General features: G+C 53.7%; 1 protein-coding gene and 2 long non-coding RNA genes across 3 annotated transcripts in view; 1 reads left to right on the top strand and 2 right to left on the bottom strand.

Annotated features, from left to right (window-relative positions):
• The first annotated feature begins 10,539 nt into the window (after positions 1–10,539).
• On the top strand, positions 10,540–34,402 carry SDC1 (syndecan 1). The gene is made up of 5 exons (XM_086700082.1): positions 10,540–10,897; positions 29,870–29,951; positions 30,941–31,419; positions 32,006–32,141; positions 32,301–34,402. The coding sequence occupies exons 1-5, from the start codon at positions 10,832–10,834 to the stop codon at positions 32,468–32,470; spliced, it is 933 nt and encodes a 310-aa protein (XP_086556208.1). The 5' UTR covers positions 10,540–10,831; the 3' UTR covers positions 32,471–34,402.
• A 3,723-nt stretch (positions 34,403–38,125) lies between these two features.
• LOC147582277 (uncharacterized) lies at positions 38,126–39,076 on the bottom strand. Its single transcript, XR_015248917.1, has 2 exons — positions 39,014–39,076; positions 38,126–38,354 (listed from the first exon to the last, which is right to left on the bottom strand). It is a non-coding gene; the product is annotated as an uncharacterized LOC147582277 (long non-coding RNA).
• Positions 39,077–66,460: 27,384 nt separating this feature from the next.
• The window catches only part of LOC147582276 (uncharacterized), a 3,481-nt gene continuing 389 nt past the window's right edge, over positions 66,461–69,552 (bottom strand). Inside the window, exons 1-3 of the long non-coding RNA XR_015248916.1 lie at positions 69,539–69,552; positions 68,780–68,881; positions 66,461–66,840 (exon numbers count right to left, since the gene is read on the bottom strand). The exon at positions 69,539–69,552 is cut by the window's right edge and continues 389 nt beyond it. This is a non-coding gene — a long non-coding RNA (uncharacterized LOC147582276). The remainder of the gene's footprint in view (positions 66,841–68,779; positions 68,882–69,538) is intronic.

The following is a 69,552-nucleotide window of genomic DNA, read 5'->3' as shown; positions in this document are numbered from 1 at the left end:
TCCAAAGGATGTACAAATGTCCAACAAGTTTATGAAAAAAGATGCTGAATATCACTAATCATTAGGTAACCACAAATCAAAGCCACAATGGGATATCACTGATCATGGCTACTGTCAAACAGAAAATAGCAAGTCTTAGGATGTGCATAAATTGGAAGCCTTGTGCCCTGTTGGGAATGTCAAAGGGTGCAGCTGCTATTGTAAACAGTTTGGCGATTACTCAAAATATTAAAAATTACCATATGACTCAGCAATCCTTCTTCTGGGTCTATATGTTTAAAAGAATTGAAAGTAGGGGGTGCCTGGGTGGCTCAAAGCGTACAACTTTGGCTCAGGTCATGATCTCACAGTTCATGAGTTCAAGCCCCACATTGGGGTTGCTGCTGTCAGCACAGAACCCGCTTCAGATCCTCTCGCCCCCTCTCTGCCTCTCCCCTCTCAAAAATAAACATTAGGGGCGCCTGGGTGGCGCAGTCGGTTAAGCGCCCGACTTCAGCCAGGTCACGATCTCGCGGTCCGTGAGTTCGAGCCCCGCGTCGGGCTCTGGGCTGATGGCTCAGAGCCTGGAGCCTGTTTCCGATTCTGTGTCTCCCTCTCTCTCTGCCCCTCGCCCGTTCATGCTCTGTCTCTCTCTGTCCCAAAAATAAATAAACGTTAAAAAAAATAAATAAATAAATAAACATTAAAAGAAAATTGAAGTAGGATTTTGAAGAGAGATATTTGTATGCCTGTGTTCATAGTAGCATTATTCACAACGACCAAAAGGTAGAAACAATCTAAGTGTCTATCAATGGACGGATGAATAAACAAAATGTGGTGTATACATACAATGGAATATTGTTCAGCCTTAAGAAGGAAAGAGAGAGGAAGCGCACGCAAAGGAGAGGAGCAGAGGGAAAGAGAATCTCAAGCAGGCTCCATGCCCATGTAGGGCATGGATCCCACAACCCTGGGATCATGACCTGAGCCAAAATCAAGAGCCCACACTCAACTGACGAAGCCACCCAGGCGCCCCAGGAAGGAGGTTTTGACACAGGCTGCAACATGAATGAACTTGACATTATAGTATGTGACACCACAAAAAGACATACTGTCTGATTCCCCTCATATGAAGTTATTTAAAGTAGTTTATAAAAACAGAACAGTGGTTTCCAGGGACTGGGGGAGAAGTAAACGAAGAGTTACTGTTTAATGGGTGTAGAATTTTAGCTTTGCATGATGAAAAAGTTCTGGAGATCTGCATAACAATGAGTGAGTATACTTACTACTGAACTGTACACCTAAAAATGTCAAGATGGCAAAAAAAAAAAAAAAAAAAAAGGTTGGGGGGATCAAAGGAAAAAGAGGAGAGTCAAAGATATAACCTTAGGTGCACCTGGGTGGCTCAGTCAGTTGGGTGTCCAACTTCGGTTCAGGTCATGATCTCACAGTTCCTGAGTTCGAGCCCCACATCGGGGGCCTGCTTCGGATTCTGTGGCTCCCTCTTTCTGCCCCTTCCCTGCTCACACTCCGTCTCTCTCAAAAATAAAAATAAAGATTAAAAAAAAAAAAAAAAAAGATACACTCTTAAAATAAAGGCATGAGCCCAGACTGTTTAAAGGGCAAGTTCTGTAAATCTTTAAGGAACATATAATTCCTAGTTTATATAAAATTTTACAGAGTGTGGACAACAGTGAAAATTTCCCAGGTTATTCTACAAAACTAAAACAACCTTGGAGACAAAACAGAACTATAGTGCACACAAGCTATCACCATGAACTATATTCATTTATGCAGAATTCCTAAGTCATGTGTAAGGAAGTCTTACCATATGACCTATGCTCCTAGCTATTTACCCAAAAATGAGTTGAAAACTTAGGCCCACACGAAAGATGGGACACAGATGTTTACAGCAGCTTTATTCATAACTGCCCAAATTTTGAAGCAAACAAGATGTCCTTCGGTAGGTGAGTGGATAAACAAATGGATACATTCAGACAATGGAATATTAGTCAGCAATAAAAAGAAATGAGCTATCAAACCGTGAAAGGACATGGAGGAAACTTAAATGCATATCGCTCAGTGAAAAGAAGCCCATCGGAAAAGGCTGCATACCAGATTCCAACCATATGATGTTCTGGAAAAGGCAAAACTATGGAGACCGTAAGAAGGTAAAAGGTTGCCAAGAGTTGTGGGGATGGGGCGGGTGGGAGGAGGGGATCAGTAGATGGAACAGAGGGGATTTTTAAAAATTTCCCCCCAGTGTGGTCATTTCCAGCTGGCAGCGGTTTCACCTGGGGAGAAAACAAGCTGTCCAAGTTAAGGAAGGTCCTTTCCAGTCTCCACGGAGGTCAGTTTTGATCCTGAAATCATGAGCTGGTACCAGAGGCAACAGTAGCAATAGCTGGAAAGTATAAAATACTTGCTATGTGCCAGGCGTCAGGTGCTCTACATATATTATCCCATCCCCCCTCACAACGGTGTGAGGAAGGGACTAGTCTTAGATGCCTTTTACAGATGACAAAGCTAAGGCTTAGAGGGCTTGTGTGACTTGCCCAGGGAGGCAGGGCCAGAGGTCAACTGCAGTCTCATGCCAGAGCCTCTTGGAAGTCGACTCCCGCAGGGCCCAGGAGGTGGTGAATGTGCTAGAAATGCATACATGTCATGAGTCATGGCTTTAGCTGGTCCTTGCCACAACGGGATGGGGGTCCAGTGTTACTAGCTCTTCTGATTCTTTTAGAAAATCCGAAATCTGGATTCGTACGTGTGATTTCCTTATGGAGATGTCTCTTTTTAGAAAAGCACTGTAAGGGCAAAACATTTCTACAGGCCAAATGCAGCCCTGGGGGTTGTTTGGTGTGCAACCTCTGATGAGTACAGGGTTTACCTTCTATCTGAGGAGAGAACTTGCCACACACAGGCACTACACGCACATCCCTGCACCCACATCACACCCTGCCTTCTACGGCCTGGCTGCTGTGAGCTCCTTCCCCTTCAGAGCCCACCCCAGCGTCTCCCCTGGGGCCTTGGAATGCCTAACTTCTCCAACAGTGCTATTTACCAGGCCTGGTGCCAGGGGGAGTGCTAAGTGCTGTCACAAAGAGCTGAGTTCAGAAGGCTTAGGCGTGCCCGGGGCCGAGGTCGCAGGGGAGGGGGCTGTGAAGATGAGTTTCTACCCACCTTTCCCAGGTGCACCATCACAGCCCCAGTGCCGCTAACGTGTGCCGGGCACCGCGCTGAACCTTTCACGGTGCTTCTCTCCTTTTACCGTCCCAACACCTCTCTGAGTAGGTACTAGTATGTCCCCAGTTCATAGGGGAGCAAATCAAAGCACAGAGAGGCTAAGTTACTTGCTCGAGGCCACACAGCTAAGGTGGTCTAAGAATGTGGAGGAGGAATTGCATCTGGTGGCCGCCTGAGATGGTGGGGGTGAGCGAGACAGACGTGGCCCTCAGCTTCCCTGCCCCTAACAACCTCGGCACAAGCACCCCTTGCCGACACGGGGCTGAGTCAGGGAAAGCCCTTTGGCTTCTCTGAAGCCAGGTCGTTGGGAGGTGGGGACAGGCTGCTGTGGGCCGAGCAGCCCCGCCCCAGGAAGTGGCTCAGGATGAATCAGTCTGGCGGCACCCGGGAGGGTGAGACTGGTTGGCATACCTGCCTGCCTGAGAGCTTCCTGTCCAAGCCTCCAATGAAGGCTGCTGCAGAGGTGGAGCTGGGCAGCACTGCAGCTCTGGACACGTTTATCAAATGAATGAACTACAGCCCACCTTCCTCAAAAAAAAAGCTATCTTTATAGAGTCCTCAGGTCTCCCTAGGGTGGTGGCGTGGGTAGCATCAGATGATAAACACGGTCCCCCAAGGGGACGGCTTTGGGGAAGGAACTCTGGTTTGGATGTGGAAATTCCAGTGCTATTTACAGAGGATGTGTTTATTCTCTTTTTTTCTCCTGCTGACATCCTAGCAAATATCAGACTCAACTTCAACGGCAAGCAAAACTATACATCAGAAATGGGCAGGTAGCATAATGGTGAGGCAGGGCGTGGGGATGGCGACAGAGAAGCAGGACGTAGAGTCCAGGATGCTCACAATCCCCCAGGCACCCGGTGTTTTAGAGCCGCCTGAGCACAAAGGTGCCAACAGTACATTTAGTTACACAGTTCCCAATATCCGTGAAAACAACATGTAAGTTTCATGGAAGAAACAAAAATTTCCCATGGGCCTCTCATTCTTCGTGTGTCACTTCGGACTCCAGCACGGCCCCACTGCGGACTGGGGTGAGGGCTTCCTGTGGAGCCCCCTCTGCATGCCTGCCACCTGCTGAGCATGGTCCCCAGCAGTGTGAGCAGAACAGTCTGTATGGGCTTCAGATTCTGAAAACACCCCATCGCGTGAACAGCCTATTTCTCATCAAGACTTCTTTTGGGGACCGAGGTTGTTAGGTGACTTGAGTCAAATCCAAAATTTAAGACAGTCCAGCACTGGGGAGCTGGTGGGGTCGTATCACGGACAGCATCTTTGGAACTATCCCCCTCTCCCTCCTCCCCCCACACAACTGTCCTCCCCACACTCTCTTGGGTTGCATGCAGGAGGCCAAATTGACCAGAGTAGTGTCAGAGTTAGATTCTCTGGTAAGGGGTGGAAAATCCAGGATAACAGTTTTTGAAGCAACGCAGAGGTCCATCATCCACACGTGTGCATGGGCAGGGCAAGGCTGGTGTGCCGCCTCACTGGCTGGGCACCTGACGCTCCTAACCTGGTCCTCTGCCAGGCATGGTCTCTGTTCTCAAGTTCACTTCCTGTCCAAGATGACTGCTCCAGCTGTAGCCATATCTGCGTCCCTACCAGGAGGAAAGAAAAAAGGAAAGAAGGAACTGTCCTTCCCTTTGACGCTCCCTGAACGTACGTACGACCATCTCTGCTCATGTCCCGTCATCAGGCAGCTACGTAGAGCTGTGGCGATGCTGGGAACGAGAATCTTCATTTTGGATGGCCAAAGGGCCAGTTGAAATTGAGGTGTTCTTTTGCTGAAAAAGGAGAAGAAAACAAATATAGGAAGCAACGAGTGGTGTCTGCTCAGGCAGTCAGCAATAAAAGGCTCCACGTTTCATAATGGTAGGGCCATTCGACATCAAATGACAACGAGATACTTTACTTGCAATCAGAGTGGCAAAATATAAAAGGCCCAATAAACGCCAAGCCATACAGAGGCTGTAGAAAAATGGGCACTCTCATAACTGCTGCTGAGAGCATAAATTGCTATGGACCCTTTTGGAGAGCAATTTGTTTAGAGAAATTAGAGCAATTCCTAAGAAAGCTCAATATATTTGTACCTTAACCTCAGCTCTATCTACTCTCAGAGAAAGTCTCTGCACGCACTCAAGGAGAAAAGCACAAGAATTGATTGCAACGTTGTGTATAATATTGAAAAACTGGAAACAACCAAATGTCCATGGATAAATAAACCATGGTATATGCAGACAATAAATGACAATGCGGCAGTTAAGATAAGTGACCCAGAGCCGCCACATGTATCAACATGGCTAAAGGAGAAGACTCCATTGTAATGTTTCATTTCATACAAAAATAATAAAAAGAGAAGAAAGAAGACCCTGTTAAGATTAGATAAACTGAGTGGCAGTCGCATAGGTCTTCATTATATTATTATTTGGGGGGGATTGCAACTGAGGTGGGGTTCTTTTGCATTGTTTTTTATCGTAAAATACACACAATGCAAAATTTACGATTTCAACAATTTTAAGTGTATGACTCAGTAGCATTAAGTGCATTCATGTTGTGCAACCATCACCACCTTCCCTCTCTAGACCTTTTTTCATCTTCCCAAACTAAGACTCCATACCTGGTAAGCAATAATGTCCCATTCCCTCCTCCCTTCAAACCCAAGCAAACACCACTGTTCTATTTTCTGTCTCTATAAATTTGACTACTTCAGAAACCTCACATAAATGGAATCAGACAGTATTTGTCCTTTTGTGACTGACTGGTTTATTTCACTTAGCATAAAGTCTTCAAGGTTCATCAATGTTATAGCATGAATCGGAATTTCCTTCCTTTTTACGGCGGAATGATATTCCCACTTTATGTTTACATCACATTTTGTTTATCCACTCATCTTTCAGTGGCTACAAGGGTGGCTTCCACCTTTTAGCTGTTGTGAATAATGCTGCTGTGAATACAGGTGTGCAAATATTTGTCTGAGTCCCTGGTTTTAATTCTTTTAGGTATAGACCCAGAAGTGAAATTGCTAGATCATATGGTAATTGTTTTTAATTTTTTGAGGAACATTATTCTTTATTATATGTTTGAAATGGTCCACAATAAAACAATTAACTGTCTTTAAAATGTTTCATGACAAGAGGCGCCTAGGTGGCTCAGTTAAATGTCCGACTTCAGCTTAGGTCATGATCTCGCGGCTCATGGGTTTGAGCTCCGCATTCGGCTCTGTGCTGACAGCTCAGAGCCTGGAGCCTGCTTTGGATTCTGTGTCTCCTCTCTCTGCCCCTTGCCTGCTCACACTCTTTCTCTCTCTCTCTTTCTTAAAAATAAATAAACATTTTAAAAAAAATGTTTCATGACAAGAAGTTACTTTGTCTTAGTAAAAAGTTGTGTTTTTACCATCTTGAAGTAAGAATGCCCTTACACGCGTCTGATATTCTTTGGGAAGTCCTTGACATTGGCTCCCCGGAATTCAAGCCCCTTGAAGGTTAATCTGCACCCATTCTGATACTCAAGCTCTGCTTGCCAGTCATGGCTTCAGGTGGGTGTGGAACCAATTCCGGCCAGTGAGATGGGAAAAGAAGCCACGTGGGTGGCTCGGTCGGTTGAGCATCCCACTCTTGATTTCAACTGAGGTCATGATCTCACAGTTGGTGGGTTGGAGCCCTGCATCGGGCTCCGCACTGACAGTGTGGAGCCTGCTTGGAATTCTCTTTGTCTCCCTCTCTCTCTGCCCCTCCCCTGCTTGCACCTTCTCTCTCAAAATAAATAAATAAACTTAAAAAAAAAAAAAAAAAGAAGTGTAGGGGAGATGACCTCATTTCTGGACGTGGCTGTATTAGCTGAGATGGCTGGAAACACTTCAGCCATCTTGCCACCAGGCTGAGGGTGGAGCCACACCAGGACGGTGGCGGTTTTGGTTGTACCATTAGTAATGCAGGTAAGGTACATGCAATAAACGTCCTATTATTCCAGCTGCTTGAGGGGAAGCTATTAGGTAAGGTTAAAAACATCTCCACCGATTTAATAAATGACTTCTAAAGTAAAGAATTAAACAAGTAATATGTATGGTCATTTAATAAATTAATATTATAGAGTAAACTTAAAAATTCTCCTATAACTGTCCCCACCCCATTTTCCTCCCCATAGGAGAAATGTATTATGTATAATAGTCTGTGTACATTACACACGTTTTTCTTATAAGAAAATTGTGGCCAGACTATATATAGGTCACTCTTTAACTTGCCTTTTTCACCTAAAAACAAGCTTTGAAAAATGTCCCATGTCAAGACTGCTTTATTTTAAAAAGTGTTGTATAGTTTTCCACTGTGTGGGAATATCCACATTTATTTCATTTTTTCTTTACTGATGAACATGTAAACATGCCTCTTGGGACACTCGTGAAAATACTTCTGAAAAATAAATTCACTGGGGCAGAGTCCCTGAGTTGAAGGCTAAGTCCATTTTATTTTATTAAAAAAAATTTTTTTTTTTAAAAAAGAGAAAGAGAGTGCGTGCGTGCATGCTACGTGCACACAAACAGGGGAGGGGCAGAGAGAGAAGGAGAGGCAGAATCCCAAACAGCCTCCATGCCATCAGTGCAGAGCCCGATGTGGGGCTTGAACTCATGAACCGTGAGATCATGACCTGAGCCAAGATCAAGAGTGGGATGCTTAACCGACTGTGCCACCCAGGCGCCCCAAGTGCATTTTAAGCTTTGACAGATGCCAACTTGCTCAGAGGATGCCTGTGCCAGTTCAGGTGTCTCACGCAGTGAAGGGCAGCCGGTGCCCGAGGTACCACACGCACCACGCAGGGCCGGCCTCTTCTTGCCTGCTCTCCACAGGCTGCCCCGCCTCCAAGTGGCAACAGGTGCCCATGGGAAGAATGAGAGAAATGGGGTGGGGGAGATGCTGGCCCTGCCTTCCCAGAACTTTCTTTCTCTTAGTGGGAAAAGGAAGCAACATTCAAGGCAGTTATGACTCACCAGGGATGATACTGAACATACTTAATAAGCCATGTTAGGAACACAAGTCAGGATGGAGACCCTGCCTTAGTCCCTACACAGGGGAGGCTAGAAGCCCCCTGCTCAGCCAGACATTAACCCTTAAGATGTTAGGTGTATGAAGGCTTGGTGGGGCTCCCAAGGAAGGGGCCGATGAGTACAGCAGGGATGGACGGCCATACCTGTGCATATGTACCAATGTTGCTGTCACATTCCAAAGGGCTGTATCTCTGAGGCAGCTTCTCAAGGAAGAGGCTTTCCTGCAGAATTTGGGCTGGGGGAGAAGCAAGCAGGGGTCAGCTGGGCCAAAGGCAAGCCCTGACCTTCTAGTTCCCTTCTTTCTGTACATGTTTCTTTGGGATCCCTCTGTTGGGTCCTTCCTCTTCCTAGTCTGCCCAAAGAAATACACATTGATCTGGGGCAAATGCACCGTTGGAAAGAAACACTAAACTGGTGATTTTTGAAAAGACTCCATCAAACCCCCCAGACCCCAACTTTCTCAATTTTGTGCAGTAGAGAAAAGCAGGATCCTGAACTGACCTATTTTCCCTCCACATTGGGTTGAGAGGACCAGAGAACTAACCTCAGACCCGTGGAGCCAGCCCCTGGGAGACACATGGATTTTCTACTAAAAGGGCCTTTTAACCCAGCAGGACTCTCTGAGCTCCTGGAGAGACCCTGCCTGGTGCCATGCTGTTGGAGGATCCGTGATGCCAGGCACTCAGAGACCCTGCAGTAGGCCCCAAGAACCCTGATAAGGATCTCTTATCCCCCAAAGACAAAGCTGAGGAAACAGAGACCTCAAAACAGGAGTTGCCCAAGGTCAAACAGGGATTCAGGGAAGGGGCAAAAACAGGGCTATGTTGCTGTTCAGGGGCCTCACCTTTTAGTGCTCTGACAGGGGAGTGTGGCTGAGACGGGGACACAGGAGGCTGCATAGTGCCTGGAAAACCTGCTGGGTAGGTGGAGAACCCAGGGCCCACAGTGGATGGTCCTGCCTGTATAGCCCAGGACCCAGGAACGTTTAAACCATTTAAAGAGAAACACTGGAAACTGCTGAGAGGCCAAGACACCTCAGGAGAACTTTTTGGTTCCCAATTCAGACCAGCTGAGGCCTGCCCTGCCCACTGCCTGCAGAAGGTGGGTGAGGAGGACGCCATCTTTGGTCTCCAGGTCCAGGTACGAAGGTCATTTGGCGCCATCTCTCCTGCCTACCAGACTGCAGGCAGCGCCTGGCAGCTTCTTCCCTTTTTCCCTCAAGGCCATTTGTGCGACACCCAGAGGCCTTCCACAGCCTTTTTGCACAGAGGTGGCTGACTGGTGTTGGAAACCCTGAAGCCTAGGACGTCTTAGGGACTCACGAAGGAGCAGGAACTCAAGCGGCCCTCATCAGATCCGCTGGCCAGAGGCTGTCTGCCCTGGGAAGAAAGCCGTTTATTTTTCCTTTTAGCTAAGAGGACGAAGGGAGAAGGCAGTCTTCCATCGAAAGACACAGAAAACTAACTAACTTTCTTTCTTTCTCTTTCTTTCTTTCTTTCTTTCTTTCTTTCTTTCTTTCTTTCTTTCTTTCTTTTCTTTCTTTTTTTTCTTTCTTTCTTTCTTTCTTTCTTTCTTTCTTTCTTTCTTTCTTTCTTTCTTTCTTTCTTTCTCTTCTTTCCCTTCTTTCTTTCTTTCCTTTTCTCTTTTTCTTTCTCTCTATTTTTACAGCCCGTCCTGAGCATGTACCTCTGTTCAAAGTAAGGCCCCAAGTTTCCACCACTTTCTGGCATGATGGCAGAACGCGAGGGCCTGTGGGAACCTGTACTTGGGGAAGTGAGGACGCAGGGACCCCTTTGGCAGCCGAAGGAGAGGCAGGGGAGGGCTCCATCGGTTTAAGGCCCCATCACCCCGGGGCCCCGCACAGCCCGGAAAGCTGTCCCGCCGCCGCCGGGATCTCGGAGTTGAACACACCTGGAGGACGCTGGGTGCCCACGCCCAGAGGGCGCTGTAAGATTGGCGCCCACGGTCGAAGACCGACGCCCGCTCCTCCCGCCCCTCTCACGGTCAGCGCCCCCAATATACTGAGCCAGGGCGGAAGGGGGTGCCCCGATCCCGCCACTCGGGAGCAGCGGAGCTGAAACGCCACTCACAACAGCCTGTGGGAACCACAGCTCCGGAGGAAGGCGAGGACCCCCGGCGGTGCGGGAGGGGGCGGGGGTGGGGGCGGGGCCAGGACGCCGGGGGTGGGGCGTTCCAAGGGGGCCGGGCTGGGTGGCTCAGAGGGCGGGGTCCTAGGGGGTGGGGACTGGGGCTGGCCCCGAGACTAGGCAAGCTGGGGGTGGGGGGCTAGTTTTTGCAACGGCTAAGGGCCTGTGGGTTTATTATAAGGCGGAGCTCGGCGGGAGAGGTGAGGGCTGGAGCCGAGCCGGGCGGAGAGGAATCCAGAGGTAGAGAACGGACTGCAGCCGGCGGATTCCGCAGCCCTCGCCAGGAACAGCCGCGCGCGGGGCATTGCCCGAGGGTGCCGCGCGCAACGACCCGGAGGAGCCGGCGCGGAGCCCCGCGCAGTCCATACCGCGCGGCGTCGCCGCGATCCCCGCAGCCCGCAGCGCTCCCGCCGCCGGTCCGGGCAGCATGAGGCGCGCTGCGCTCTGGCTCTGGCTCTGCGCGCTGGCGCTGCGCCTGCAGCCGGCTCTCCCGGTGAGTGCGGCCCGGGGCCGGGCGGGGAGCGGCGGGAAGCTGGTGTTTGCAGACTCGCCGATGCCTCCAGCGGCACGTGGAGGGGGAGGGGAAGCGGGGACTTGCCTTCCCGCGCTAGCCCGGCGGGCCCGGGGACCGTGCCCGCGAAACCGGGGTCCCGCTCCAATTGCCTCCGCCGTCGGTGGGCGCCTCGCGGGTTCCGCCGCTACGAGGGGGGGGGGGGCTCGGGCGCCCCGCGGAGAGGAGCCTGTGCGGGGGGCCCCGCGCTCAATTATGTGAATCGGCTCCCCAAGCGCTGGTGCCCACTAGCCTGCGGCGGCTCCCGGGGTCGCGAGTTCCCATCCAGTTACCCCTGGCACCGCAGCAGCCGGGGTCCCCGTCGGCGACCCGGGAAGATGCGGTGACCGCGGCCACCCGCAGACCCACCGAGCCCGGGCTCCCGGCCCCTTCGGCGCAGGCAAGTTTGGGAGCAGCGGGGCGGGCGCATTGGCAGAGGAGCCCGGGCCAGGGCTGCGCGGGGGTCGTGGTGGCCGCGGAGGTGGGATCCTCGGCTTCCCATCGGCTGCCCTAAGGGAGCTGGGCAGAGCTGGCAGCGGGAGGTTCCGCGAAGTTGGTCCCGGAACACCGGAGCCCCGCAGGAACCCAACTTTGGGGCTGCTGAAGTTGTGTTGTCCGCTGAGGGGTGCGGGCGGTGCTGGGCACGGCCAGGGAGGGCTGCGGCTTCCACGCGAGTGGACCCCGGAATGGCTCTTCCCCTCCCCCGGCCTGGCTTTGTGCTGTAGCCGCGCGGAGGGAAGGCGGGTCCCTTGGCCCGCCCAGTGGAGCTGGGGGGAAAGAGGGACAAATGTGGAGCCCTTGGCTGGGGGAGGAGGCCTTTGGGTAGGACTCCAACATCCACCTTTGGCGAGGGGTGGGTCCCCTCTGAAGAGGGACCTGGCCGACAAAGAGCATCCCAAGGGCCCCCAGAAAGTGATCTCCCGCCCCCGCCGCCGTCCGCTAGCCCGCCTTCCCCAATGGGGGCGCTTTGTTCTCGGCCCCTGTAACCCTTTCCTGGGAACCGCCCCGCAGCGCCGGCCCCGCTTTGGGCCGGGACCTGGGCCGCCGCCAGGTGTCAGCGCTGGCCGCCGGGTGTCCACGTCCACTCCCAGCCCCCACACCCGGTGCTGGAGTCCCGGGGCCCTCCCCGCGGGCTGGGGCGGCCATCCCCTGGGATGGAGAAGGGAGGTGTGGACGGAGCGGGGGGGCTCTTCCCCTTCCGGAAGTGGCGGTCTCTCGCTACCACATCTGGACTGCTCTACTTCCCCAGCTCTTGGTGAGGGAGGCACGTGGGCAGGGAAGGATCGCAGGAGGGGGGAGGGGTGCCGGGTCCTCCACGGGTAATGTGGCATCTGCACAACTCTCAGCAGTGCCGACCCTCTGTAAGCGGGTCCCTCTACAATAATAGAAGCTACCAGCTGTTGAGAGCTTTGGGTATTTTACAGGGTCTGGCTCAGGTGAGGTGTTTCCCAGGCTTATCTGTGAAGTGCCCCCCCCCCCCCCCTTTCCAGGCGACTGTTGTGTTTGGAACTATATTTTGAAGTACAAGGACAGGGTCCCTGATGCTTCTTGCATTGCTGATGAGTTGGATGGAGGTGGGGGGCGAAGGGTGCCAAATCTGGGGGAGCCATGGGGACAGATAGGATTTCTGAGCTGAGTCTCCAGTGCACTCTTGGCTTTCAGATCCAAGAAGTTGGTATCTGGCTTCTTCTCTCTTTAGAGTTGCAGCTTGGTAGGACTCAGATTGTGCCTTGACTCATAGTTCATACTCTGGAGAGGAGAGTGGAGATGTGTGGCTTAATTCGGTGGTCCACCTAGCGTTACCTGGATACTCCACTCTCTACAGGTCCAAGACTGGGCCTCAGCAGACACTGCCGAGGTGGGGTTCCCCCACCTATTTCCAGCTAAAATCAGGAGTGCGGGGTTTGGTTCTTTTGCCTGCCTTGGTTGAGGCTGGCATTCTTATAAGCTGGGATCCCAGAGTGCCTGTTATATGGGGGAGGCAGATGGGTTGTGAGATTCTCTGTGGACTGTGTTTCCCAGAGTCTCCTGTGTACTGGGTAAGGGCAGATGCTGCATTAAGAGGCATTATTTCTTGCCTAGAAACTTTGACACATTACAGAGGGCTGGGAGGCAGTTGAGTCTCAAAGGGGAGAGGAGGGAAGGAGGACGGCTTATTAGAATGTGGTGGTAGGAGGACTTCCTGGAAGAGGTGGCTGAGTAGAGCCTGAAAGCACTAAGCTTTGGGCTCAGACGTTGGCTTGGAGCTTAGGTTTTCTTTTTTCCTTTTATAAAGTTTAGTTTGTTTTCTCTTTCCCAGACCTGCCTTTTCCCTCTTACAGTGGGTGTCCATGTTGGGTTAAAAGTGGGGGCGTAAGGTGGCATAAAGTCCCCGCCCCCTCCCCCCTTACTAAAAGAAACTAGGCAATGGGGTTTGCCTAAAATGGGAGGAGGTGTCTACAGGTTGCAGAGATCTGGTCCTCTCCCAGGGTTCACTTTGGTCCCAGTGGGAAGCAGGTCAGAACCCCCCTGGGGATCAGTGAGGTAGGGTGTGATCTTCGGCACCTGATTTTGAATGGGCAAGAGAAGGCTATTAGGGCAGAAGGTTGCTTAAAACCACTCCCAAGAGACAAGAACAGGTTTGTCTGAAAAGGTTTCTCTGTGTGTGTGTGTTTCCTGTGGTCTTTTGTTTCTTCCATGCCAGCAAAATGCTTGTTCTGGAATAGTTATTTGCTGTTTTCCTCTCCTTCCCTTTTCTCTTTCTTGAAAGGCATAAAATCCCTTTTTGCCCTAATTATGGGGGCCAGTAGAGACATTTTCCTAAGGCCTGGTAGGGTGGGTGGGGGTTGGGGGAGGCGCTAAGTGCCTCCTCTCCTCCTGGGCTCAGAGCCTTCTAGAGGTGATGTCACTCCTGGCTTCAGGAGGGTGGGAGGGTGGAGCTGCTTTAAGTCTCTACCTGTGGCTCATGGTGGGTTCCAATAAAACCTCATTAACCAAGATTGGTGGGGAGAGAGATGAGAAAGGAGGGAGGCCTGGAAAGAATTAGTGAAAAGCTTGAATTTTGTAGTATTTTATAGAGGAATGTTTCCTATTGCAGTTTCGGATTCTGAAATCCCTTGGGAATGAGGTATCCTTGGCATCCAGGTTTTTTTAGTGAGCTAAGAATCCATATTGACCTCAACTTTGGGCAGGACTCTCTACAATATTTATTTTCCTTCCTTTATTAACAAAAGAATACTGGGGCGCCTGGGTGACTCAGGCAGTTAAGTGTCCGGCTTCAACTCATGAGTTCAAGCCCCGCATTGGCTCTCTGCTGTCAGCACTTTTTCTCTCTTTCTCAAAAAAAAAAAAAAAAAAGAGAGAGAGAGAGAATACTAAGCATAATTTAATCTCAAGATGCCAGGGTCTTCTTCATGGTTGTCACTGTGTTAGGTTAGGCATTTCTGTCCTGGGTTTCTTGAGCTCCAAAGAGCATTTTGCCCCTTGCTGGGTGCCCCCAGGGTTGGTATCTTTTTAATTCTGGTTTGCTCTATTTCTCCCCTCATCCCTGACAGCAGCCAAAAGTGACAATTGTGGGCCTAAGTGTAGCAGGCAGCTTTTCTATTCAATTCTAATTTGCACTGTTCTCCAGCAGTACTAAGAAACTAATCAGATATGTCAAAATGATTCCTAAGACATGAGTTTTCAGTGCTGAGTGAGAGTTTCACTTGTGAGTAATGTTCATGATCTGTGATATGTAGAGTTGTGCCTCCATGGACCCAGCTGGGACCTCAGCAGTATCCCTGATAGTACCTGGAATAACGAAGGCTGTCAAAGGGCATGCTTACAGGCTCCCTCGGTGAACAGGTGTGGATGATCTCTGGGAGGAGGCACCTGTGACCCTGTGTTCCGAGTTTCTCTTCCTGGCTTGAGTTGTAACTGACTCGCGGCTCACAGGTAGCCTGGACCTGGTGAGGCTAACTTATAAGTCTCCATTGGAAGGGCCCTTACTCTTAGCTTGGGTCCTGTCTCCATCGTGTCACCATGTTTTATCTGGGTTGATGTGCATCTTTCTTAGTGCACGCGTACTGTTTGGCAGGCCAGAAACGGCTTTGGGTTAAGTAGAGCTCCAGGACCAAGTCTCAACCCTGCCACTAATTTACCATGTAACCTTGGGTGAGTCACTTCACTTCCAAGTCTTGATGTCCTCTGTAAAGCGGACATCATACCTGTTCTCCCTGTCCTTTGTCATTTGCATATTCATTTCATAATGAGTGCTTGAAAGTGTTTGGAAATGAAAGCGCCAGAGGAAAAGTTAGCTATCGATATAATTAGAGGCGCCTGTAATTGGGTGCTGATTATTGAGTGTTCAGTGCTTTTCTTACCTTCTTATCTCATCTTTAAGCCAAACCTTTACGATGTACGTCATTGCCCTCATCTTGTGGATGAAGCCTATAGAAGTAAGCCCCTCTAAGGGGCCGATGTGCGAGAAAGGATCTGTCCATATGTGTGGGCGTATGTGTATGGCATTAATGAACTGATGGACTGTCAAGTCTCCCCAGTGAAGCCCAGCATAGGATACTCGCTGAAACTTGTGAGGCCCTATGGGTATTTGCTGTTCCATCCTGGAGAGCCATGGGTGTGCATACTTTGGATGGAGAGGGCATTGGGCTGGGCTGAGCTGGCCTGAACGGTGCCTTTAGGTGAACCCTGAGCATTGGCAACATCCTTGGCTTGGGTTGGGTTCACCCAGTGGTTTAGGGACGGGCAAGAGTTGCTCCCTGGAGCCTAGGTCAGGAGACAGTGAGCCCATGGGGGTAAGGTGGGGTGTGCTCCCAGGTCTGATACCCGTGCAGGGACCATATATATGTTCTTGGCTTGTGCAAAGAGGCCTGATGGGGCATCCCATGTTTGCATGGTGCCTGCGTGCTTGTTCCCAGGGCAACAGCCAGTCTGCACTGGCTTTCATCTTAGGCACTGGGGAAACACTTTCAGAATTAGTAGATCCTTTTTAAATTTTTTTTTTTTTTTTAACATTTATTTATTTTTGAGACAGAGAGAGACAGAGCATGAACGGGGGAGGGTCAGAGAGAGGGAGACACAGAATCTGAAACAGGCTCCAGGCTCTGAGCTGTCAGCACAGAGCCCGATGCGGGGCTCGAACTCATGGACTGCGAGATCATGACCTGAGCCGAAGTCGGCCGCTTAACCGACTGAGCCACCCAGGCGCCCCAGTAGATCCTTTTTAAAGCTGGGGAGGTGGGCACCATGGTATCAGCCAGATGCCCAGATACCCAGTACTCCTGGTTCCTGTGCTGGGTTTCCCACCTGGTCCCCTCCAACACTAGGTCCCACTGCAGAAGCAGCCCCGTAAAGAATCAGTCATTAAATGATTTCTAGTCCTGGAACCTTGGTAGTTTTACAGAACGCACTGTTTCCTGATTTCTTCCTTCTTTTCAACAACCAATTTTGGAGTCTTGGGTTGAAAGCCCATCCCCCCTTGAGGGCCTGCCTAAGTGTGTCTAGGGAAAGGGAATGGGATTAAGGGAGTCTGTGGAAAGAGGGCTTTTGGCGCCAGGATCCTGCGCCCTGGAACAGATTCAGCACGGTGTCATTTCCCTGTCAGCTGTCCCAGGGCTTTCCATGCGAGGATGCATTCTGGAACCTCCCTCAGAGCGGGCTGTGGGTGCCCTGATGATGCCGAGGGAGGGCAGGCATGGATGCATCGCTCAACACAAGGAGGCACATTTGAGGCCACTGAGGCAAGACCCTGCACCTGGGGTCACTTCAACTCGGCACCTTCGAATCCAGGAGACCTGGGAAGTCTCCCACATGGCCCCCAGGATGGCTGGCTCTATCTGCGTGATGGAGCTGCTTCTGCCTGACCTCAGGAAGCTTACGTTGGGTGGGCAGTAGGCACTAGAAGTCCCCAAAAGAATAACCTTTCTAGGCCCTAGACGGGGCGCTTAATTAGCTCCCCTGTTCTCAGTGCTGTGGGGCCCAGAATGAGCCGGTGGCGGGCAGGTGGGGAGTGGCCTGAGGGGAGGTGGGCTAAGCTCCCTCCTGCTGCCTGTCAACACTGTGCAGGTCTGGCAGGCCAGGACGTCTGGAAGGCCGTGAGTGTGTGGAGGCAAGCTCATGGTGGGGGGTGTAGTGGGCAGTTTTGGGGCTCGGGACCATTGGGTGTGGAAAGGGGAAGGCTAGTGGCTGGACCCGCTCCTGGACTCAGTTGTCTGCCCCGGGATGTTTCCTGTTGACTCATGAACTTGAAGGCTTTCAGATGCATCCCCTTCTGCCTCTGGAGCTTTTTGAGGGTCTCTGTCTTCCTGGCATTCATTTATGGTTCCAAGGGCTGCCTGATTCTATGGAGAGGCTGCTCCAGTGCTGGGAACGCTCTTGTGACCCACCTAGGGCTGCGACCCCGCAAGAGGCTGTGTGCCGGCTGGCGGGCCTGCAGGCCGGCTTGCAGCTACAGCTGAGCTTGGCCTGGGTGGTCTTGACTCTGTTTCCTCATTGGGCTTTCCTGCTGGGTAGGCTGCAGCCTGAGTGTCTTGGGAAACCTGGTCACCACCTGTCTGCAACTTCCTCTTCAGAAGCCGGGAAGTGGTCTTCCTCTCTCTTCTTTTCTGGTGGATTCTCCCCTTTTTAGCTTTAACCCTGATGCTCCTCCATCCCTGGCGTTAGGAGTCTATGGAGGTTATTCCTACAGAGAAGGATGGCTAGGACACTTGTTCTTCCTGGTCCCAGGTTGGCCCCTGACTGGTTTGGGCAGGTCTTTGTCCCTCTGTGCCTCAGTTCCCCCATCTGTCCCCTCTGGGGCCTCCTTCCTCTTCTTCAGCTCTGAGACCTTGTCCTGGGGAGGATGAAGGTGGTAATGGGGGACTTGGCCAGGGCTTAGGGTCCTCCACCGTTATTCTTCTGGGGACTTGAGGAGACACTCACTGCCCGAGGAGTCATCTGTGGGGGTGGGGGTCAGGGCAGGCTGCTTGGAGGAGGTGGCCTTAGAGTTCAGTGTGGGAACCAGAGGTGGACAGAGGACGCTGGGCAAGGTCAGGCCTGGTGATGCTCTCTGCACACACCCAGGCATCCTGGCCACCTGCCCAGGTCCGCTCATCAGCAGGAACGGAAGCCGTGTTGGGCAGGTTGGGGCAGTGGGGCAGGCAGGCATATTTATCACTTCACTTGTTGGCTGAGTCATGGTGCCAGGCCCACAGATCCACCCAAGCAGCCTTGACCATGAGCCCACTGTGTGCTAGACGGGGTAGGGGAACCCAGCAGGACTAACTAAGGCTCTGATGCCTGCCATCCAGCCTTGGCCCTCCTCTTTTCTGCTGAGTGACTTTGTGCAAGGGCCTGTCTTGGCCTCAGTGAACCCACCTGTGAAATGGGAGGAGGGAGCAGAGAAGCGTAGGTAACAACAATCATGCACTTGGTGTGTTTGTGGTATCCTGTGGTTGTGTCACAGGACTGGTGGGAATCAGGGCCAGGCCTGTCTCTGTTCCCGGAAGCATTCTGCTTCAACCCTTGGGGGTCATGAGCCCTCTTTGGCTTGACCAGATTTAAAACCCAGAGCCTGGTGCCTGCCGTGTGCATTGCCTTGTGCAGGTGGGGAGCCGTCCACACCTGGTCCAGGAGCACATGCAAGAGAAGGTGGCCATTACTGGGACCAGACAGGAGGGTTGGTCCATGCAGATAGGCCAGAGGGGCAGTGACAGTAACGGTCATTCACTGAGAAAGGGTTCATTCGAGTCCCACAGTACAGCAGTTTCTAATCAGGAGCTCAGGCCATAAGGCAGGTCATGTTCTGGCCAGGGGAAGTGTTAGGGGAGGTAGTCCCCAGATGGGGGCAGTGGGAGTGGCAGAGGCTGCCAGTTTTGCTCTGGGACCATTCTTGGGTCGCACTGCTCTCCCCAGGTATTAAGAGAACTGTCCCACCACAGTGATGTTGAATTCCTAGTCTTTCCCACTCAGGCTGCCTTTCTGTGGCCACACCGGCCCTCTGCCCCCCACAGCAGACCGAGGAGATGGAGTGGTGGGGCCTGGGTGCATAGGGAGGGAACTTCTGGAGGGCCAGGTGCACTCATCGACTCCAGACCTAGCACATGCTGGGCACTGGGAGGCCTTGGGGGACTTGAGGACTGCTGCTTCCATGCCACCTGTACCACGGTGGCCGCTGATGCCCAGGGCCTTGCCTACCCATTTAGGGACTTGATTGTGCCAGTCCTATGGCAGGGGTGCAGAGGCAGCACTGGCTCTTCTCTCTGCAGCTTGTCAGCATCCCTGCTGCCCAGGAAACTATCCGGGGCCTTGGAGTCCCATCTCTGGGGAGTGTCCCCGATGGGTATGTGATCAGGTTTGGGCTCGCAGGGCCCCAGGCTGCGGGTGTTTCAGGAGCCTCTGAGACTGTTGTAGAGGCTGACGTCAGTCCCCCTTCTCCCAGAGAGACATGCTGGGGTGTGGCACCACCATCTATGGTGACCGCATCTCCTCCAGGGCGCGGGGCAGGCATGGTCTGGGCAGCAAGACCTCCGGGCTGGCCAGGGCCTACGGGTTGTGGGCCAGACTAGGAGAATGGGCACACCTGCACTTGGGCGGAGGGAGCCGCCCCAGGCTCTGCCCCTGCCTCTCCGCCCACCCCCCACAGGGTCTCCGGGAGTAAAGGGTGGGTGGGGCTGGGGGAGGGGCATGCTTGCAAAGTTTCCCTGGGGTCTCCTGGTTGTTATAGTAAGGTCCTGGGACAGCCTTGAGTTTGTGTCCTGCGCCCTTGGAACTGTGGGAGGAGCAGAGAGGCTGTGGCCTCACCCCTCTCCCCTCTACCTGTTTGGGAACAGGGTCATTCTTCAAGACCACTCTCTAGGGGCTGGGGGGCAGCAGGGGGGATGTCTTGGTCCACCTTTCCTCCCACTGTGAGGGCAGCAGCCTGAGCTGATTGCTTGGGTCTGCCTGCCTTTGGGGTAGTTACTGGGGCCCAGTCTGAGGTCCTGAAGCTGTGGGGCTGGGCAGGCCAGCTGGGATCCAGAACTGGCTGGCTGGTCAGCCTAGGTAAGTGTCACAGGGACTGGAGAGGTGTCATGTGGAGGCTGGGAAGAGCACAGGACATGGAGATTGGGCAGTCCAAGTCATTACCAGGCTCCATCACATCCTCCCTGAGCACCTTGGGCATGTTTCTTCACTTGCCCCTAAGCCTCAGTTTCCTCGGAGGGCTTTTGAAAAGACCCCAGGAACTAATGTACGTGGCATGATTGAGAGTCCCTTCCTTACCTGGACTCAGAGGAGCAAGTCTGGGGGAGCTTTGGGCCTGACTCTGTTTAGAGAGTCCCCTGGGGAGCAACCCCGCCCCCCCCGCCCCGCCCCCGTGGCTGTGACTGGAGGAAGGGGTACAGTCTGACCTGGCCTGGGTGTATAGTTACTTCATGTGAATGGCTGGCTGGTCTTACCCCAGTGTGCTGATGTAATAGGGCCTGAAAACATGGCTTTTGCCCCTTCTCAGAAATGTGAGCCTTCGCTGGCAGGCCACACTTTGCTCGCCTCTGCCTGAGCCTCTGCCAGGGGCTGGCTCCTGACCCGGGGGAGGTGTGAGCTGGGCTGGCAGGCGGTGGGGGGAGGCCAGACACCAGGGCACCTGGGCCGGGGCTCAGGCCAGCCGAGCAGGGCCCTGGGACTGTAGGGGACAGCGGCTTGTCCCCAGAACGGCCGACTGAAGGCTGCCCCGGCAAGGGAGCTGGGCGAGGCCAGGCTGCAGGATGTGGGGGGAAGGCCTCACTTCTGTGGTCCTTCTTCCTTCTGCACTTTCCCCTGTGCCACCTCTTTTCTTCCTGAGGGTAAGAGAGCCACGTGGCCCCCACTGAAGGGTTGTTAACCACATGCCTGCTGGATTGCCTGGCCTCAGACCCTCTCCCTAGCACTTCACTGGCTGTATGCCCTGGGACAAACTGTCCCCTTTGCCTCAGTGTCGTTATCTGGAGGATGGATTTGGCACTGGAATCTAAGGTTATTGTGAAGATTAATTAATTCGGCTAAAGTGCTTAGATTAGTGCCTGGCACATAGCACACAATACGTATTAGCTGTTTTTTCCCTAAGGCCTAATTCAGGTATTTCTGTTTTTCCAATAACCCCCAGCCCAGGTTATATCCTTAGGTGCCTACTCCCACCCCATGACTGTCCCGGAGCTCTGGGCAAGGTGTTGTGGCTACTCCACCTGCTGGGTGACTCCGGGCTCCTGAGAGCCCCCCGAGCTGCATGCACAGACACACCGTCTGCTGTGTGCACATGCCGCTGGTGCCCGGGAGCTCGGTGTGGGGCGTTTGAGGCTCTGTGGGCCTTTCAGCCATCAAGAGGCCCCTGGCGAATGTTAGGCTGACAGTGAAGGGGCCTAGTCTACTTTGCTGCCTTTGAGGTGGGATCCCACTGGGAACCTGGGGAGCGAGCCCAGCCGATTCAGACCTGGTCTTCACAGAAAATTTTGCCTTCTCTTGCAAAGGCCAAAAGTCCATTCTGCCGTGGTACCCCCACGGGACTCCTTCAAGGATACTCTGCCCTTCCCGTGTCATTGTCTGGGCTTCTACCTCAGTGCCTCATCAGTCTGACTTGAACTTTATCCCAGAGGCAAGTTCCTAGGCTGGCCCATTATTCTTCTGTATGTGGGAGGAGAAGCCATGTATGTCTGTGGCTCAAAGTGGGAACAAAGGGAATTTAGTCTGTCTTTCTGAGGTATGGGGTTGGCTGGCGACCCAATTCTGACACAAGTTAAAAAATGTGCCCTTGGCATCTCCCGGCCTCTCTTGCAGTCCTTTCCCATCCTCCAGGGCTCCTACCCACCCCCGGTGCCCCCGTTCTGGAATTAGCTGCTCCCCTGTATAGAGCTGATTTATACTCTAGGGTGAGCGTCTAGCACCCGATAGTCTTACCAGAGGCATTTTAAAGGGGACACTGTGCAACTGCAGGGACACTGATTGGATAAATTTGGGTGAGGAAGTGCCCCCATCCCCGTCTGTCTGCACAGCTGGAGCCCCGGCTGGCTGCAGGTGTGTCCAAAGCTACTAGTTTCTGGCCCTGCGAAACTTGAGGAGACTTTATTTAGACAGAGCTGGGGGAGGGTATCTCTAGAAGCCCACGCGCCAGAGATGTCAGGCCCCCAAGCCCGGTGGCATCTGGAGGTTAATCAGCTAGAGAGCAGTTCAAGGGGCCCCTGTGAGGGCTGGCTGGGGCATCCAACACTGAACTTCTGGTCTTTGCCGCCTCATTAGGACAGCCAAGGCTTGGGAGGTACAAGGCTCTGGTGGCCTCAGCTGCTCCCTCTGTCCTCGTGGGGTGCCATTTGCCATCCCAGAGTCCCCTTTCTTTGGAACACCTCTAACGTCCTGCCTAGGCCATAACCCCCCTTGGGAAGCTGAGGGCAGTGACACTGAGTCACTGTGATCAAGTACCCTTCTCCCTATTTGTCATGGTGGGTCCTCCCCCTGCTGAGCACTGTGTTTGTGGGCCACAACCCCTCAGGTGGGCAGTCCCCTTGACTTCCCAACCATAGACTTGGAACCAGGAGCCCCCTTACTATCACCTATTGTACCGATGGGGAACTGGACAGAGATTCTTATCCAAGGTCATCCAGTAAGTTGGGAACAGAGAGCCCAGGCTATAACCAGGTTTTCCTGGTACTGGGTTTGGTCACTTTCCCCTGGCCACCCCTTGTCTGACTCCCAGGGCAACCCTGGCCACAAAGGCTGGCAGGACCGGGCTGGGCAACCTTGCTCCATGCCTGGTACAAGGCTCTTGGAGGTGGGGAAAAGCAGAGGAACGGGTCTTCCAGCTCTGCGGCCCCACACCCAGCCCTCAGCTGGGCCCGGCTAAGACGAGTCCCAGCACGCGAGCCGTGAGGCGGTGCCAGCTCTGTGGAGGGGTGCGTATGGGGGTGCTGGTGGCAGTTCTGACCTGGCTTGGGCACTGGGGCTGGCACTGGCTGCCAGGACCCTCACCACCTCAACACAAGTCTGGCCTCTCCAGGTACTCCAAATGGGCAGAATGGGGCAGGCAAAGGGCTCTGCAAACTTGACCTCCGGTTTCCCATCTGTAAAGCCCAGTATGGATGCTGCCCTGTACCCCAGCCCTGCCCAGGAATCCCCCAACTGGTGAGGTCTGTGTCTGAGTGGCAGGATGGGGACAGCTCCAGTGGGTTGTGTGTGTGTATGGGGTGAAGGGCACATCCCTGGGAGGTCCCCTGAAATGTGCTCCCCACAGTGGAAGTGCCGATGGGGGCTGGGGGCCTACATGCCCTCATGGATGCTCAGGGTGAAGGCAGGATAAGCCCCTGTCTCCCACCTGCCATTCCCTGGGCCCCTGCCGCCCTGGGCCATGCCCATCACACCCTCTGCAAGTCTAGTCTTGACTTGGTTTTGGTAGAGAGACACGGAGCTGATAAATCACTGTGCCTGTCAGGCCGGAAATGCTGATCCTGTCTGAAGCACTGGTGGGGCCCCTTCCTCCTGGGAGTGCCTAAAGCGGGGTGGATTTCAGGGTCTTGAGGCCAAAACTGGGGGAGATCTGTGCCTCTCAGTGGCCTAAGCATGTCTCCCTGGCAGCTCCCAAGTCAGGAGAGAAGCCTTCAGAGAGAAAGTGATTTATCTGCTACTACCCTGATATCCTGGGCAGGAGGGGAGCCTGGTGTCTTCCTGGGCCCGGGCCTACGGTCCTGCCCCTTCCACCCAGCCTGACATGGCCACCCCTATACCACTCTGGCCCTGCTGACAAGGAGTTGGGGCCTCTGCTCCCAGGTCCCAGCCTAGCCTGTCAGAGCACTAAGGGAGTTTAGTGTTCTCCCGCCAAGCCCCTTCTGTTGTCTAGAGAGAGGCTGAGAGCTGCCCCAGGTCAGCAGTACTGGGCAAGGGAGCAGTAGAGCTAGACCTGTCCCGTGGCAGCCACCCTGGTCAGGCTCTTTCCCCCTACCACTCCTGGCTCTGCTCCTCTCCTTGAGAACCCTTGGTCCAAGATGCTTTAGGTTTGACCTGCCTGGGCCCTCAGGACTGTGCTTAGGCCATGTTAGCCAGGGCTATAGGAGGGGGTGCAAAAGATCCCCCAGATGAGGAAAGCAGAGTTATGTTTATAACTGCCATAGGGCACCAGGGTGTTGGGTGAGCTGCAGGAGTGGGGCAGTGTGTTCTACAACATTCTCTAGCCCCTGTGACCCCTACCCCTGCCTCCCATTCAGGCAGGTTCCCCTGGAAAACTGCACAGTGGCTCTGCAGCCCCTGCTCCCCTCCCTGGTGGGCCCACCCTGGGAGATCCTGCTCCTGCCAGGTCAGTGCCTCGGGCCTGGGATACCAAGGAGGTCCTGCAACTCTGGGCAGGCAGGACAGAGGCTCATCTTTGTCTCCGGTTTCTTGTACCCCTAGGAACCAAAGGGGTCATGCCTCTGGAAGTTCAGGGTTTCCTTAGCTCCATGGTGAGGCTCTTTTACAGACGAGGCAGGTACTGGGATGTACTGTTTGTGCGGAGTGGATGCATCAGAAGTACAGAGAAATGTTCCAGAGTCTTCTTGGATCAGTTTGCCCCTAGCGCTTGTTTACGGGGCTCTGTTGCTATTTGGTGCCTCTTCTTTGAACACTGCACCTGAGTGAGAGTCTTGGGACCTTTGTAGGGATTTGCCTTCCCCAGCACCCAGGCCCTGGACAACTCTGGGTCAGACATTTCCCTGTCCAGACTATTGTTCTCCAAGTGTAGTCTGCATACCACCTACAGGACCCGGGACCTTGTTCAACATCAGAGTCCTGGGCCGTTGCCCCAGATCCACTGAATCAGCCTCAGGGATGGAGCTCAGAAGACTTCTGATAGTCTCCTGCTGATTCCTAGGGACCCTGAAGAAAAGAGCCCATGGTCTGGACAAAGGTGATGCTTTGGATTTCACTTTTGGTCAGTTTGGCATCCTGATGCACAGGTGGGGGGCGTTGGGGTAAAGGCTAGGGTCCTGCAGCTGAGACCTCAGACCCCAAGAGTTATGAACTCTAGGTATATGGGGGGTGGGGGAGGGCTCTGCCCATTTACCTTAGATCCACAGTTCTGACCAAGAAACTGAAAGGGTAAAAATTACTTTAAAAAATGTGACTCTCTTAATCCTCCTTACACGATACTATACTTTGACTTATTTTTTATTTTATTTTTGTTTTGTTATTTATTTATTTATTTTTAAATTTTTTTTTTTAACGTTTTATTTATTTTTGAGACAGAGAGAGACAGAGCATGAACGGGGGAGGGGCAGAGAAAGGGGGAGACACAGAATGGAAGCAGGCTTCAGGCTCTGAGCCATCAGCCCAGAGCCCGACGCGGGGCTCGAACTCACGGACCGCGAGATCGTGACCTGAGCTGAAGTCGGACGCTCAACCAACTGAGCCACCCAGGCGCCCCTTGTTATTTAGTTTTGAGACAGAGAGACAGAGTGCAAGTGAGGGAGGGGCAGAGAGAGAGGAAGACACAGAATTCAAAGCAGGCTCCAGGCTGTCCACAGAGAGTCCGACACGGGGCTCGAACCCACAAACCGTGAGATCATGACCTGAGCCCAAGTCAGACGCTTAACCGACTGAGCTACCCAGGCGCCCCTCGATACTGTACTTTTAGCAGTATGTTGGTTGAGAGAGCAATGCGATCCTGTGAACTCAGTAACGCTTTCTAAAGGATTTGTGCTTTAGCCATCACTTAAGTCAGGCAGCAGGTGACACATGTCAGTGATTCAGGGTGTGGGTTGGAAACCACAGGTCCGAAGGGACCCATGGGCTGCAGTCGACGGGGTGGCGGGAGTCCAGGGAGCAGGCGGACAGACAACGTCTTCCATCAATCCAGAGTTAGAAGTGGCTGGGTCCACCGTCCTCACTTGAACCTCACTGAGAGGTCCACTTGGCATCCTGACTTGTGACACCGCTATGGAGTTCTTGTCCCCGAGGTGTCTTCGAGGGATGCTGCCTGGGTCCCTTGGGTCCTTCGGCTGGCCAGGGCAAGCAGGCTACTTAGATGCAGGCTGCCAAGGAGAGTGGCCCTCTTTATGGCCAGTGCAGGGTGAGGCTTGAGGCTGTCTTCTTGACAGCTTCTTGAAGCTCTTCTCCTAGCCCTCTGTCCTTGGGAATGGCGGGTGGCAGCCTGATGCAGATTCCCAGCCCCTGGCAGCTCTGACCCGATGCTTGTCCATGCCCTCCCCTGTCAACCTGTGAAGTCTGGGCTGGCATTGAGGTCCCCTCGGCTGCTGGGGTAGTGGTCAGGAATTTTTGCTCCATGATGCGCTCATCTCGTGGCTCCTGGAGCTTGTGGCTGTGTTGGGAAGACAGGCATCTTAAAATAGATGGGCCAGAGGGAGAGGGACGTAGGTGAGCAGAGCACGTGGCACACTGCTCCGTGGCCTTGGGCAAGTCCATCACCTTGTCTGTTTCAGTTCCTTATCTGTGGGAGATGCTAATCTCAAGCCTGCCTGCCTCAAATAGAAGGGTAAAGGTGGAAAGGGGTGGAAAGTGTTTTCAGTGTCAGAGAATGCCTCAGTTTTTCATACCTTCTTTCCTATTCTGCTGGAGCCCTGACCCCAGGTCAAAGCCCCTCAGGGTTTTGATTTGTTATATGAAAAGTGGCTTTTCCTAGGATTTGCAGAGGTTAAAGGGCCCCGTTAAAGGTATGAGCTGGACACCTGGGTGGCTGAAGTGTCTGACTCTGGGTTTCGGCTCAGGTCATGATCTCACGGTTTGTGAGTTCAAGCCCCGCGTCAGGCTCCACACGGACACTGCAGAGCCTGCTTGGGATTCTCTCTCCTTCTGTCTCTGCCCCTCCCCTGTGCAAGCATGTTCGCTCTCTCTCAAAATAAATAAATAAACTTAAAAAAAAAAAAAGAAAAAAAAGGTATGAGCTGGTTGGCCTTCACCTTCTCAGGCAGCTTGAAGCAGGTTCCAAGGTGGGCCCACCTGTCCCCGAGCAGCTCCGAGCTGTGGCCACATGGTCTGGGAAGGACCCAGGTCAGGCAGTGCTGAGGAGAGCCCTGAATGAGGCCTTGGGGGCAGCTGGCCACAGGCTCTTAGCACAGTGGCCTAAGTGAAACTGGAAGTCTCACCCAGAATGCTGGAGTCAGCTGGCACCTAGTGATCCAAGTTCAAACTCAGCAGTTTCTGCTGATTTCCTCCCCAGGGAGCTGAGGCCAGCACAGGTTCAAGCTGGAGGGGATTGGGAGGTCACTGCAGCCCTTCCCCTGATGGAGACCCAGCCCTCAGAGGGAGGGGCTGCCCCGAGGCCAAGGAGCTGGTTTCAGTAGAGAAAGCGTTTGCTTAAGAGCTTGTTGTGTAAACAAGATCGCCGAGGGATAAGCTGAGTAGAGTTGAGGGAACAAATTGTTTTTAGGGACCGGGCAGATCCAAAGTCTTATCAAGTGGTGAAAGAGGCCCAGCTCTTGGGAAACTGCTAACCTGTTGAGGCTTCTCCCTGTAGGTGAGAGGCCGGGCCTCCCTGGCTTTTGCCTCCAAGGGTGACATGGTCCCAGTGCATGGAGTCCTCTGCAGGCCTGCATCCCCTCATCTGTGAAACAGGAGACTCTGGTTTCTGCTGGCAGATTTGGCTCTCATGACAGTGTGCAGCTGAGGCTGGTCTGGCCGGGCCCTGACCCCGTGCCGTGTTGAGCAGCATCTCTAAGGGATGGAATCAATGCATTGGGAAAGGTCACTGCTGGTCGGTCTCCTAGGGCCTCCTCAGGAAAGCTGAGGGAAGGCAGAGGCAGTGGGCAAGAGGGAAGTGGGGTCTCAGAGGCAGTGGGCAAGAGGGAAGTGGGGTCTCAGTGAGTATGGGTGGGTGGGGGCCCCCTGAATGCTTGGGCCTCCCCTTGCCCTGCCAGGCTGTGGGAAGCAGTCTGCTGTGGGCCTGGGATGGGAGCATGTGGGGATGAGGGGACCCACTCTGCCTGCCTGGTGGGCAGTATTCTTTACTACGGAAGGTTTAGGGGAGGCTTCGAAGCTCGGTGGAGACAGGACAGGTGTAGGAAGCACCACCTGGGGACAGTGTAGACAGGATGTGGCCTGCGGTGCAGGCGGAGGGCAGGGACCATGCCAGTTCATTTAGATGGGCCGTGACAGCTCAGACAGGCCCTTCTGGGGCCAAAACCTTTTTCTTCGGGGGGTGAGGAAGAGGTAGGGTTTGGGTTTTGTACTTTCAGAGGAAGCTCAGTGGTATTTCTAGCCTGGTGGTTTCTACACATGTCTGAAGCTTCCCTCCAGACCTGAGCTCCTGGAAGCGGAGGCTCCACCTGGGCCAGCTCTGCCCCAGGCAGCCTCGGGAGGCCAAAGGTCCTGTCCAGCTCTCCTTGCTCTGCTCCCTTCAAGGGTGAAGCTCCGTGGCCTGTGGCCAGGATGTGGCGATGCCTCTCCCGCTGAGGAGGTCCACTCCCCGCTGAGGAGGTCCACTCCCGGAGCCCAGCCTTGGGCGGAACCTGCCTCTGACAAGTCTGCACAGAGCCTCCTGTGAGCTGGCTCCCTCCTGCCTCTCTTCCACCCACCTCTGCCTCTCCGCCACCTCTATCCCAGCTCTTCCTAGGCAGGCGCCAGAATCCTCTTTTCCGCGCTGAGCTGCGCTGGCTCCCCGGGTTAGAGCAGTGGCCCTTGTTGGTGGGGAGTTTACTGCACGCCAGGCTCTCTTAGGTTCTTTATGTGTATAACCTCCTTGAATTTTTGCAGCCATCCTGAAACATAGATATTACTACTGTCTCCATTTTACAGATGGAGAGACTGAGGCCATAAGAGGTTTCGTGATGTCCTCAGGGCCACACTGGGTGCCCTGAACTGTGCTGCTTTGCCTCTTTATTCATTGTTTGTTTTGGCCCCTGACACTGGGGCCCTCGAGATGGGTGTATCACGAACTCATTTGGGTCAAGGTCGTGTTGCTGAACGGACACTCATCGCTACCCTTCCTGCCACCTGGCTTGTTGGGTCTTCTCTTCTCCAACCGCTGTTCTGGAACTAGTATTTGGGAGCTCTCCGCACCCCCACGCCGCCCTCCTCCAGCTTTCCGCGCAGGCCTGCTCGGCCGTGTGTGGTGCGCCCTGCCTCCTCCCGGCCCCGCTCTCTGGGTCTGCTGGTGCAGCTCCTGTCTCAGGAATCGGGGAGGTGTTTGCACTCTGGCACCTGCAGCCTCTCAGCCGGACCAGGCAGACAGCATTCCTGGGACAGCTGTTTGTACACGGGGTCCATTCCAGGCTCAAGGCTCGTTTGTCGCCACCTCCTGAGTGCAGGGCCTCCTTTAGATCAGTCTCATCTGTCGCCAGCCTAATGGGTACCCTGTCCTTCCTTCCCCAAGTGGGTCTGCGTCCTGTCCTTCCTGTGGATGAGAAAACAGACCAGGTGTGGGAAGAAGCATGTGTCCTGCGTGGCCAGCCCCGCCTCAGCACAGACGACTTACCCGTGCCGTCCCTGCCCTCACCCACCCCCCCCCGCCGTGAGGCCCTCAGTGTCCATACCCTGGTGCTCAGCACGCTTTGGAATGTCTCTCTGGAGTCAGGGTGTTGGGGGATTGTTCCTGAGGCTCTTAAACCTGTCTTGGCCCCTGAAGCTCCCTGGCCAGTGGCCCCAAGACCTGATTTTCAGTGTAGGGTGAGCTGACGGGGTCCCATTGTGGCCACAGCCTGTGTTCCGAGTAATGGTATCTTCTGTCTGCTCTTCTGAGAGGTCTGGGGCTCCCTTACCAGACTGAGCCTCTTGGGACAAGAGCCCTGCCCCCCTCAGGTGTTTCTGCACCCCTAGTACCTAGCACAGGGCTGTGTCATCATAGCGTTCAGGGGTGTGGGGGGGACCAGAGGGTGGCCCTGAGCTGTGGGTTCCAGAGCCACACACAAGGGTTTCCTTCCTGTTCTATATGTGTGTGGTGGGGGAGCTCACTCAGCTGTCTAGGACAGGGACCCCAGAGTAGCAGGGCCTTGGCCAGGCCTCCACTCATACCCTTTTCTGATCCTTTTCCAGCAAATAGTGGCCACAAACGTGCCCCCTGAAGATCAGGATGGCTCTGGGGATGACTCTGACAACTTCTCTGGCTCAGGTGCAGGTGAGCTGACATGGGGGCCCCATCCCAAGATGGCAGTGGGCCATGAGCTGGGGGTGGCAGTCAGGCAGCCCCCCGGCAGGGTCTGAAGGGTGATGTTAGGGAAGAGAATGGGGTCCACGCTGCAAGGAAAAGGCATATATGGGTTGCGGGAGTGAATGTTGGGGTTCCAGGAGGCCCTGGGGACTGCCTACTGCAGACAGACTTGGGCTCATCTTCTTCTAACTCCCTGGGCAACCTTTAGAAAGGTGGACTTCTCCGAGCCTCTATTTCCTCATCTGTAAAATGGGAATATGTCTTGACTTCATACGATTGTTGGGAGCTGTAAGGTAACATAAAGCCTGGTGGCATGTAGATCTTCCATAAATGTCCCTTATCTCCCCTATTTCCCCTTTCCCTGGGTGAGTGGAGTCCTTGAGCTAGAGGTGGCCATGGAGGCCTCCCAGAGGAGGTGCTCTTGACCAGGATTTTGGAAGAGGGCCGAGGCCATCCGTGGGGAAAGTGGCCGAGGTAGGGGCCTGGGAGCTGGAAGGTAGGATGCAGCCCTCTGTTCTTGGTGGGGGGGGGGGGGGGGAGGGGGGCTGAGCCTTTCTGGGGAGAGGGCAGGTGGAACAGGGAGGGGGCCAGAGAGGAGTGTGCACCAGGGACAAGGCATTCAGGCCCTGAGAGTGCCCCCACCCAGGGAGCGAGCTTCATTAGCCACCGGAAAAGTTCCTTCCCAGACGGCCTTGATGTCTCATGGTTCCAGGGACCAGGCTGTCCGCAGGCACGTGCAGCAGAAAAGGGCAGCTGTCCTTGTCCATTTTCCAAAGCTGAGTTTAGCCTCAGCTCGTTCTGCCCTGGGGAAACCACTTCTCACAACAGGGTTCGCTAGGCAGGCCTGGGAGTCAGAGCTGTGGGCCCTTGTCCAGGCCTTCCTCACTGCGTGAGCCTGGCTGGGCCCGAGGTCTGGGCGTCCCCCACTCCAACAAGCTCTGCCTCTGGGCCTGCAGGTGCTCTGCAAGATCTCACCTTGTCACAGCAGCCCTCATCCACCTGGAAGGGCACGGAGCTCCTGACGGCCATGCCCACGGCCCCAGAGCCCAGCGGCACAGATAACACCGCCACCTCCACGTCCGTCCTGCCGGCTGGAGAGAGGCCTGAGGACAGAGAGGCAGTGCTTCCGGGAGAGGTGGAGCCTGGCTTCACGGCCAGGGAGAAGGAGACCACCCACCCACCCGGCGAGACCACGCCACAGCCGACCACTCACCAGGCATCAACAGCAAGAGCCACCACGGCCCAGGGGCCTGTCACCTCCCATCCCCACAGGGACATGAAGCCTGACCACCATGAGACCTCAGCTCCTGCAGGACCCAGCCAGCTCGACTCTCACGCGCCCAGCGTGGAGGACCGTGGTCCTTCTGCCACTGAGAAGGCTGCCGAGGATGGGGTCTCCACTCAGCTCCCAGCAGGAGAGGGCTCTGGGGAGCAGGTGAGTGCTCACTGGTATCCTCTGTGTTTCCTGGGACGTTAGTACCGCTGGCTTGGTCATCTGGCACACTCAACACCCTGTGCCCCGTAAGCGTGTCCTGTTCCCGCCAGGAAGACAGGCTCACGCGGTCCCACCTTCCCCCTGCCTCCGGGGCCGAGCCCAGAGCGGGACAGACTAAATATGAGACCTGAGCAAAGGAGTCCTTCAAGATCCCCTAAAACAGGGCTTCCCAAACTTAAGCAGGGCCCCTGCTGCGGGGCAGGGGAGAAGCCCTACCAGGTCTTTCTTTAGATCTTAGAGTCATGGTCATTTTACACTTTACATTACAATGAGCCTATTTATTTTCATATAAATACAAGCGCTTTGTCTCGCTTGCTGTGATATCTGCCACAGTCCAGCCAGGGTCTGGTGTGATGTGGTGAGAGGTGCCTGGCTTTGGGGTCCCTGAGGGCTGGGTTGGGTGTGTCTGAGCTGGTGGCAGCGGTGACCAGGGACTCCCGAGCTGCTTCTGGGTTTAGAAATAAAACTGGATACTGCTGCTGGTGGTGGCCCTCCGCAGCCTGCAACTGTCCCTGCCCGCCCGTAGGACTTCACCTTTGACATATCTGGGGAGAACACAGCCGTGGCCGCTGTGGAGCCCGACCAGCGGAATCAGCCCCCAGTGGACCGTGGGGCCACGGGGGCCTCCCAGGGCCTCCTGGACCGGAAGGAAGTGCTGGGAGGTGAGTTCCTTTCAGGTGGGTGGTAGGGGGGTGCATACCGCTGCTTGGGGGTTGGGGCGCTGGAGTGGGGCTGAGCGCGGCCACCTCGGGGGCTGCCCGGTGTGAGGGAACTACTGCCTAACTGAGCTGAGCCGGCCTCCCTGCCCACCCCCCCAACAGGGGTCATCGCTGGAGGCCTCGTGGGGCTCATCTTCGCCGTGTGCCTGGTGGGTTTCATGCTGTACCGGATGAAGAAGAAGGACGAGGGCAGCTACTCCTTGGAGGAGCCCAAACAAGCCAACGGCGGGGCCTACCAGAAGCCCAGCAAACAGGAGGAGTTCTACGCCTGACAGGGACGGGGCTCCTCCTGCCCCTGCCACTCGCTAGGCCCCCACTTGCCTCTTCCACGAAGAACTGCAGGCCCTGCCACCATGCCACCTCCCCGGCTCCCTGCCCACGGACTTCCGGGGCACGCTGGGGGCTCTCCTCTGCTTCTCTGACTTCTGCCTGGAGACTTGGGCGCAAGGGCTTTCTCGCACGTGACTTTTCTGCCACCGCCAGCACCTGGCATCTCATCATTCTGACTCAGTTTCTCCAACCTGGAGCAGCCCCTCCCCGGACCCGATTCTGGAGACAAAGGGGACCCTGCTGCTTTGGACCTGGATGGCCCGCTTGGCTGAGGGCTGGCTCATCTGTCGCACTTGCTGGTGGAGACCAGTGGTCTGGGGGCACATTTCCACCCTTGAGTGGCAGGGAGAGGAGTTCGGAGCTCCATCAGAGCGACGTTTTGCGGGGAGGTCTCATTTAGATACCAACTTGTTTTTGCACATGTTTCCTCTAGTTTCTTTGTTCATAGCCCAGTAGACTTGGTTACTCCCGAGGTAAGTTAAGTAAGTTGATTTGGTTACCCCCATCTTGCTTCCCTAATCTATGGCGAGGAGACAGCATCAGGGTTAAGAAGACTGTTTTTGTTGTTGTTGTTGTTTTGTTTTTTAACTAGGAGAACCAAATCTGGAAGCCAACGTGTAGGCCTAGTCGGTGTGTTGTCTCTGAGTTTGTCACTCACGTGTGCAACAGGGTATGGAATGTCTGTCGGGTGGCCCTATTGGGGGGGCTGGCTGATCCTGGCAGCCGTGGGCAGTCACGTCTGGAGCGGTCACGCTTGTGTCCACGGACTCGGGGCCGCTGCCGTGGCCCAGGCTGCCGCGATGTTGAGCTGTGTGAGGACGGAATCCCGGCACCTCAAGCTGGGGACCGAGAAGAGAGGACTGTGGGGTGAGCGAGGTGGTAGTGGCCCCAGAGAATCTCCTGAAGACCGAGCCCTTCCTTTGGTGCTGTCTCTGGGGCACATTTTCTTCTAGAAGGTGATGAGAGGGGCCTGGGCACACCTGTCATGGAGCTGCTCCACGTACGACCAGGTTCACCTCTGATTAGCTCCTGTGGCCCTGCCCCCTGGGCTGGAATCAGGAATATTCCAAAGAGAGATAGTCTTTTGCTTTTGGCAAAACTCTACTTAATCCAATGGGTTTTTCCCTGTACAGTAGATTTTCCAAATGTAATAAACTTTAATATAAAGTAGTCATGTGAACTCTACTTGCCTTTGCCTCTTCTCTCTGTGCTGGCTGTGTGGACCAGCCTTTTCTCTAAACACAAATGATATTGGGAAACTTGGCTAAAAACTCTATGCCTTTATCTTTCTCGTGGGGAGGGATGCTGCGGCCAGAGTCCCTCTGATTTGTTTCCTTTTTGTTTTTCGTCTTTGCTGAAATTCTGCTGGAGGTCGGTAGGTTCAGCCAAGGTTACATAAGGCCTGATATGAATTTCTGTGTTGCCAACCTCGACGCACTGTCTCCTGAATGGCTTATGAAGCTTTGATGGCTTTGGCACAGCTTTACCTGGGGCCATTGGCCCCGCGGAGGCCTGGGGCCAAGGCCTGCTCTCGGACACCTTGGACAGACCTCCTCTCACACCTTTGCTGGGACCAGAGCCTCCAGCCCAGTCCTCCTGGGAACTCCCACGCTCGCCTGTCTGACAACGTCCCGCTGCTCTGTTGGACGCTCCAAGAGGGGGGCCATCTGTGACTCTGAGATGCTCTGCCAAGCAAAGGGAACCCGTGCTCTGTGTTCCATACTGAGACTTTCTGCCCGGAGTGTGTGATTGGACAAGACTCGGGGGATGGGGAAGGGGTCTGTGACTGCTCATCTCTGCTCCTCCCTGGGATGGGCTGAGCCTGTGGCTGGGCCCATTCATGGAACTGTAATAAACAGCACTTGTCATTTTGGGCTGTGGTGGTGGTTGAGTCTCTTCTTGGCCTGGCGATGTCCTTCCCTGTCACCTTCTTGGAGAGAGACTGGTTCTGGGCTGTGATGTGCCTCGGTGGTGAACAGTAGGATTAGTGCCAGTCCCTCTGCAGTGAGGGAGTGCTGTGTCCCCCCTCTGTCTGGCCTTGGTTGTCCTACCTCCTCCCAGGGGTCTCTGTCTCCTGCCCAGATCGTCCTTCTTGCTCTCCTAGATCCTTCCCTACCTTGTGGACACGAGAGCTTCCTACTGACTGAAAGTTTGCTAGCTACTCTGTGCACTCATTGTCATGCAACACCCGAACGCTCCCCAGCAAAGTGCCAAAAGCCTAGAAATGTCTACATGGAAAAACTACAGTGAAAAATTTGAAAGTCGAAAAAGCACAATGCACGGCAGGAGCCCAGTGTCCTGAGGGCACCTGGCTGCCCTCCCCTTAGAGTCCCATCCAGGCTGCCACCCAGCCCCTCAGCTGCCCCTCTGTGGCCGGTCTCCCTGCCCGGGGCTCCTGGCATCGGAACCCCCGGCTTCAGGTGCTATCCTGAACCCCAGGTGTGTCCTGGGAATGTAGGGCAAGAGGGACCATTCCTTCCAGGGCCCTGCACCTGTGGGTGGAGTGGGGACAGCAGGCTCTGGGCGGCATTGCAGAGTGAATTATGCTTTCCCCCGACATATTGTGCTCAGAGTGTTCGGAGGCTGAGACAAAGACCTTAGCTCATCCATTTGTTCTACACTGAAAACACTGAATGCCTATTTTCTGCCAGCCCCTACTTACAGTCGTAAATAGGCAACTTGAATATTAACACTTCTACTGAGCTCACTATGGGCCAGGGGCTGCTCCACACCACACCTGGGTTATTTCATCCACCACCGACAGCTAACCCATCTCTGAGACCTCACTACCGTGTGCCCCCTTCACAGACACAAACTGGCACACAGAGGAAGCAACATGTCAGTGAGCAGCGGAGCTGGGTTTGGACGCAGGCAGCCTGGCCCCCAAGTCCACGGTGGGCCGTGCATACACTGAAGGCAGCACTAGGACTGAGAGGGCTCGACGTCCCTTCCACGTGGGACCTGCAAGGTTCCGAGACCCAGCGTCCACCTGCTCCCATCGTCTCTAAATGGCAAAGCTGTGCCGCTGCCCGCGGCTTCTCTTGCTCTGCTAATTCCCTTTCTGGGTCTGTGCTCCAGTGTGTGGTGCTCTGTGCTCCTGCCGGGAGCATCCCCACCAGACGGCATTACCCAAACAGGATGGTGCCATAAAACCAGGTTCACTCAGTGAACCTAACAGAGAAGTGAAAATGTGAAGGGGGTTAACATCATATTCAGGTTTCTCAGGCACCCCTGCCTCAGGGGATTTCTCCCTGCCCTTCTCAGTCCTTAGCTTGCTGCCCTGCTTCCCACCACCTTGACCCCCTTCTCCCCTCTTTTCTGCGTTTTCAAGACTCCCCCTGCCCCCCTCTGCTGGGAATGGAGCAAGGAGTGATGTGTCCTTTTTTCCTCACCTTTACATCTCACCGTGGTGCGCCTGGCCATGTGTTCCTACGTTGTGTGGGGATGAGGGCTCCTTGAATTTTCCACCAAGAGTTCGTACAAGTTCTTTCCTCAACTGACGAGCGAGCCATCTCCTAAATCGATTGTCACCTTCTTAATTTAAGCCAGTTTCTGTTTTAAATTGCACTTTCTGCCTCGCTTGCCTCTCAAGTTTGCTCCAGATCACAAGGTTACCCTGTGCCTTCACATCCAGAACAAAGATGCTCCGTGCTCCTCTCAGGGACGTCATGGTAGGGGGCTCAGTGTGGGTAGGTTGGGAGAGGTACCCAGAGGTGGCACTTGAAGGACAGAGGCATCTCAAATGGGGGATGGGGGTGGGAGGCATTTCAGGCAGAAGGTCCAGCTTTGGCAAAAATAGGGATTCAAAGGGCACCTGGGTGGCTCAGTTGGTTAAGCGTCCGACTTTGGCTCAGGGGTCATGATCTCGAGGTCTGTGAGTTCGAGCCCCTCGTCAAGCTCTGTGCTGACAGCTCAGAGCCTGGAGTCTGCTTTGTATTCTGTGTGTCCCCCTCTCTCTGCCCCTCCCCTGCTCTCGCTCTGTCTCTCTCTCAAAAATAAATAAACATTAAAAAATTTTTTATGGACTCAAGAGGCTTCATGCTGATGAGGCATGAACACAGGTGTGGGAAGAGACGATGCTGGAATATGGTGAGAAGTCACCTGCAACTTCTCTGCGGGTCTTTGAGGAGCGAGCAGATCCGGGAACCGGAGGGGCGAGCAGATCCGGGAACCGGAGGGATGTGAGGCTGAATCCCAGGACAGCAAAGAGATGGGGAAGAGGAGCTGGGTTTGAAAACTTGTTCAGAGGTGAAACCGGCAGAACCTGTAAGGCCTGTCCCCACTTCACTGGGCCTCACCTTGCCCTCCCCAGGTGCACTTCTCACGTGGAGTGAAGGTTGTCCTCTGAGCGGGTGGTCATGGGGGGCAGAGGTGATGGGAGCCCACTGCTGGGCCTCAGGGGGGTCATCTGATGCCACCTCCCAGGTTGGCATTTCTGGTAGGTGGACCCCAAGAAGCATCTGGGGAAAAAGTCTTCTTTTAAATGGGTCTGCAGGGGACTGCCACGCAGGAGTGTGGGGCTGTGCCCCCTGCTCCGAGGCTCGCTCTCCACCTCTGTCTCCGTCAGCACCACCCCCCCCCCATCCCCTTTCTCTCCAGCTTGGCACAAGAGCGAGGCAGGCTGGCTGCCTTGGAAGACCTGAGCTCTGGTTCCCAGAGCTGCAGAAGCAGAAGGGGAGGGCCCTGAGCCAGGGGACCCTCGAGGGGCTTGGGATCCTGCCAGCTCTGCCTGGACGTGATCACAGCTCTCACCTGGCTTTCTCCCTCCACCCCCCCCTCCCCAGCATCATAGCACCCTGTCACCCAGTGCCTTCTTTGAGCATCACCAGCTCTACACCTGCTGGCGGAGTGCGGGGGTGCGTGTGAACGCACTCCCAAATCGGGCCCTTGGCCGTGTTACCGTATACCTGCTTTGCTTCAAGCCTGGGCTCACAGCTCTAAGGAGAGGCACTGAGGCCTCTGTGCCCCTGAACTTCTGGGTCACTCCTCTTGGCACCTCTCACCACATCACCTAGGTGTGTGCTTCCACATTGGCTTCCTGCTACCCTGGGTGCCTCCTGCAGGCAGACGCTTTATTATGACCCAGCACGAGGCATGCGCTCACTGCAGAAAGGGAGTCTTTGCCTTTGGGGTGCTCCCTGTAGCCACCTGGAGCTGCTTGCCGTCTTGCTCTGAAAGTCAAGCTCGAAGCTTATTCACGGTGCAAGGCACCCCTGCACCCTACAACAGAGGCTCACATTAGAGATGGACGATAGCTGGGGAGCACGTGGAGCGCCCAGAACTCTTCCAGGCGGCTGGAGAGCGTGCCAATGGACACGTGCGTGGTGGAGCAGAATCTGACGAAGAGAAACCTGTAGCTTCCTTCTAATCCAAGCGGAAGGAGGGCTCGCGTCTGCTGGAGGCTTCATTCACCATACAGAGCCCGAACGTGGAAACAAACCCCAAACAGGACAACGGAGAACTAGATGGTGACACGCTGATGCAGTGGAATACTCCTCCTCCGCAAAGAAAGGACCAGCTGCTGTTCCACGTACAATATAGATGAGTATCACAGGCAATGCGTTAAGCTCAAGAAACCAGACACAAAAGAGCCCCGATGGCATGATTCCATTTATATCAAGTTCAGGAACAGGCAAAGCTAATCGATGGTAATAAAAGCCCGTGGTGCTTCTGCTGGGGGTGTGGGATTGGCAAGGCAGGAACATGAAGGAAGCTTTTCTGGAAGGTTCTCTGGCTTGATGTAGGTGGTGATTACAGGGGTGTATGCATACGTAAGGCAATCATCAAGCTATACGCTCCAGATGAGCATGTTCTGTGTATGTTATTCTGCAATAAGAAAGTTAAAGTGGGGAGGGAGGCTTTTAAAAGGGCTTCTGAGATTCTAATTAGTTCCTTTAAACCCCACTGTAGCTTTTTCAGCAAAAAAAAACGAGGGAGGCCCACATGGCCTACGTTTTCTTCGGGATCCCAGAGGATTCTAATTTATGGGCAGAGAGGCCCAGGGCTAAAGCCTTTCCCAGCCGTGGGCCGAACAAGAGCAAGCCGGCTGCCTCCCGGGTCGGCAGCCCGATGCAGGGCCCGTGCGCCGGCCAGGAGGGTGGGCACCGGGCAGAGGCGTCCCGATGACCCTTGGCCCAGAGCTGCAGCCGGACCCCGCGCCTCCTCTGGGTCCTGGGAGCTGCCCGGCGCAGCGGTGTTTCCAGCGCTTAGGGCCGGGAGCTAAGCCGCAACTCCGCTCCAGGAAAATATTTGTTCAGGGACTTGGCACCACCAAAGAGGAAATAAAAGCCACCGTGGAGTGAGCAGGCGGCGCTGCTGCGGGTTGCTTTGTCTGCCCCTGCAGACTGCCTCGGCGGGCCCTGAGGCCCCGGGATCCCGCCGCACTAACAGGCCTGCTCGAGAGCCGAGCCTGGGTGCCAGCTGTGCGCTAGTTCATTTCAGGAAATCATCTGTCAGTTCCGTCAGCAACCGCTGTTGAAACCCACCGTGTGCCAGGCATAGAGCTGGGCCCTGGATGCTGTCGGTGAACCAGGGCCTGTCCTCACCTTCCAGGCCATTGTGAGATAGTGTTGGGGGGGGGGGGGTGGCTGACGGGCGGAAGAGGCCTCACAGCGTGATAGGAGCGCCTGCCTGACAGAGGTGAGGCCAGGGTGCTGGGGAGCCAGCCAGGCAGGGCGAGACGGTGAGCAGCGGGGGAGGGGGCATGGGCAGGCGCCTGGTGCCAGGCTGAAGGAGGAAAAAAGCAAAACTAAGAGGCAGTCGGAGGTGCTGAGTTTTCCAGGTGGATGGAACAGCATGGCCAAAGGCCCAGAGGTAAGAGAGAGCAAGGGGCTCTGGGGCGTGGAAAGCGGATGGGGCTGGCTGTGGCGGACCCAGGAGTCCGGAGACTGGAGGCGAAGCAGCCGCTGGCGCCAAAGGACCTCCCAGTGTGAGCGCAGGAGCATGGACTTTATCCCCAGGGCAGCAAAAGTTTTTGTTTGTTTTGCAACATTTAAACACATTGATTTTGATTCTTTTTGATATAGAAAAGTACAAAGAAGAAAACTAAGTCGGCCTCAAATCCCACCACCCAGATATTTCCCGATGACATTTTTTTTTTTTTAATTTTTTTTTCAACGTTTTTATTTATTTTGGGGACAGAGAGAGGCAGAGCATGAACGGGGGAGGGGCAGAGAGAGAGGGAGACACAGAATCAGAAACAGGCTCCAGGCTCTGAGCCATCAGCCCAGAGCCCGACGCGGGGCTCGAACTCACGGACCGCGAGATCGTGACCTGGCTGAAGTCGGACGCTTAACCGACTGCGCCACCCAGGCGCCCCTCCCGATGACATTTTTAAAAGTAAAACACTCTGTGCACACGATCAGAAATCCAAGCAGAATAATAAAGTACGCAGTGAAAAGAGAAAGCCTCCTCCTCCTCCACACCTGTCTCTCGCCAAACGCAATTTCATTTTGGAGGGTTTTGGTGTGTGCTTCCAGAAATTTTTCCATGCGTATACTTGTGAGGATAAGCCTATGCTTTTTCAAGAGTTGCACCCAAAGGAATGGTTCCAACCGTGGACATCTGTAGCTCCTTTTCCCGACTCAGTGTCACCTTGGTCCCTCTCCATTCTTCTTAATGTCTGTGGAGCATTTTGCAGTGTGGACAGAGCATTAGCGACTCGACTCTCCCCTGCTGGCGGGCATCTTATTTCCAGGCCTCTGCCCGGGTGAACACCGTGGGAGGAAGCCTCCCCACACCTCTGTCGTACAGCAGGTGTATCATACAGACATGACGAAGTGTTCTGAGTACAAACCATGGGCCCCTTTCTAGCAGTGGGTCCTGGATGGAAGGGGATATCCCTCACGATGACCCTGCAAAAGTTTCACCAATGTGCCACACCTGTCACCATACCCACACGACATGCGAGAGACTCCTAGACCACCCCCCACCCCCCACCCCCCGCCGCCCCCGGCCACGTTACCACCCATACCCACAAATGGTTCCATTTTCTTTTCCCCGCTGTGGTGGGGGAGGGAGACAGTATCACATGCTTGATTTTTTTCACTTATTGAATTGTAAATGCAGTTAGGAATCTTTTTATATGTGTTTGCTATTTGTATTTCTTTTTTCATAGGACAGCTGCTTTTTCATGTTTTTTTGGCATGTTTTCCTAATGGGCCTTTTGTCTTTTCCTAATGGGTTGGCATGGGTTCCTCATGTGCCAGCGATTTTGAGGGAGCAGACTGTCGGGTTCTGGTGTCCGAAATAGCCCTCTGGCGGCAGTGTGAGGGACAGAGGGGGCGGGTCAGCTGGGAGGCCGGTGCAGGGGTCCCTGTGAGAGGTATAGGGCCTGGAACAAGTGGCCTTGGGGAAGGAAGGTGCGAAGACATTCAGGAAGGAAGACCAACAGGACGAGCCAGTGGATTGATTTTTTGCACAATAGTCCAGGGCACCTTGGGGTCAGTGAAAACAAACAAACAAAAAAAAACCCCCGACGACATTGCCAACTGCCCTCCCCAAAAGTTGTGACATAGAATTCATACTGATAAGACACATAGTTAGGCCTGAGCCCCCACGGGCCACCTGCCTGGTTGTTTGTGACCACCCCCCCGCCCGCCACTGTGTGGAGCATGGAGAGGTGGGGTGACCAGGAGGTGGGAGGTGTCAAGGATGGTTCCCAGGTTCCCACTTCAAATATTATGGTCCCATAAACCATGGAAATGTCTCAGAAATTCCAGTATTTCAGCACATAGTTACCGATTGACCCACATCAGTCAACGTTAGGCTGAAGTGATCCAGAGTCCCTTAAAAGGGAAATAGGGGTGCACTGGGCCTCAGCAGGTGTGTTGGGAGGTGTGGGAGGAGGCATGGGCTGATGACGGCTGAAGAGGGATGGGGGTGGGGAGGTCCCCGAGTGGGCTCGGGCTTCAGGGTACCACTCCCTTCTCTGGGCAAAGCAGAGGGCCTGGCGCACAGGAGGCACTTTGGAAATATCCACTAAGTCAAACTGGTTAATATTCAAATTTGTGTTAAGGTCAACACGAGTGGAAAAAGAGACAGAAAAGGAAATGTAATTTTTTTCTTTTTCTTTTTTTTTTTTTAAATTAAGATCTATTTTACATACAGCAAAACTCACTGTCGTACAATTCTTCTACAAACGCAAGCAGCCATGTAACCACCATCACAAATACACCATAGGTCAGTTTCAGCACCCTGAAAACTCCCCGGGGCCCCTCTGTAGTCGAAACCCTACTCCCTACCCAGCCTCTGGCAACCGCTGATCCGCTTTCTGTCCTGACAGTTTTGCCTTTTCCAGATGTCCTGTAAATGGAATCATATACCATGAGCCTTTTGGGTCTGGCTTCTTTCATGTAGGAGTCTGCCTTTGAGCTCCATCCAAGCTGTGGGTACAGCAGGCTCCTTTTTATTGCTGAGTAGTGTTCCATGGTACGGATATGGTGACTTCACTCATAATCACCCCAAACTAGAACAACCCAAATGCTCTTCAACTGTTAGGATTTCCTCATTTCTAGATTCATAAATCAGTACTTCCTTTGTCCAAGTTCAAATCCAGATTTCAGATCCAGAAAGCATGGTCCTTGTTGCCTGAGGGAGAGAAGTTACCTGTGAGAGCCTGCGGGTTCACAGACACCTTTGTCTAGTAAGAGAAAGGACCTTTTCCTCCAGGCCCATGAGCTTTGAACCTGGACAATAGGATATTGACCCCCTGCTTGCTCCTTGACCCAGGCAAAGCTTTCACAACCACATGGGGCAGCCCAGATTGGGGCCTCCCACCCTTAAAAGCAGCAAAATGCTGAAATCTGCAGGCCTGGGAGGCAAGGAAGCCTGAGGCCCTGTGGGAGCCTCAGAGGTGGCCTGTGCTGTGTCACTGGGCTGCCTTGCCCCCCTCCTCCCCCCGCCACGGGCAGTCTGGACCCCAGAGACCTTGCCAGGGGAGCAACTTCAATCCTGAACCTATTGAGCCCTTCCTAGGACAGAAGCCTTGGCCGGTCAGGACCCACACTGGCTGGCACACCTGCTCCAGCAGCTCCAGGTCTGAGGGCTTCCGAGGGCGGGGGCTCTTAATGCTCATGTCAAAGTGAAGGTGGTGTGGGGGGAGCGGGAGGTGTGGTTACCCCTTCAGAACTCATGGAGAAGGCAGAATGGCATGATGGTTGAGACAAAGACTGGAGCAGAAGCCTGGGCTCAAAAGCCTGGTTGTGCCATCTACCGGTCACGTGATCTCCCTCACAGGGTGTCCTGAGGACTCAGTGAGGTATTAGGTGGACAGCATGTAGTCTGTTGCTGCCTTGTGGTAAATAATAAACACTGTGGTTAAACCAGTGACAGCATCACAGGCTAGCAAGGTGCAGGAGCCTGAGTGTGGACATTCACCAGCTAGTGTTCTCTCCCTCTGGACACAATTTCCCAGTCCCCTAGGATGTAGCCGTAGGTGAGATCACCCCTCGCATCTTCCAGAACTCTGCCAGGGCAGGGTGACCTGACCTGGTGATAACCACACCCAGGGGCTTTGAGGATGCAGATCCCAGCACTCACCCTCCTGGGAGGTGGTCCCCGCAGCCTGAGATGAGGGGCAGAAGGTCTACACCAGGCCCGAAGGGTTCCCGATGCAGACGCAGCCAAGCCTCCCTGGCGTCTCCAGTTTGGCTAATCGTGAGCCACAACAGAACCTGAGGCACATGGGTTTGTTCAAGTTTAACTAGTGGCTGGCTGTCCAGAGTCCATAGAAGGAGGGAGAATTTTATCAACTCTTCTCTGTACCACGGGTCCTGAGGGCTATTTGAAATGTTGATATATTTTTCTTTTTTTAAACTAGGATGTTTCGCCATATCAGGTGTGCCTCCACTGGATCTCACTAGAGAAGTCTCGTTTCCTGGTGTGACAGACAAGCCGCTGTCAGGCATCACAGTGCAGACACAGAGCAGGGCTTTGCTGTGAGCAGCAAGACCACATCATCACTGTTTGCGAGGTGGGCCTAGCTGTCCCTGAGATGCGCCCCTCAGCTGCTGCTCAGCGCAGGCTGGCCGCGCCCTCCCCGGTGGGGCTCCCACCCACAGGCCAGGTGTCACCACTCTCAGCTCCTCCTATTCTCCCCAGGTCCTGGGACTCAGTGGTAGTGCGGGTGTCATTATCGCTCCCATTCCACACGTGAGGACGCAGGGCTGGAGCTGCAGGCACCCTGTGCTCCCCCGGCCCCATCCCAACTCAGTTATGTGGCCCAGGGTGGGGGCAGGAGAAGGGTGGGTGGAGGAGGAGGTGGGGAGTTGGCCTCTACGCCCCCTCTGGGGCCAGGCCCAATGGTCAGCCCTCCTCAGCCCTGTCTTTCTGGCCCCCTTCCTCACCTGCACCCACAGACACACCAGGTTTCTCCCAGGAGCCAGAAGCAGGCCCCCACCCTGCGGAGGACGGGCCCAGAGCCTGGGAACTAGCTGCGGGACCCGGAGAAGCTCACACCTCCTCAGGCCTCCGTCTCCTCATTTGAAAAGCAGGAACGCCAGTGCCTACCTTCAGGTTCAGATAGCACTGTGCAAGGGATATTTAAAAATTCCACCTCCTGATTATTAATAATAGCTACTATCTACACTGTGCCTGGGATGTGTCAGGCCCTACACACACCTACCTTCTAATTTTAGGGACACAGAGTGGCACAGTGGTGGCAGCAGGAGCTTTGGAGTTACACCCCGCTTTACTTACTGTGTGACTATAAACTCCTCAGAACCTCAGTTTACACATCTGTGAAATGGGGCTAACAACTCCAATCTCATAGGGCTATGGGGGGATTATGGAAGATAATGTGAGTAAAGTGCCTTTCCCTGTGGGCACTTTGCAAGCATTCCATCAATAGTGGATGTTACTCTTATGTTCACAAAAACCCTGAAAGGCAGATATAACCACTTCCATTTTACAGATGAGGAAACTGAGGCCCCACGCCGTTACTTGGTATAGCTACTGAGTGGCCACGCTGATGTGCAAACCCAGGTCTTTCTCCCTCGGCCCTTTCTCCCCCAGCCCTTCCCATACCATCGCTGCTTCCCGTCTCACCCATTCTGGTCACAAAGGACCACCTGGGCAGGACCTGGGGGAGGCTCACCCAGGCAGAGGCTGCCCCGGCAGCCCCTGAGGCCATTCCCAGGCATGGGAAAGGGTGGCCTCCCTGAAATGCCTGGGTGCTGGTGTCAAAGTCAATAATGATAGACTGCCCACAGGAAAACGTTGTCACGAGGATACAAACAACCGGGAGGGGCGGCAGGTCACTTCAGCCCCAGCCCCAGCCAGCATTGCACCCCTCTGTGCCAGGGGGCAGGCTATGGCTGGCACCTGGTGTATCTCAGACCCAGGAGGTAGACGGATGCCCCTTCCCCCAATATAGGCCATGTCCCCTGTCCCTCTCTTGCAGCTCTTCTAGAAAGCTGGCCAAGAAGGTGGCACCGGGCTCTGCTGGGAAAGGTCCCAGGGAGTGCCTTGGATCCCGGGGTAGCCCCTCCCCTGGAGCCCTGGGCCCCAAGCTTGCTACTCCATGAATCTCACTCCCTCAACTCAATCTTGAGGCCTCTTCTGGATCAGGGGCCGAGACCCAGAGACCCCGAATATAGCAGTGGCCTCTGCAGAGCCTTCAGTTTGGGGGCAAGGACAGAAATGCTTCAGGGCCGTATTCTAGGGTCACAGAGGAAGGGCACTAATCGGACGTGGGGAGTTAGAGGAGACATCCTACCGGAGAAAACATCTGAACGGAGTATTAACAAAGGAGCTGGCCAGGCCAAACAGGAGAGGAGTGTTTCTGGCAAGTGCTGGGTGCACTTGGGGACCCACGGGTGCCATCCGTGTGCAGTGTCTGTGTCAGGGCTGGAAAAACGGTGAGAGATGAGGCCAGAGGGACAATTAGGGCCAGGAGAGGTGGACTTTGCATCCTTAGTCAAGGGTGAAGGGGTACAGGAGCTGAGGCCAGCTCCTCCTGACTTGTGAATGCTCACTGGGCACGAGTTCAGTGACTCACACTGTTAGTTTGAAATTGGCCGTGGTGAGGACATTTACACCACAGGAACTGGTAAGCGCTATAAATCAGAGCCAGTTGTTAAAAAAAAAACAACAACAAAACAAAAAACCACACGCGTGCACACTCACACGCACGCAAAGGGCAGCCTTTGGTGGATTTCAAAGTAAGGGCATTGGATCATTAGCTTTGGTCCACAGAAGGATGCCCTGGCTGTTGCGGTGTGAAGGAAGGGTGGATGGGTGGAAGGGAATGGGCTTGGAGCCTGGAGCCGGGCCTGGGGTGACCTCCTGGCTAGGTGGCGGGAGAGGACAGGCCCCCCTGTGTGGGCACAGCCCCGGGGGTGTGTGTGTGCAGGATTGGGGAGCTCCTTCATCCTTCCTTAGCCAGAGCCTGAGAATCCGCAATAAAACCCTTAATGGGAAACACCTGGGCTCTGCCGGCCGGGCTGCGAGCCGGGGACGGGAGGGTGGGCGGTTGAGGGTGAGCGCGGAGGACCTTGCTCCCCATCCCTTCCCTTGCTCATGCACCAGCTCTTGCAAGTGTTACACTCGACTCCCTGGTCCTGGGCTGGGCACTCCCTGGTCCTGGGCTGGGCGAGGATGTGAGGTGCTGCAGGAGACGCAGGACGAGTCACAGGGCCTGGGCCCCCAGTGATCACCTGAGCCAAGGTGCTGGTTGTGTGGGTGCCTATTCTATGCAGGCTTTCAGTCAAGGTCACAGATGTCAAAGCCACAACCAGGCGAGGTCACATGTCTTTCGCACAGAGTCCTGGGGGATGGAGGTGGGGGCTTGACTGGTGATGTTGCAGGGAGGAGAAGGCTGGTGCTCCCGCATCCTGTCCCCTGCCAATGACCCTGTGATGCAGGGGGGAGGGAGTGTCTGAGACCCCAAACGGGAGACTTGGCTGATCCTAAAGCTCCCTGGGGCTTCCTTGCCCAGCCTGGCCTTCAGATCAGAACTGACCCGTGGGCTTTAGTGCCTGGAGATGGGGTTGTGGGAGGGGCTGGGCTCCAGGCCCCCACCCACCCTTTTCTTGAGGGAGGGACTGACCGGGCAAGATTCGCCTTGGGTGGAAGGCACATGCTACCAGGTAGCCTTTCTCTTTGGCTTCTCGGGACAGTTCGACGCTGGCCCAGAAGTGGCCATGGCGCTCCCAGGCCCCGTGGGAACTGACTGAGCGCTTGGACTCCCGGCTGGAAGCGCCAGTGGTCCCCAACCAGGTGTGTCAGAAATTGGGAAAAAGACGTTCTGGCATCAAGGGGATGCCACTTTGTGAACTGAGTTCCCACCTGTCGTGTAGCTTCCAGACCCTCCTCCCCACCCAAATTCTGCCCAGGGATGGGCACCAGGGGCACACAGCGCATCTCTGTGCACATTAGAAACAGCGTCTCCTCTGGACTGATCCAGCGCTTCAGGCAGAGGGCAATGTGAATGGACCTGGCCTTGACTGTAGTTAGAAAGGAAGACACTACCTTCAAGCAGACACAGCCCTTGGGCAGTGACCAGTGTGCACAGACACAGCCTCAGGGGGACACTCCAATGGGCAGGAGAGGGCTTCATTTGCACACACAACTATGCCCTCTCTGTCCCTCCCACATCCGTGGGCCACCCCAGACCCGCCTAATAAATGGTCCTGAAAAGGATGGGAGGGACCTGTAGGGCAGGGAGGAGTGCCACGAAGGCAGAAATCCTTACCCACTTCAAGGGCTGTGGGAGGTGTAGCCCACTCTAACCGCCCCCCCCCCCCAGTTCTGCCCCAGGCTGTTTCCAGGAGGGGAAACCCCACACTCCTTCTGGGCACCATGTGGGGAGGGAGGCCCGTCATCTGGGGATGAAAGGCACAGGACCAGCTGCGGCCCCAGTCACCCCTCCAGGGTTTCCCTCTGGTGTCACGTGCTCCCATCTGGCCCCCACCCTTCCTCCAGACACGCGGAGTCAACAGCATAGCCATAAATGCTCCTGGGTAGAGGAACTGGCCTTCCCAACTAGGCTGTTGGAGGTGGTGCCTTCATCCCAGCCCTTGAAAGCCGAACCCCCTTCCACACCCTGGCCCTCTTTAGGACATCGACTCTTTAGGGTGCATCCTCTGGGGAGGGAGGGGCAGGATCCCGGAGCTGCAAACCAGCAGGCTCAGGGGCACACTCCAGATCATGGGCGCATTCCTTCTTCCCGGGCCTCAGGTCTCCTCTGTGAAAGTTGGGTCATGGGCAAGTGAGGGGCAGAGCTGGGGTTGGAACCCAGAACCACAGCTGCCAGGCCTGCTCTCAGCCAGAGGATTTGTGCCGATGGCGACAAACTCCACGTGGGTCCTTTAGGATGCGACCGGCCCCTCAGCACATCTCCACATAACACGAATTTCTGAAAATCACAAAACTGAGGATTCTTAGGGTTCTTGAGGCCATACCCTTAAAGCTGAGGTCCAGAGAAGGGGAGTGATTTGCTAATCAGAGGGGGAACCAAGACTTCCTGCGTCCCCTTGCTCCCAGCCGGGTGTCTTTCCTCCACTCAGGTGGTTGTCTAGGAACCCATCTGGTTAGACTGCGCGTACATCTAACCTGTATTGTGATTGGGGCCTCCTTCCCACCGGAGCAGAATGTCTCTCTGGAGAAGCAGAAGCTGATGGGCCTTCCCCCATGACTATAGCTGTCACATGAGGCCACCCTTTCCCTCTGTCCCCAGTTACTGACTCACAGAACAGTAGTTAGTTCCTCGAAGAGAAAGGAGCAGTGGCCAGTGACCAGTGGGAAGTTGTTGAGAGTTCTATGGGAGCCAGGTCCCAAGTTTGTGCAGCCTAGAAGAATCTGGGCTGCTGCCTGTGCAGCCTGGGGCAGGGCTGTGCCCTCAGGCAGGAATTCCTGAGGCCAGCAGCCATGGGGAGTGGACAGGGGAGGGGGCAGAGGGGCTGTAGCTGAGGACTTGGCCCCTCACTGAGTTCCCACTAAGTACCTACAAGATGCCCAGCCCTAGACACCCCAGTGGCACAGGCTGTTAGGGACCCCACGGTCCTGCTGGGAAGACACACATCAGACTCTGAGCACTTGGCACTGTGAGGTGACTCCAGGCCCTGCAGGAGAAAGGGGATGAGGGAGAAGCCTGCCGAGGGCTGTGGGTGTCAGGGAGGGCCTCCCTGGCTGGCCTAGAAGGATAGGATTTCTGATTGGGAGGGGTCCAGAATTAAGAAAAAATAAAGAACTAAGAGACCTAGTCCCGTAGGGGAAGTGAGTTGGTGGGGGACCCCAGCCTTTCTAGGCGTTGCCACAGTGGGTGCTGGTTCTCCAGGAGCAGTTTCCTCATAGCAGCCGAGGCCACAGCGGGCCACCCCTTGGGCATGATGGTGCAGGGGACTGTGATGGCATGAGCTCCAGGGAGTCAGGGGCCACCCTTGGCGCTTGATTCCCAGCACCCCCTCCTTGCATGGGGAAGATGTCCTATGAGGGCTCAGGAAGAAGGGTTCAGCTCTGCCCCAGGCGGGTGAGTTCAGGTTGCCCCCAGGCGGGGAGCTCAGACAGCACATTTAGTGTGTCCCCACCCATACAGCGCTGCCTCCTGTGCGGAGGCAGCTTCTCTGTGGCCTTCTGGACGCTCCCTTTGTCCTGTCCAGGAGGGCCTTCCCTCCCTCTTACCTGCTGCCTCCCCCAGAGGGCCACCTGCACCATGGGCAGCCACCTAGAGGAAGGATCCTCAGGAGCTGGGACCACACACGAATGGAGCCAGCCTCCTGGAGAATAAGAGCCCCAGGATGGACGTTGTGGCTTCTCCTCTCTGTCCCTCCTCCTCTTCCCCCATACTTTTCTGGCCTCTGCTTCCCCTCATTACTTTCTCTGGTTTTAAGACTGCCAGCACACACAGGGCGGGCTTCCAGGAGGCAGTGTCACTGAGCTGGATCCTGGAGTGCTAGAAGGACCCATCTGTAACTCTAAAAGCTTCCAGCAGTTTCTAGGAGCCTTCCAGGGGAGGGCCTGAGGCTGTGAGTGGAAGCATCTCTGCCCTTTATCACCCACCCTTACTGTGACCCACAGATTCTCCTCAAGCACAATGGGGGTAGGGTGCAGGTTTAAGCAGTGGGGACAAGGCAGGACTAGACTGAGGCGTTCTCAGTCTGTGGGACAAATAATTTTGTCTGTCTGGGGGGATCTGCAGGTGTGGTACAGCTGCCTGGGGACACAGCAGGAGGATTTAAAACCGAGAGGGAGAGAGAGAGACAGGAAGAGGCACAGAGAGAGAAGGGGTGAGGCCATCTCTCCTCATTGCCTCCACAATCTTGAACACAGGAGCACCCCTGACTCTTATACCAGTGTCTCTGTTGCCAGATGTCCTCCCTTCAGCTTTTTGCTGGAGCTCCTCGTGATTTTAGTTGGGTGGTGCCCACCCCAAAGGGGCTTGTCTCTGTGCCGTGCTGTCATGGAGGCTGTGCCGAGAGATGGTGTTTTAGCCCGGTGCGCTGACCGGAGGGACAGCTAGACGCTACCTACTCATGACAGTTACAATACTATGCCCCTCCCTGACCCTGCCACAGAGACTGATGACTTCCCGAAAAGGGGTTAAATGGGGGATTTGTGACATGGAACATTTGATGTGACCTGAGAACTTCCTATTCAAATGACCCCTGGGACTCCTAACCTCTGAAAGTGTCCCACGCAGTCAGCATGAGCCCCGGGGGTCATACTTCCCGAGGCAGAGCTGTCTACAGGCTGTGACTACCCTGGGGGAAGGGGAAGCACCAGAATCCAGGCTCCCCTACTCTGTAGGCTCATCTGGCTTTTTGCTACAGAGGCTGCTTGAGGCTCAGGAAATCAACAGGGGAATCCCAACAGGAAGCAGATCTTCCCATCAGAAGGTGTTCCCGACACCCCTCCCCCTCCTCAGGGCACTTAGGAAAATGGATCCCGAGTAGAACCTTAGGATCTGGTATCAAAATGCCCAAGGCCTAAAGCCCCCCAAGTGTGAAACTGCCTAGGGCTCCTGCTCTGGGCCATTTGGGGGCCTCAGTGAGCTTCTTGAGAATACCAGATCAAACCCACTCTCTATAGGGACCCCTATATCACCATTCCTTACATGAACTAGACCATGAGGGATAGGCAGGGGACTCATTTTGGTGTCTCTCCTCTTCACACCAAGGAGTTCTTGAGAAGCCTTAATCACGGTGGGCTGATTCTTATCATCAACGTTCTTGTTCAACACTGTCTTGCGTGAGTGGGGATGTCCATGCGTTTTGTTAAGAAGAAATCTCTAGCAACTGATTTCTATGGACACTTGCATCCCTCCAATTCTGTAATACCCTGGCTATTCTGCTATGTGATGTGGAGCCCCTAGGTGTAATTTGAGCCCAGGGGCTACAGTCTGAGCCCAGGGCATACCTCAGTCTTAATGAGGAATTTTGTGGTGGAAACCTGCTTCTTGCATGAAGTTTGAGCTGAAAATGGATTGGCAGAGATAAAAGTACATGAACTTCTTGTATAGCATCATTCCATTCCATCCTCTGCCCTGACCCCTGCAAGTGAATAACATAGTTTAATTACTTCATGCCCACTAAGGTGTAGGTTCAATAGCTAAGCATCTAATGGATCTTCTGGAAAGCTTAAGTCTTCAGCAGTTGCCAGTATATCAGAGAATAACGATCCAGAAAGCAGTGCTCAGTCAACGAATACCCTATCCTCTGCACAGAGCAGTGCAGGACCTAAAGAGAGGTCCCAGGCCTGAGGGCAGAACCAGGAAGGCTCTCTGGGAAAAAAGGCCTTCCTGGGTGTTTCAAGGTTTCAGCATCACCTGGTGAGTCAGAGCAAGGGGCTGTCCCATGGGCCCTGTCTCAGCCTCCTAAGGCTGAGGTCCACCCAGCTGTTCCTGTTAGCGACATGACCATCCAACTTGACCAACCAGTTGGTCAGACCTGGGTTGCCCAGAGCATTAGCTGTCTGCATGCTGGGCTGACTGTGAAGCAATGTGGCTGAATCAGGCCTTGACTAGACACTAATGAATACCAGATCTGTGGACTGGGGCTAGAGGTGGTGGGGGTAGGGGGCTTAAAGGCAGGCCAGCCTCTCAGGAGGAGACATGGTAATTCATCATGGGCAAGTGGAGAGCAGCGTTGTGCAAACCACTGCCCTCTCTAAGACCATGAATCTAAGATGAGACTCGAACTGCCCAGTGTTCTGCGAGCGAGAGAGAGCAGAGAAGCCCAAACACGCATCCCAGGAGAAGGTCCAGCATGACTGTGGTCAGAAAGATGAAGAGGCAAAACCAGAGAATGTTTGATTTCCTGGGAGAGGGAAAACTGAACAGTGACTCAATTGAGAAATATTCAATCAAGTATTCGTTTGTGGAAGGACACTGTAATCAGAGGGCAGTGCAGTTATGAAGGAGATAAAGCCCTAGGGAGGTCTGAAGGAGGTACCCCTCCCCTTGCTCCCCAAAATGTTCCAACACCAGGACCCACCCTGGAAGAAAGCCTGGATCTGACCTCCTGTCTCCTACAAGCCACAAGAGATGGGTAGTTAAAAAGATTTAAACCAAATACTGTAAAACCTTGGATTGCGAGTAACTTGTTCTGCAAGTATTCTGCAAGATGAGCAAACATTTCTTTAAAAAAAATTTTTTTAAATGTCTATGTATTTTTGGGGCGCCTGGGTGGCGCAGTCGGTTAAGCGTCCGACTTCAGCCAGGTCACGATCTCGCGGTCCGTGAGTTCGAGCCCCGCGTCGGGCTCTGGGCTGATGGCTCAGAGCCTGGAGCCTGTTTCCGATTCTGTGTCTCCCTCTCTCTCTGCCCCTCCCCCGTTCATGCTCTGTCTCTCTCTGTCCCAAAAATAAATAAAACGTTGAAAAAAAAAATTTAAAAAAATAAAAAAAAATAAATGTCTATGTATTTTTGAGATAGAGAGAGACACAGAGTGTGGGGGGGGGGGTCAGAGAGAGAGGGAGACACAGAATCCGAATCAGGCTCCAGGCTCTGAACTGTCAGCACAGAGCCCGACGTGGGGCTCGAACTCACAAACTGTGAGATCATGACCTGAGCCGAAGCTGGCCGCCCAACTGACTGAGCCACACAGGTGCCCCAACAAGCAAACGTTTCTAATAAATCTTAACTTGATAAGTGAGTGATGTCTTGCAATACAAGTAGTACGTGACACTGAATGTCACATGATCACAACTGAGCCAATGGTTCTCTCTCTCTCTCTCTCTCTCTCTCTCGATGCAGGATTGTGGGGGATCATCTCCCATGCTCAGTTGCTCAGTCTCAGGCCGTGGTGTTTGGCAGAAATCAGTGATTTTTCAGAATGTTGGAAGGTGCCCACAACCGGCACCACTTTTTTTTTTTTTTTTGGTCACTTCAAAGCACCTATGGACAGTCCTTTGCTTTTCCATGCAAGAGTAAGCTTAGGAATGCTTTGCTTCATTCTAGGTCGGGCTCCCTATAGATAAAGACCCTTTCCTCTGCTGCCTTATTACCAGTTACATTAAATACAGTATATGACAAGAGTTTATTTATACTGCACCGTAGTCAACATCCGTGCAAGCGTATTCAATGGCCCCTATGCAGAAAAAGATTCCACTGAGCCAACAGATAGCAGTGATTCCATTAGTGATCATGAAAGTCGTCCTATACGATAACCCTCCTCTCTCCTGTCTCCCCTGTACCAGCCACGAAGGTTTTCAAAGGTAAGTGCAGGTTACTTTCTTTTTCTTTTTCTTTTGTATTTTATTTATTATTTTATATTATATGACAGTATTGTAATCATCTTTATATGAATATTTTGGGGTTGTGGAACAAATCATCTGAGTTTCCATTATTTCTTATGGGGAAATTTGCTTTGATATGCAAGGGCTTTGGAGTACAAGCATGTTTCCAGAGTGAATTAAGCTTGCAAACCAAGGTTTTAGTGCATATCACAAATGGAGGTGCCTCATCATGTTCAGCATCCCTGGCTGATGGGCAAAATTGCCCCTTGTCAATATTACTGGCTGGTGGCTCTGTCTTTATTTAACCAATGGCTCTTTGGGGACGGAGTCTTCCTGGACCTCTCCTGAGGGCCCCAACATGCCCTGTCACTCCTTCTTGCTGAGTCCATGCATCTAAGTGCCTTCTCCCTGATTCTAAAGGGCCAGCAATCATTTATGCATTGACGCCTCTCGAAGGCTCCCCGGCTATTCCCAGTGTGGTGGCGCATCTGGGGGAATGGAGGGGTCATCGCTAAAGGTTGGGTAGAAAATCAGGGCTGCAGGAGGGCTGGGGTACACCTGTGCACCCAGCCACCTGGATGTCCTGCAGGCATCACTTCAAACTCATCATTTCCATTCCAAATGGCTGCCTCCCCTCCTGGATACCTCCTGGGTATCTCCATCTTCCCAGTTATCCAAGCTGGAAATGCAAGATGTCCCAGAGACTCCTCCCTGTCCTTCACGCTCTCCGTTTGACCTGTTTGGCTTCTAACTCTGTTTTGGTTCCAGCTCTTCCTCCCCCACCCTCCCCCCCCCCCCCCCGCCCCAGCCCCAGATTATTGCTTCATCTTTGTCAGAACGACAATGGTCTCCTAACTGGGATGTCTCTCCAGTCTCCCTCTCTTTGAGTCAATCAGCCAGGGTGCACTCCAGTTCTGACAGCCAGAAGAATTTGCAAGCATGTGAGCAAGGGGTAGGAAACCGTTGAGAACTGGTGAGGTCAGCCAGGCCTGGTGCTGTGGCTTTCCCCAAGGGGTGCAGCCAGTTTGCGACACCCTGCAGGGAGTTGATGCCTGAACCTGCTTCTCCTGTCTCCCCCCACCTTCTGCAGGGGCTCCCTGTGGGAAGGTAGAGATGCCCATCAGATGTTGTCCACACAGGTTGGTCTTCCCAGCCCAGGGCCACGGGGGGAGGGTGGATCTAGAGGGCAAGTGGAAGGTATTCACACCAATGCTGACCCATTCTTCACATGGCCACCAGGGAGATGTTTCCAAAATCCACATCTGAATAAGTTGCCACCGAAAAATTTGAGAATAACTGAAACAATTGTGTGAGTTAATAAGGACCCCCTTCCCATCCCCCACCTCAGCAGACCAGATTCACAGGACTTTTAAGGTCAATGCCAGTGTTCCATTTCACTCTGTAGCAGCTGAAGCTCAGAGAAGCAAACACCTGGGTCTCACAGCCAGGGCCTGGTGACACTGGAGCCTGACCTGGGGCTGACCCTGCTGTGACAATACCTGCTCTCAGGGCCCTCAAGGCACCCTAGGGGTGGCTCCAGCCCTCCTCAGTCTTGGCCCAGCCTCACTTCACAATCCTTGGGCTCCTGGGCTGTAGCCAATCTGCATAACTAGCTCTCCAAGCCTCCATACTCTCTCACCTCTGTGAGCCTTTAGGGCAGAGGTTGGCAAACTGTGGCCCTCAGCCAAATCACTCCTCACATGCCTGTTTTTGTATAGCTCGTGAGCTAAAAACACCTTTTACATTTTAAAAGACTGAAAAATCTAAAAGAAGAGTATTTTGCAGTGTATGAAAACTGCGTCACATTTCAACGTCCTTAGATAAAGTTTTATTGGCACACAGCCATGCCCATTTGTTCACACACTGTCTATGCAGGCTTTGGGGCTCCTGTGGCAGAGTTGAGTCGTGGTGACAGAAAACGTATGGCCCACAAAGCATCAAATATTTACCATTTGACCCTTTACAAGCAAAGTTTGCCAACTCCTGCTTTAGGGTGTTGCTTTTTGACATGTTACTTAGTCTTTATTGTGTTTGTGTGTGTTTAAATTTCACCTGTAATACATAAATATGTGCTCACTATAAGAGATTCAGACCAGACAGAGGTATGGGGATACACGGCCCCCTGTCCCCATCTCCTCCCCGGGGTTGTGGGGGTTGCTCGCTGCTAACATCTCCTAGCCTTGCAGATATTAATTCTTCTGTTGGGGTTGCCCCATGCTGCTTCTTGACAGACTCCTATTCACACCTCAGGCCTGGTTCTGCCACCATCTGGTTTAGGAAGCTGCCCCTGGCCAACCCTTTCCCTTCTATGCTGCTTCAAAGGCAGCAAAGCACTGGTGCGGCTTAGAACACTGGTGCCCCGGTTTGAATCCTGGTCCTGCTGCTTACATCCTTGGGCAAGTTACTCAATTTCTGTTTTTCCCTCATCAGCTACTGTGCGGGGCATATCTTCCTGTGAGGCTCATGGCATAGAAATCAGTAAATACATGGGACCTGCTTAGAACAGGGCCTGGTACACAGAAGGTGCTGTGTAGGGGTCAGAGCAGCCAGGACAGGCCTCCATCGTGGCAATTCTGACCCGTTCTCTGCCATTTGTTCATGTGCCGGTCTCTCCCAGGAGGTCATGTGCTCTGAGGGCAGGGAGCATATTCTATTCTCTTCCCCTCTGTCCAGCCCAGATGCGGAGTGTACAAATGAATTTGCTGAGTGAACAGATGAATTTGCTGTAAGAAGGCTGGTGGGAGGGGCTCAGCTGAGAGGCTGAGACCTGGGTTCAGGGCAGGGGGGTGGGGGTGGGTGGGGGAGGGTTGATTTCAGAGAATACGCAGGACGGCCAACACTTGAGTTCCTCGAGGTGGCTGGGCAGGTGAATCTGGGACAAGGAGGAGCTTACCCTTTGTTTATTACTGAAAAGTTTTTGGAAAGCCTCGGGGTCGCCGTGTCCCTAGACTGTGAGGAGAGGTCAAGCAGCCCAGTCAGGCCCAGGCCTTGCTTAGTGCCCCCACCCCCGGGGACTGTAGGTAGCTGGGGGGCCATTCTCTGAGGGGCATCCAAAAGGCTGACTGACCCCTCATGTCAGCCAAGACACCTCATTGGACCAGCAAGGAATGGACGTCCTGGAATATTGAAGAAGAGGAGTGGGAGCGGGGAGATGGTCAGCCCTGTCTATGGCACCCACACCTCCCTTCCAGCTTCAGAGAAAATTGCCTTTCACTCCTCCACCCCGCCTCCCACCCACACAGCCCAATCCCATCTGGCCTTCTGAAGCAGCGAAGGCAGACCTGACCCAGGCACAGACTTTATGCAGGACAAAGGGCTTTCGTGCTCCATTCAACCAACAAACAGGCCGGGCCGCAGGTGAGCCTGGGAACGAGGGCGTGGGCATAGCAGTGCATCTCGAGGCTGACTTGGCCTGGTCTGAATGTGGGTTCACTACCATCACCGCTCCAGGAACTAGTGAGCAACTGGGGAAGGGGCCCTGGGGGCGGTGTGGGGGTGGGTGCACCATGCCTGCAACATGCATGTGCCTGTGCTTCCTGCTGTAGCAAGGACAGGGGAGGAGGTGCACAGGAGCTAGCTGTGTAGCTCCTTCGGCCAAGAGCCTGAAGCGGGGGTGGAGGGCCCCCAGGGGGAGCTACCGCCTCCTCTGGTCCAATCTGGGTATACTGTTCCTCGGCTGGCTGGACTAGAGGGGATGGGCTTAGGTGATACGATCTCAAAAACACCTCCAGCAAGGCGGATCCCACCAATCCCTGTGGCTGGAGTCTACTGATGGGACGCACAGGAGCCCCCAGAAGAAGCCCCACGAGTTGAGGCCAGGGGCGCGGGATGTGGTGGTGGTCCCTTGCAGCCAGGCTGTCCCCTGTCCTTCCCAGGGCCATTTCCCTAGCTTCTTGGAGCCTGCCTGGCCCTGCCCCCCCGCCCCCCCCCCCCCCGGGCCGCCCCTGAGCCGGGCAGGCGGGTGCGGCAGCCGTTGTGCAAGGGGTGAGCTCACCCACGGAGCCCGTCCCAGCCTGCACTAGCCTGCCCACTGCAGTTAATCATTGTTCAAAGGCCCTGGCAGGCGAACGAGCTGCTACGGAGGAAGACATGATGGGCAGGGCTACCCCTGCCAGGGATCTGCAGAGCTCCCCCCGAAGGCGTGGGCTGGAGCCTTTCCCCAGGACCCCATAGTGAGTGTCCGAAGGTGGGCCTGAGACCAGCTCTCCTAATTTTCTAGTAGGAACTCAGCAAATAGGTTGAATGCATCAAAGAACGTCTCTTTGCCAGTCTCCTCTCTTAGAGTGATTCCAGAGCAGTGGGGTGGCAGAGAGAGGCTGGTGGGTACCGACGTCAAATGCCTTGGTTCAAACCACAGCTCTGCTGCTTACGGCTGTGTGACCTTGGCCAAGCGTTGCCATCTCTCTGGGCCTAATTCCTGGACTATGAAAAAGATGGTGTTGTTGCGGATGATGATGATGCTTTCCTCTGAGGACTGTTGTGAGGAGTAGGGTATACATAAAGTGCTTACTGGGTCAATAATGCAGAAACCCCAGCACCCAAAACCAAGATGAAAACACTCATCACTGGGCTTGGCTAATCCGCAAGGGGAAGCCAAGAGGCCACCAGGCACTGGGCTGGGCTGTTTGTGCCCATTGTGTAATCACCCCTCACGCGGTCCCTTGTGATTTAGGCAACTGTCCCCACTTCCCAGACAAGGACACTCAGGCTTAGGGGAGTGAAGCCACTACCCGAGGTCACTCGGTGTGGGTGACAGAGCGGGGATTCCAGCCCGGGTCCGTCTGTGCCCAGATCCTGAGTTGTCTCCTGCATTGCCAGGTTTGCAGATCAAAGATGCGAATCCGAACTTGCCAGGCAATAATTAAATTCTGCCCACACTCATTGACATCCTCTGTCCACGGGGGCGGGGGGTGGGGACAGGGCAAGGGGGTTCTGGGCTGAGTTCTGTTGTGGGAAAGACAGAGATCAGCAACACCCAGCCCCAGCCCCAGCCCCATCCTTGGGCCCAGAGAACCCCAGATGGATGAGGAGAGGGCAAGAGCCACATGCAGGCCCTGTAGAATCCCAGTGCTACTGTAGGCTATGATCTGGGGAAACTCAGAACCCCTGGACAGGCAGGGCTTGGGGGGTAGCTGTTGGGAAAAGGGCCCGGAAGCAGCAAACCGGTTTTGTTTTGTTTTGTTTTACAGGATATTTATTTGTCATGATTTGGGGAGGGGAGCTAATAGGATTATGGGAGACCTAGAACCCCTTCTCCCTCCCACCCCAAGCTTCCCCGTGGCACAATTCCTGGCCCTAATAGAGGCAAAGACGGCTACAATGGGCTTGTACCAGAGATTTCCACTAAATAACCCTGGCAGAAGAGCACGGGCCTCTGGGGGGATCTCGGCCCCCTGCAGGGACTCTTCTGACTGTGACAGAGTTGCCCATTGAGGGAACTTGCCTTTGGGCCAGTGGGAGCATTTGGGGGGCTCCGAGCCCTCACACAGTGGCATTAGCAGCTAGGAGATCTCCATATGAGGCATGTAATCTGAGACCTCGGGAAAGAAAGGGCCCTGAGGTCAACAAATGCAGCCCAGAGACCTCTGGTGGGCGTGTGTATGTGTATGTGTGCACATGTGTTGAGGACTGGCTAGGACGGCAATGCTTCTCCTCCGAATGGTGAAGTTAGTGGAGTTCATCTCGTGACAGCTCTAGAAAGTTCTCTGTGGACCCTGCAGCCTCCCTCGGTGTGCTGGTGTGCTGGCATTCTTCCCCTGCAATGCCCACCCCTTTCCCCACTCACTCGGTGGTCTCTGCCCTCTCCACCTCTCTCCAGCCAAATAGGCTTTTCAGAATATGCTCTGAGAAGCTCACACTTCCTGAGCTGTTGATGACTGAAAATGAGGCTTCTTGAGTGGTCCTCCCAGCCACTCCCACTGTTCACTAACTGCCCCCTGCCCCTAAATGCAAACCACCACTTATGATCAGGGAGCCTAGCTGGGGGCAGGAAATGTGACGCTGAGCGGCCAGGCCCCCTGGCTTTCTAGGACGTTGAGGCAGCCTGTTCCTGCCTGACTGCTGCTGGAGGCAGATGAGAGGAAGCTGAAAACCAGTCTTGGCCACCATGATGAATTCCAGCCCCAGAGGCCAGACTCAGGCCACAGAGCTCTCCTGAATGTCTACTGTCCTGCCTTGGAGGCCCTGGGCACAAAGAGACCATTCCTGGCCATGGTTGAAGCCACAGATGTAAGTGTTCGGAGATGTGGATGAGACCCCTGCGGGATGGGAAAAGATGTGATACGTGGTGCTGGTGCCAGGAAGGTACAGGGCTTTAGAGACGCTGAAGGAAGTGGAAAATGTCCATTTATCCTCTGCTCACACCGCCAGCATCATCCTCCTGACCTCAGCCAACTTGGCCATTCCCTGATCCTCAAGTTCTTAGGTCAACATTGGTGTCACCAAGGATTAGGTGGGGCTATGAGTCTTTAGGTGATAGATTGTTATAATGAAAGCAAATTTCAGACCAGATTCTGCCACAGTGGCATATTTTCAATAGCGAGTAGGCACAAAAACGGTCATTTGACCCTGTCTACTAAGCTTGGGGGCATCCCTTTCCTTTGTCCTTAGGTATGCCAGCAAACACGTGCGTGAAAAGTTCAGTGCCCCAAACACAAGCCTATGTTCTGTCTGCCTGAACAGCCCACCTTCTGGTTGGACCAGGGACAGAATCTTCTATTGATGTTGGGGGTTGGTTGGGGCTCAGAGAGAGACCCAGAACCACATGGAAACAGACCCAGAGCACTAGTCCATGGGCATGAGCCATTTATCCAGCTTTGTGGGATTCTTCTATCTTGTTCAAGTAAAGACAGGTGCATGTACCATCTTTCCAGCCAAACACATCTCTTGAATATCACTTACTTCCCCAAAGACAAAGTATCTAGAACACCTTCCATGCTAACTAATGAATTTTGGGGAGTGGATTTAGGTAACTATATTTGAAGCCCTTACTTGCCGCTCCTACAGTGTGAATTTCTGTGAGTGTTTGTTTACTAATCATCCTTAGAGCACAAATTACAGTGAACGCATACCATCCTGCCTTCACGGATTGGTGCTTTAAAGTAAATTGTAGACGTTGTCACTAGCCCAGGTCCCCCAACCTCAGCACCACTGACACTTTGGGCTGAATAATGCTTTGTTGTGGGGGCTGTGCTGTGCTGTGCACCGCAGAATTTAGCAGCCTCGTTGGCCTGTACCCACCCCCACCCCACATGGTGACAACCCAAAATGTTTCCAGACATTGCAGACTGTTCCCTGGGGACAAAATCCCTCCGGGTGAGTGAACTAGAGTCACCATATTTATTGTCCAATCTGGGACACTTTCTTTTTTAACTTTTTATATGGGGAAATTTCAGGGGCACCTGCGTGGCTCAGTCGGTTAAGCATATGACTCTTGGTTTCAGCTTAGGTCACGATCTCACAGTTGGTTGAGTTCAAGCCCTGCACTGGGCTCTGAGCTGACAGTGCGGAGCCTGCTCGGGATTCTCTCTCTCCCTCTCTCCCTGCCCCTCCCCTGCTTGCTCTTTCTCTCTCTCAAAAATAAATAAACTTTAAAAAAAATTTAAAAAAAGAAAATTTCAAACAAATATCAAAATAGAGAGATTAGTATGTTCATTAGCCTCCATGTATCCACACCAAATCTCAAAAATTATTAACTCAGCCAATTTTGGTGTCATCTCTGCTCCCACCTATCCCCTGCTGCCATCCACCCCGCAGATTATTTGGAAGCAAATCTCAGACAACATTCACCTATAAATATTGAAGACTGTATCCCTAAAAGATAACAACTCTTTTTTTTAAAAAACGTAACCACAATGCTACTATCATATCTTAAACAATTAAAAATAATTCCCTAATAGCATAAAATATACAGTAAACAAAACCAGGATGGTTTTGAAAGTGTAACAGGGAGTTAATGGAGATAGCAGGCATAAATCGGGACCGTCCCAGAAAACCAGGACTGAGCCAGGCACACTGGAACATTCGGTTTCCCTAAATAGAACACTTCTAATGCACATGTCTCAAAAGTCACTCCCCTGCTCAAAAACCTGCAAAGGCTCCCCAGCACTGAAGAACAAACTCCTGACTCCAGCAGACCCCCAAGGCCCCGCTTGCTCTGCCTTGTCCTCCCAGTCCTTCTGCCGCTGTTGCTGAGGTTATATCTGGTGGGCAAATCTCCCAGGAAGGCCAGCCCAGCTCCCCGCTGCCCAAGGTCCTTGCTGGCACATGGGGCAGGGGGCTGTGCCTGCAAGAGGCGCTGGCAGTGACCAGGTGACCACGGTGTGGTTTCTTTTATCATGTAAGTTCTAGCTGTCCCTTCCAGGCACCTGAATTTGAATGTTGGCAGAAGTAGGATGTTTGATGTTTTCTGTAAAAAATGTTGTGGGCTAGAGGTGCCTGAATTCCTTTTTTGTCCCTTTTTTCACTCCTTTCTTTTTTTAAACATAAATGCTGGGCCTACTTTGCTCTGGCGGGACTAAAACAACTCATCCCTGGATGCCAGGGCTCCTGTCCATGCTCAGCCAAGCTGAGTGAAGGGGTGTGGAGCTGCGGCTCCACAGGGTGTGCAGAGGGAGCTGCTGAGAGAGGTGGTGCCCAGTGCAGAGGGACAGACAGACAGACAGACAGGCAGAGTTCAGCTTCTTTGACCAGAGTCAGCCCTGCTGCTTTCTGGGAGGGACTTCTCAGAGCCTGGGGCTCCCAGTGAAGGGGTCCTATCCTCTCTGCCTGGAAGAGACAGAATCTCTCTCCTTTCTGGCAACCTGAGCCCCCCCAGCCAGGCTTGCTGGTGAGACCCCATCCCTGTGTGCCTCTACAAACCTCTTGCAGGTTGAATTTGGGGGCTTCTGGCAGAATGCAACTCTGAAGAATGATAGCAAAAGCCATACTGCTTGCAGTGAAACTAGAAAATAACCAGAAAACCCTTCCAGATCCTGCAAGGACTTAATCCTCAGCTCTGTCTCACCCCCCGTGCCCAGGACAGGCCAGAGACTGCCCTTGCAGTCCCTGGCCATCCACCACCAAGATGCCTTCAAGATCAACCTTGCCCTAGTGCTCCCAGAATCCCATTTCCTGGCTTTTCCCTGACTAGATGAGTCTCTCTCTCTCTCTCTCTCTCTCTCTCTCTCTCTCCAGTGAGGAGGCCTTTTTGTCCAGATCCCCAGCCAGTCTGCTGTAGTGCCCAGTGCCTGGCCCAATCCTTGTGTTGACCTGTGGCCCAGGTCACCAGGTGTCCTTTTGGTGGGCACCCTTCTGAGCCCTTGGAGTCCTTTCCTGCAAGCACACCGTCACTCATTTATTCACTAAACAAATATTTACTGAGGACCCACTATGTGTCAGGCCCAGGAGTAGGTTCTGGGGACATGTAAACGATATAAACCAAACCTCCTGCCTCGTGGGCTCATACTCAGGAGGGCAGTACACCCAGGCCACCATGACGAGTGTTCATACAGGGGTTGGGATCCCTTCTCTTCTCAGAAGCCCTTGGATCCTTATGAACAAGATCCCCCTCTTCCCAAGGGACCAGGTTTACAGACCAAGGGGCCTGAAGATAGATACCTGTCCAGGTCAGGCCACAGAAGTTTGCAGTAACCCCTTACCCTGGGCAGTGGGTGTCTCCAGCCCCTACATTCATGTAAGAGATGGATCTATCACGTGGCTTTTCTCTGAGGAAAGGAGGCCCCGTTCAACGTGACTTGCTTCTTCTATTGGAGGGGATAGGAGCGTGTGCATGAGTGTAGCAATGGGGATTTAGGCTTCTAGGAGCAGTCTGGTGAATTCCATGAGGATTTTATGTGGCTTCTCAAAGGATTCTATGAAGCTTCTACATGGATTCCATTAAGATCTCACAAGGATTTTACATTCATCCACAAGAAATATACATGGATTCTATAAAGACTCTAAGAGATTTTAATGTGCCAAGCGCTGACGCCTTAAGTATGAGCTGGAGGAGCAGGCCTTTGCTCTCAGCTGCGCCCCATTTGCCACAAATGGGCTTTCACTTCCTCTACCCCCCCATAAACTGTAGCATTTTTCTTTTCCACTGGGTTCCTTCTTTTGCTCTTTACAGAACTAATTTTACGAGATGAATTTAAAAATGAATACAAGGGAAACCCCAGAGCAGACAGACGCAGTGAGCTTGGGGACATCCTCTGACATCAAGACTCCAAGGCACATTAAAGATGCCTTGAAAAAAACCACAGTGCTCGCCCCCTTCTGGGGCCCTCCTGAGCCTTTCTGGGCTGCTGTTGGGCCCAAAGACAAACTGCCCCATCTCTGACACCAGGAATAAAGTCACATTTCAGAGGACATCCATGCCTGTCCCGGTGATGAAGGCCAGAGGCTACCGGAAGGCAGCCAGACTCACCTGCAGCTCCCAGCCGGCTCCCTTCCCCAGCTAGGTTTTTTGTCTGCAAAGCTTTCTGGGGTGTGGGCAGGTGGGCGGCGCTTTTGCTGGCCCCACCCCAGCTGGGCCTTGTGTTGGCACCCGGTCAGCTCCTCGCAGGTCCCCGCAAGCCCATTCTCTGCCCCTGAGTGGTGGGGACAGCTGCAGACAGGCCTCAGGGCTGCCTGGGAGGGCCAGGAAAGAGGACCTGGGCCTGGGGGTGGGCCCTGCTCTGGGCTGCTGGTCTTTCAAGGCCTCCTCTATGACCCACTCCTCCGCATCTGGCTCACTTCCAGAGGGTTTGAGCACTGCCTCTCATTCCATCTGACTTTCTTCAGTGTTGTAGCAGCGTTTTCTGGTGATGATGAAGAAAACGTTCTATGTCTGCACCATCCACCACATAACCTCTGGCCAGAGGTGGCCGTTAAGCACTTGCAATGTGGCTATTGTGCCTAAGGAATGGAATTTTAAGTTTTGCTAACTTTTAATTAATGTCAATATAAATTGTGAAATGTGGCCAGTGGCAACCAAATGGAGAGTGCAGCTTGTGAGCAGGGCCCTGTTTGGTCCCTGGCTGTTCTCCTTCTGACAATGCCTTCCATAGGCCAAGGCTGACTCCCCTTCTGCCCTCCTGAGCCTTTCTGGGCTGCTGTTGGGCCCAGAGACAAACTTCCCCATCTCTGACACCAGGAATAAAGTCACATGTCAGAGGATGTCCACGCCAGCCTTTGGGGACATTCTCTACCCTCAGCAGGTCAGCAGTAATCCAGCATCCCCACGTCACCCTGATATTGCAGTAACCCCACAGAAGTTCTGCAAAACACCCTGTCAGAGACTTGTAATATTCCTGTAGGAACTTTGCAATGACCATACCCAGAATGGAGCACTTCCGGGGCACCTGGGTGGCTCAGTTGTTTAAGCGTCCAACTTCAGCTCAGGTCATGATCTCAGGGCTCATGGATTCGAACCCCTTATCGGGTTCTGTGCTGACAGCTCAGGGTCTAGAAACTGCTTCGGACTCTGTGTCTCTCTCTTTCTTTTTGCCCCTTCCCTGCTCATGCTCTCTCTCTCTCTCTTTCTCAAAAATAAATAAACATTAAAAAAAAAAAAGAATGGAGCATTTTTCATGTACCCATATCAGGTGTTTCCTCCACCTGCAACGAGCTGACTTCTGTCTGTCTGTCTGTGTCTCAGGCGTCCTGGTCATTCAAAGCCTAGTTCCACATCAGTTTCCCAACTGAATGTGAGATTTTACTCTCTTGCTTTTTACAGCTTCACTTGCTCTCTGCATATCCCTTTCTTTCCTTCTTTTTTAAATGTTTATTTATTTTTTTTTTTAAATTTTTTTTTTTTCAACGTTTATTTATTTTTGGGACAGAGAGAGACAGAGCATGAACGGGGGAGGGGCAGAGAGAGGGAGACACAGAATCAGAAACAGGCTCCAGGCTCTGAGCCATCAGCCCAGAGCCCGACGCGGGGCTCGAACTCACGAACCGCGAGATCGTGACCTGGCTGAAGTCGGCCGCTTAACCGACTGCGCCACCCAGGCGCCCCAAATGTTTATTTTTTGAGGAGGTGGGGAGGGGCAGACACAGTGAGGGAGACAGCGCTGTCACAGCAGAGCCCCATGTGGGGCTTGGACTCATGAACTGTGAGATCGTGACCTGAGCCCAAGTCGGATGGTCGGTCGAATGAGCCACGCAGGAGCCTCTGCACATCCCTTTTTAAAACTTCTGTCAGTGTTCCCCGTGGGAACGCTCCACTCCCACCACCCTATGGCACAGACGAGACCTTCACGGCTCCACACCACGGCAGGACTTCCGGGCAGCACGGCGTCACCCCACCCCCACTGTGTCTGACGTGTGCTCGAGTGTGGGTCGCACCTGCTAGGTACTGCTGCTTTCTCTCCCGGCAGGCCCAGTGGGCATCTGACCCGCCTGCTGGCACCTTTGTCACTTGCTCCTTCCGCTACCGCTGCTCAGGTGTCCCAAAGCGGGAGAACACTTGAGGCACCACCTCGGGGCTGGGCCACACATCGAGGTCCTCTCTCCTTCCAATTTGCACCACATTTTGTCACCTGGGCCTTAAGGTAAGAAGCAGCTGATGTCCAAGCTGTCATAAAGCTCGTTATTTCAGGAAGAGAAAAAGAAACAAAACTCTTTCAGTTTTTGTCTGTAACCCTTCTGTAACCCTCTGTAGCCCTGTAACAGCCTCAAAAACTAGCCCAGGGGACGAAATGGGGTGAAATCCGTCCCTGGTGCCACGTTCTCCCTACCCCTTAGCCAAACTCTTCTTGCCCTGGAGGTTCCCCTTCTTCACCACCATCACCTCTCCAAATGAATAAAAGAGGAAAAGAAAACTTTTGGGCAAGGCTACTCACCTAAAAGGATTCCCATAGGAATACCAAAGAAACTCGCTGTCAGTATCACCCAGCGAGTCTGTTTAGGGGACCCTTCCCTTTCCATCCTGCAAATGTGGGATATTCCACTTCACTCCAGCCCTAAGTACAGATCAGGAGACACGGCCAGAGTGGGACCTGCTGAAGGTCATGTGGCCGGTGCCAGGGACTGTACCACAAGTTTCCATGTATAAAGCCTCTCTGTTTTCTTTTTTTTTTTTTTTTTTCAACGTTTATTTATTTTTTGGGACGGAGAGAGACAGAGCATGAACGGGGGAGGGGCAGAGAGAGAGGGAGACACAGAATCGGAAACAGGCTCCAGGCTCCGAGCCGTCAGCCCAGAGCCCGACGCGGGGCTCGAACTCACGGACCGCGAGATCGTGACCTGGCTGAAGTCGGACGCTCAACCGACTGCGCCACCCAGGCGCCCCGAGCCTCTCTGTTTTCTACTACACACAGGCTTCTCGACAGCAAGGATGAGTGGGGGTTGTTTATTGCCAAAGGACTTTTCAACCCCTCTTTCCCCTGTGGGCTGGCGATGTTCACACTCCTCCCTCACGTGTGATCGGAAGGAAAGGAGGGCCGGGACCCACCATACTACCCCTCGCTGTATCAAGGCCAAGAGGACTCTCGTTCTGTGGTGTGGCTGCCCTGGGACCCTGGCCAGTCTGCTCCCGGGCATGAGGAGACCGGTGGCTGCTTTGAGGGCTCTGGTTTTCTCCTTTCAGGCCCCAGGAGGCCATCCACATGGGGAACAGGGAGGGGACTCCTCCTTTGCTTCCATGTGATGTCCTGTTGACCCAGCACCATGGTGGCACCTGCAGAGGAAAGCCCCAGAGCGTGACCACAAGCGAGGCCTTCCCCGGAGCCCCAAGGTTGGGCCCCAGGAGAGGCCTCCAGGGTGCCGGGCAGGTGCGGGGTCAGGAATGTGCTCCTGGCTGTGCCCTAGCTGCCCTGGCTGAGGTGGCTGTGCTGGGAGCGTGTGGAGCTGACGATTGATTAGCCTGATTTGGGGTCACACTGGTTTGCTCCCCAGAATTTACTGAGATATCCTCGAGCAAATCCTTTTAATTGTTAAAACTGAAATATAGCTGACACACAATGTTACACTGGTTTCAGGTGTACAACACAGTGATTTGAATACTCTGCGTTATGCTGTGCTCACCACTAACGTAACCGCCATCTGTCACCACACAACGCTGCTACGATACCATTGGCTACATTCCCTACCTTCCCCAGCTGTGTCCAGTCCACTAATAAACCCATCCAAGGCATTCCTCATTTCTATTAGTGTTTTTGATTGTTAGCATTTCTATCGGTTCTTTCTTAGACTTTCCATTTCTCTGTACGTTGTCTGTCTGTTCTTGGATGGTGTCTATTCTTTTGAGTTGTTAGCATCTTACTTATAGATGTTCAAAAAAAATTTTTTTTTTAATTTTTTTTTTTAACGTTCTTTTATTCTTTTTTTTGAGACAGAGAGAGACAGAGCATGAACGGGGGAGGGTCAGAGAGAGAGGAAGACACAGAATCTGAAACAGGCTCCAGGCTCTGAGCTGTCAGCACAGAGCCCGACATGGGGCTTGAACTCACGGACCGTGAGAACATGACCTGAGCCGAAGTCGGCCGCTTGACCGACTGAGCCACCCAGGCGCCCCCCAAAAAAATTTTTAATGTTTATTTTGAGAGGTAGAGAAAGAGAGCATGAGCCGGCAGGGTGTGGGACAGAGAGAGAGGGAGAGAGGGAATCCCAAGCAGGCTTCACACTGTCAGCACAGAGCCCAATGCGGGGCTTGAACTCACAAACTGTGAGATCGTAACCTGAGCCGAAGTTGGACACTTAACCGACTGAGCCAACCAGGCACCCCTATTCTTTTTATTTATTTTTTTTTTTTTAATTTTTTTTCAACGTTTATTTATTTTTGGGACAGAGAGAGACAGAGCATGAACGGGGGAGGGGCAGCGAGAGAGGGAGACACAGAATCGGAAACAGGCTCCAGGCTCTGAGCCATCAGCCCAGAGCCTGACGCGGGGCTCGAACTCACGGACCGCGAGATCGTGACCTGGCTGAAGTAGGACGCTTAACCGACTGCGCCACCCAGGCGCCCCTAGGCACCCCTATTCTGTCTCTTCAAACTGTGTTTTGTCTTTTAGTATGCCCTTAATTTTTTCTTGACAGCTGTATGATTCATTGGGTAAAAGAAATTGCTATAAGTAGGTCTTTAGTGATATGGTTGTGACGCATGGAGTGAGGGGAACATTCTATAGTCCTGTGATTAGGTCTCCATCTTTCAGCGAGCCTATGCCTCTGGGCTGTGAACTTCGCAAATGTTTCTCCATTTTTTCCTCCCCACTTAGGTGGGACAAGATGGCTAGACTGGGCTGAACTGGGTAGTTCCCTTTTCCTAGGTCAGTTAGACTCAGATAAAATCCCCACAGGTTAGGCTGTGCTTAACTAGTTTCCCCCAGGGCAGGGTGTGTTAAGAGGCGCTTTCAAAATGGTTCCTTTTCTCATCTCCCTGCTGGAAGCAAGTTTGAGGGGATTTTTCTTTCCTTTTCACTGTGGAAACCTGGGAGGTCTTGGAGATAAAACTGACAAAAGTCCCCCCCCCCCCCCCCCCCGCAACCGGGTCCCCTGTAGTTCTTCTCTCTCAGGCTCCAGCAATCTCTCTGGTCCAGTGCCTGTACCAGCACTGCCCACCACTGCCCACCACTGCTTCCAGTGTATTCTGGAAGCTGCACTGTGTTCACGGCACTCACCTGTCTGTCTCTCTGGTTCTGGGGGCCATGGTTTGCCCGGTGACCCCACCTCTGAAGGATCTAGGAAGGATTGTTGAGTGTTCAGTGTTTGCAGCTCTTTACCTGTTGTTAGGAGTGGCCGCTTGTAGCTTTTTACATGCTGGACGAGAAAGAGGGAGTGCCCACACAATCTCACAGACACGCGTTTTTATATGTGTACACTTTTCCCCCGAGAAAATTGTCCATAGGTTTCGTCAGATGCTCTAAGAACTCTGAGCCCTTTGTCACTGAACCAGGTGGTGGATAGAAGGAAGGCTTGGTCTTGGAGCCGTGGCTTAGAGTTCTCACTCAATTCCAAATTACCGTGTGAATTCGACAAGCCAGTTTATTCTAAGCGCCTCTCTGAGACCAACGTGGGGCCCGAACTCATGACCCCAAGATCAAGAGTCACATGCTCTGCTGACTGAGCCAGCCAGATGCCCCAACTAAGACCCTCTCTGAAACGGGACAATAACCCTTGTCTTGTGTGGTGAGTTAAAAACATGTTCACAATCATGTTCACACGTTCTTTGACATGTTTCCCATCAAAAGACTGAATCTAATTGTCCTCCCTTCAATATGGGGCAGCTTTGAAGACATGCTTCCAATGAATAGAGGCAGGAATGATACTATGTGGCCCCCGATTCTAGGTCAGAAAAGGGGACATGGTGTCTGCCCATCTTTCTCTTGCCCATGACACTTGCCCCAGGAGCCCCGAGCACATGTAAAAAGTCTACTTACCCAGCAGCTGCCAT

This window comes from Puma concolor, chromosome A3 (assembly GCF_028749965.1).
Source record: "Puma concolor isolate L17-30 chromosome A3, mPumCon1.1.hap2, whole genome shotgun sequence".
Taxonomy (NCBI): domain Eukaryota; kingdom Metazoa; phylum Chordata; class Mammalia; order Carnivora; family Felidae; genus Puma; species Puma concolor.
Note: the sequence above shows the minus strand (reverse complement) of the source record. Positions and strands in the feature narration are given on the sequence as shown.

Coding starts and splice junctions, on each gene's coding strand:
- SDC1 (XM_086700082.1), top strand. CDS start 10,832: ATGAGGCGCGCTGCGCTCTGGCTCTGGCTCTGCGCGCTGGCGCTGCGC. Junction 10,898..29,869: donor GCCTGCAGCCGGCTCTCCCG/GTGAGTGCGGCC, acceptor ATCCTTTTCCAG/CAAATAGTGGCCACAAACGT. Junction 31,420..32,005: donor GAGAGGGCTCTGGGGAGCAG/GTGAGTGCTCAC, acceptor GCCCGCCCGTAG/GACTTCACCTTTGACATATC.